A 72,089-nucleotide genomic window follows, 5' to 3' on the forward strand; every position below is an offset into this window, starting at 1 on the left:
CTTTGTGCTTGGCACACATGTTGCGCAGGTCAATGTCATGTTGTTGGCGCATCTGTTCGACTTGGTCGATCAGCCTTCTCAAGGTTGCAGCGTTGCTGTCCATGGTGACTGAGTGTTCAGCGTCCTTTGTTGCACGTCTGTTGTGGCTTTTGATGAATGCCATACGGGTGGCCGATAAGAGCTATCTCGATCGGCCCCACGGTGGGTGCCAAATGTTCTTACCGGAATTTGTCGTAAGGACGATCTTCCAAGTAAGATTGGTGAGCCTCCTTCACTGGCACGCTGATGCTCCAAGATGGGGGTGGTACCTGCAAAAGAGACTCCGATGCTAAAGTTAGGGTTTGTATGAGTAATAGTCTCCTATATGTAATGCACGTACCTTGGAGTGAATTAGGTTTGCTTTGGGCTCTGGGCCTGAGATAAGATATGATAGCGGATCTCGTATGGGGCGAGATCTTCGGTGATCAGTGATTGGATAATGGATCTCGTATGGGCGAGATCCTCGGGAATCAGTTGTGATTCACCTGGATGCCGAGCTGACGTCGTATGACGCGTGCCCGAGATCATCTTGCACTGTGATGCCAAGCTTGGAGCTTGGCTTCGCGGTATGGTCAGTACACTTTCTTTTTCTCATTCTTTTTTTCATTTTCATTTTTCATTTTATTCTCATCAACCATATCACTTCCTTCACTCCTTCTCCATACTCTTGGGCCCTCTAAGATGATCTTTTCATCAACACTAGCATCATCTTCTACCCCCATGTCATTTTTTTCTTCGCTCTCGTTCTTCTTCTCACTCTCCTTCACCACAAATTCCCGACTACTCCTTGTAGATAGTACATTCAAGTGCCCCTTCGGGTTTTGCTCGGTGTTGGCTGAGAAAGAACCTTTTTGCTTCTCTGCTAGCTGCTTTGCTATTTGCCCCACCTGTATCTCAAGATTTTTAATTGAAGCATCAGTGTTCTTTTGGTTGGACATAGACAATTGCATGAATTGTTGCAATGTGTCTTCCAACTTGGTGGTTCTCTCATATAAAGGTGGGTGTTGGTGTTGATGTGGAGGCCTGCTACTTGATGAAGCATTCATATCTGGTTCGTTTCCACCATAGTTATTTCTCCACCCCTGATTTGAATTTTGCGAATAGGGGTGTTGAGAGAAATTTTGCCGCCCTTGATTCCCCATATAATTCACTTCTTCACCTTGGGAATTAGATGATCTGGCACAATAACCATTAGGGTGGTCACCTCCACAAAAATCACATGATAACACTTGTTGCATAGGAGGAGCATTAGATTGCATAGCTTGAAGTTATTGAGGTAGCTTGGCCATTTGTTGATTCAAGGCTTCAATTTGTTGGGAGAGTATATTGTTTTGAGCTAACACTGCATCTTGAGTACTCAGCTCCAAAACTCCCCTCTTGTGTGAAGAGCTTCTACCATGCTGGCTCCTAAAATCTGTGGAAGCCATGGACTCAATGATGGTGATAGCCTCCTTGGCAGTTTTGAACATAACTGACCCTCCAAAAGAAGCATCAAGTATCATTTTGGTTTGAGGTTGTAACCCATTACAGAAAGTTTGAACTTGCAGCTCCACCTCAAAACCATGATTAGGGCACCTCCTCAATAGTGATTTGTACCTCTCCCATGCTTCACATAATGGCTCATCCGCACCTTGAGAAAAAGTAGCAATAGTAGTTCTGGCTTCAATGTTCTTGGAAGGGGGAAAGAACCTGGCTAGGAATTTAGTCTCCACATCCCTCCATGTGGTTAGGCTTTGGTTTGGCTGAGAATGAAGCCATGCCTTAGCCTTACCATTCAAAGAGAAAGGAAACAACCTCATGAACAGTGCCTCTTCATCAGCCCCTAAAACTCCAACTGAACCACACAACTCATAGAAAGTGTAAAGATGAGTATGTGGGTCTTCATGATCCAGACCAGAAAATTGATGAGAGCTGATAAGCTGTAGAAGTGCAGGCTTCATTTTTGCTAGTCTGTCATTCATTGTAGGCCTCACAATGCTAGAGAATTCCCTCGGGCTAGTGTAGGTGAAAGCATCACCTATAGTGCGCCTCCGGTTTGGATTTTCATTGTGAGCACCACCTTCACCTCCACCTTCCATAGTGAACTCAGGAATATCAGAAATAAAAACTTCCGGAATATGAGTGGTTGGTTGGCCAACTGGATTTGCTTTGTTCCTCCTTCTCCTCCTGTTGCTATTATTCTTCCTTGCCGTGCGTTCAATCTCAGGATCGTTCAGCAGTGGCTCAGAAGTAGTACCTCTGGTTCGAATAGTACCTTGCATACAAGAGAAAACAAAAGACTAGAGTGCACAAGTCAGCCCAAAGAAATCATTTGCTAAAATAGAAATTAACAATAAAAGTAAAGGAACAAGTCACAAATAGCTATAAATACTAAATTGCCTTGCTAATCCCCGGCAACAGCGCCAAAAACTTGTTGAGATTTCCGTTGAACTACTTTTGTTATCATTGTAAATCCTTTTAATTCTATCAACGGTCTCAAACACGACAAGTATATCAGCTGTTCAAGTAGTAAAATTATCGTATCCACAGGGATTAGTAGGTAAAATAAGAATTTATTGACTATTCGTGACTAAAGAATAATTCCAATTTTGTAGTTTGTCATGTAAATGTGAATTGAAGAGTATGACTACTGGAATATTAAACTATAAAAATATTTGATTGTGTGTGGAAAAGGGTAGAAATGGTATTATGATTTTTTGTAAGATTGGGGGGTCAGATTTCACCGAACGTCACACTAATGAATCCTTAATCTCTTGTTACATCCATTGCTTAGTCAACCCATAAGTTTACTCAAACCTAGTCCCTTAGAGCAAGAGCCTAGGTGCGGATAGTGAATATCAATTCCTCGAGTATCCAATATCTACACCCGCATTACGGGTTAGGGTTTAAGACTACTAATGGGCCAAGCTCCATTCCTAGATACATTTCCCACTAGGCATTTGTTTCAGAGCTAGTTTCAAAGGTTATTTTCCAATACCCAATGGAACCTATATCATGCAAGGAGAATCAATCCAAAGCAACCATTAAGAATAGAAACATACACAACAATGAATAAAACAACATGTATATATATCATTAAAACGTAAGGATTACAATAGAGTGCGTTGGTTACATCTAACCCCACAAACAATGGGTAGAACCACTCAAAACAATAAGGATAAAGCAAAAATAGAGATGGAAGAGAGAATGAAGAACCGAAGGAAAGACCCACACACGAATGGTCCCAAGCTCCGGGAATCCCTTCCTCAACTCCTAAAACGCGTCCAATGTGCGAATGAGGAGAAAACCCTTGAAAGTTTCTTCAAATACGAGCTTGGGGAGTCAGATTAGGGTTACGCGCCCAGCGCATAAGTCTTTGCGCCCGGTGCAGGGCCTTCCAGGAAGGTCAAGTACTCTCTGCCTCAAGACACGCCCGGTGCAATTCCTTTTTACGCCCAACGCAATGCCTTCCAGAGAGTTTGAGATACTCTCTGTCTCGATCACGCCCGGCAAGGGTAGTCTCGCGCTTGGCGCAGCTATGACTTGTAGAGGTGATACACTCTATTTTGCTCAAGCCCAGCACGGGTAGTCTTGTTCCCGGCACAGTCACTCTTCTCTGCTCCTTAACTCCTTAAATTTCCAATCCTATGGGTCTTCAATCCTCAATTCTCTAGCTCAATACCTGCACAAAAAATGAGGTGTATTAAGGTATTGTTAGCTAAATTCTGGGTTAGCTATATGTGCACAAAAAATGAATCAAAAAGAGAACAATTATCTTGCAATGGTGCAAAGAATGAGTGGAATTGTTCAATAAGTCTTGTCCAAAAGAAATATAATTGAGACTTAACACTTTCCTTCCCTTTGATTCTGCCTTGTTTCCCCTGTGCTTCTCCAAACTAAATCGCCTTTGTGAAATTCTCGAGGTCTCATCCCTGAGTTAAATCTTCTCATCATCCTTCTTTTGCATGCTTCAGCGTTGATGAGGGCTCTGTCCCTCCCCTCTTCTAGCAAGTCAAGTTCTATTTTTAAATCTTCTGAATAATCCTTTTCTTGAAAATACACTCGTCTGTACGAGAGTTCTCCAATTTCTACTGGAATCATCGTATCATTTTCGAAGGTGAGTCTAAAAGGTGTTTCTTTCGTTGAAGATTGAGGAGTGCATCTATATGCCCATAAAATTTCAGGTACTTGTTCAACCCATGCTCCTTTTGCCAATCCCACTCTTTTTTTCAATTCTGACAGTATGACTTTGTTAGCCGATTCTTCTTGTCCATTTGACTGGGGGTGTTCTACCGAGGAGGTTTTGTTCTTGATGTGTAAGTTCATTAGGAATTCATTAAATCTTTTGTCTGTAAACTGAAGCCCATTATCAGTTATTATAGCGTAGGGTATTCTAAATCGTGTTATGATATTTTTCCATGTGAACTTCTAGATGTTTGATGCCGATATGGTTGCTAGTGGTTCTGCTTCTATCCATTTTGTGAATAAATCGATAGCAACTATGAGGAATTTAAGTTGTCCTTTGGCCATAGGGAATGGGCCGAGGATGTCCATTCCCCATGTAGCGAATGGCCATGGGGAGCTTATACTATGTAGTTCTTCAGCAGGTTTTATAATGATGTTGCCATGTTGTTGACATGGTTTGCATTTTTTAACAAAGTCTTCACAATCCTTTTTTAATGTCGGCCAGAAATATCCTGCCCTTAAAATTTTTGCTACAGTTGTTCTCGCTCCTGAGTGAAAACCACATATGCCTTCATGTACTTCTTTCAAAACGTAACTAGACTGTTCGGTTGTCAAGCATTTGAGTAGGGGTAATGAAAATCCTCTTCATTATAATTCTCCTGCAATGAGTACGTAGCGGGCCACATTTGTTCTCAATTTCTTAGCTTGCAACGAATCTTATGGTAGTATGCCTCTGCTCATATAGTTCAAAATATCCTCCATCCATCCTTTTTCTGAGGTCTCGACTTGATAGCATTCCCTTATTTCTATACTCGGAATTTGCAATTCTTGTTGAATCAAAGTGTTCAAATGCCCGAGTTTTTGACTGTTGGCCAATCTGGCTAACCTATCTGCTTTCTCGTTGTCATTCCGAGGTATGTGCTAGATCTGTACTTCTTCAAAGTCATCTTTCATTCTCTGAAAAAGATGAAAGTAGCTCAGTAGGTGTGGTTCTTTTATTTGGAATGTTCCATTAATTTGTTCTACTACTACTTTTGAGTCAGTGTGACATTTGATCTTCTGTACATTCATCTGTTTGGCCAACCGAAGACCAGCTATCAAAGCTTCGTACTCGGCTTGATTATTAGATGTTTTGAAATTGAACCGAAGGGATTGCTCGATTGAACATTTGTTCGATCCTTCTAATATGATACCAGCCCCACTTCCTTGATTATTCGAGGATCCATCTGTATGAAGGCTCCACCACATCAATTCAACTGTCTTTTTTGGATTTAATTCATTTACAAAATCAGCTAACACCTGTGCTCTAATTGGACCTCACGGTTTGTAGTGAATAGTAAATTCTGATAGTTTTATTGCCTATGCCATCATTCTTCCTGCTAACTCGGGCTTTTTTAGGATTTTTGCAATAGGGCAATCTGTCCTGAAAACAATATTATGACTTTGAAAATATTGACGTAGCCTCCTTCCTGCATAGACCAAGCTTAACGCTGCCTTTTCAATCAATTGATAATGAGTTTCGGCATCGTGTAAGGTTCGACTTACAAAGTATATCGGTTTTTGTTTACGCTCTTCTTCTTGAACTAGAGCTGCACTTACGGCTTCGTCAGAGACCGATAAGTACACAATGAGATCTTTGCTCGTATCTAGTTTTGTTAATATTGGGGGGATGCTAAGGTTTCCTTCAGAGCTTGAAATTTTTCTTCACACTCTTCGGTCCACTAGAATTCCTTGATTTTTTTGAGCAATTTCAATATTGGTTTGGTTCTTTCTAATAACCTGGGAATAAACCAGAACAACAATGTGAGTCTCCCTATCAATTGTTGTACCTCCTTTATATTCTTTGGGTTCCTCATATCTAGTATCGTTTGGCACTTATCCAGGTTTGCTTATATACCTCTGACCAATAACATAAACCCAAGGAATTTTCCTCCTTGAACACCAAAAGCGCATTTCTCAGGGTTGAGTCTCATCTTGTATTTTCTAATTTCATTGAATACTTCTTTTAAGTCTTTGATATATTCCTCTACACTGTTTGATTTCACCACCATATCATATACATAGACCTCAACGTTTCTGCTGATCTATTTGTGAAATATTTTATCCATCATCCTCTGATAGGTTGCTCCCGCGTTCTTTAAATCGAAGGGCATTACCTTGTAACAATAGTTTGTTGATTCTGTTATAAATGATGTTTTCGATTCATCTCCTGGGTAAATTCTAATTTGGTTATATCCCGAATATGCATCTAGAAAACTGAAGATTTGATGGCCTGTCGCACCGTCGACAAGTCGGTTGATATTGGGGCGAGGGTAAGCATCCTTAGGACATGCTTTGTTCAAGTCGATGTAATCTACGCACATTCTCCATTTCCCATTAGCTTTTTTCACCATTACCACATTGGATAGCCAAGTTGTGTACTGTACCTCTCGTATGAATCGTGCATTTACTAATTTTTGTACTTTTATTTCTACTGCTCTTCTTCTTTCTTCTCCTATCTTTCTTTTGCGTTGAGCTACCGGTCTTGCTTCTTTACATATTGCTAACCGATGACAATGAAAAGTGGGATCGATGTCAGGCATATCTTTTACCGTCCATGCAAATAACTCTTTATTCTTTCTTACTTCCTCTTGTATCATTTCTTTATCCTCGTTCTCAAGTCTAGATCCGATATATGTATCCTGCCCTTCTTTATCTCCCAACCGGAAAGGTAACGTTTCTTTATTTGGTTCCACCCTGAGGTCTTCATTTCCCAACCGTGGATCCAAGTCCGTGGTGTCTAACATTTCTTCGGTTTTTGGTGATACCATATGTACGTTCTTCTCTTCTTCTTCCACTATCAGTCATATTTTCAAACTGGCCATATAACATTCTCTCGCAATTTTTTGATCGGCATGGATTGTAATTACCTTTTGTGATTCTCCGGGAAATTTCATAGCTAGGTGCGGTTTTGAGACGATAGCCCCCAATGCGTTGATCGACGATCTTCCTAGGAAAATATTATAAGAAGTATTTGCATTCACCACAATGTATCTTATCTTTATAGTTTTTTAAACATCTTGATTGTAACCGAAGCAAGTGTAAAGGTCGATACACCCTTTTGTTGTCACTCGTTCTCCAGAAAAACCTATCAGTAGTTCATCATAATGTTTCAGTTCTTCTTCTGGGATTCCCATTTGCTTGAATGTTTTCCAATATAATATGTCATTTGAGCTTCCTTGATCTACTAGGGTTTTCTTGATGATACAATTGTTGACTTCCACACTAATAACCATAGGATTGTCTTGATCAGGGTCTACTCCTTTGAAATCTTCATCTGTAAAAGTTATAGTGGGCATTTTCTTTCTCCTTTTTTCTACAAAGTTTATTGTTTTAACCATTCTCAAGTGTTTTTTTCGAGCGTGAAAATCCTCCTGAGATGGTGTTGATGACTCTCTTTTCTTGATTTCTAGATTTTTTTTCTTTTTTTCTTTCTCTTGACCAACTCCTTTCCCTTCCTCTTGTATGTTCTTCCTTTACTGTTTCTCTACCTCTTTGCGTGTAACTAATTTTCTCATTATCGTACTTTCAATTTTGATTTTCGACATATTTTTTCAGTTGTCCTTATTTTATCAACTCCTCCACTTTATCTTTTAAAGCAGCACATTCCTCTATTGAATGACCATGGTTCTGATGATACGAACATGATTTTGATAAGTCTGCCCTCGGTGTAACGAGGTCTTTTTCCTTGATAGTTTCTTCCGATATCTTCTTTTTTAATCTTTTGGTAATTTTCCTTTTCGTTCTCTCTTCTACTTGGCATAGCCTCGGCACTAGCTTGGTTTCTTGATTCAGTTAGTTCCTCCATTTGCATGTATTTTTCAGCTCTTCTCCTCAAGTCATTCATATCTAACAGAGGGTTTTTGCATAAACTATTTACAAAAGGTCCTGGTTTTAGCCTTGTGTTCAACCTATCCATTGCAACAGCTGGGTTCAGGTTTTTTATTTCCATCGCAATTTTGTTAAAACCCATAAATGACCTTAAAGATTCTTTCTTTTCCTGTCTGATGTTGGCCAACGCCAATGATGTTAGTTGGTAAGGTTTTCTTGTAGCAAATTGCACCGTAAAGAAAGATGCCAATTCTTCAAACGAATTTATGGAGCTGGGGGGAAGCTTAATGAACCAACTCAATGCTTGTCCTTTTAATGAAGTGGAGAAGAGGCGACACAAGGCAGCGTCTTCTGTTGTCAACAAGGTAACCTATGTGAGGTATGCATTCAAATGGTCATCGGGGTCCAAGGATCCATCGTACTTCTCTAGAGGAAGATTTCTCCAGCTATTAGATATGGTTGTCTCCATAATGCTTTGAGTAAAAGGGTGTTTGTATGAGCAGGGTGTTGTCACTATCCGAGGGGGAGGTTGCCCAAGAATGATTGATAACTGCATGGGAGGAACGTGTGTTTGTGGAGTTTTCGGTACATGATATGAGGAGGCCTCATTGTTGGGATGTTCAGTAGGGTTCCAAGTTCTGTTCAAGCTTCTTAAGTTGGCATTCTCTCTTCTGAGTGCTTCAAGCTCCTGAGCATCTTTTTCCCGAGCTTGCTTGACAGCTGCTATTTCTTCACGAAGCATATTCACAGCATCTGAGATATCAGTTTGATCTTCCATAGCAATTGGCCCCGAGTCCTGTTCGGGTTGAACCGAATGGTTGTTCTTCCTGGTAGTGACCATCTTCTACAAACGCTTCTTCCTGCAAAACAAATAAACAATGCGGGCCTTCAAAATCAGGCCCCATGGTGGGCGCCAAAATGTACCTGCACGAGGGTACTCCGATATTTTGCTACTCGTGCTTGGTCTTCGTCTTCCATGATGTATCCTAGGGGAAGAGAGGGGTACCTGCAAAAGGTACTCCAATGCTTAAGTCAGTGCTCGGTCTTAGAGATATAAATGCTAATCCAACTGGTAATTATGAAAACATACCTTTATAAGTCACTGATTACACTTATTTATACTAACCTTTGTCGCCACCCGCCGAAACGGACCTTGGCATTCGCGACGATGGTTGGACTCTTTTTAAGTTTTGAAAGATGATGGATTGTTAGGACGACTTATTCTCAAACTGAGACCTCATCGAACTAACAATTTTATTAAATGATTCTCACCAACCCATGTTAATCCCAAGCGGGACCCTCCATGGATTAGTGGTTTTCGCAAAAGGGGGTTTTTGGAGTCGCCACCAATGTTTTACTCAAAACATTGGAAAAAGAAATAAGGCAATTGATTTTTGCAAATCAACTTAGGCCATTACAACCAGAGTTGGGTAAGGGAGTCGATTACGTGTGGGGAAGGTGTTAGCACCCCACAACGCCCCTTTCGGGTTCCCTATGACGGATTATTTCATGAATAATAGCGTAAAGTTACTAAACTACCCCTATTTATTAGAACGATTATAAGTAAACTATCTACATGTTGAAAGCGTGCAATGCAACAATCAAAAAGCGATAAATGAAAGCGGTAAAAGAAAGGACTTGGAAAGAAACCTTTGAAGCGTGCTTTTATATATTCAAAAAGAGTTAGGAGGCTTTTTGGCGCTCCTTCCCACTACACGCTCGCTCGCTCCTTTCCCTAGAACAAATATTAACTATGGAAATCAAAGAGATTTCCCTTCGACTTGTTCGAGTCTCAAGCTTCAAGGCTCATGACTCAAGAACTTAGTCGGGTTGGCTCTCAGAGAGGTTCCTAGGGCAGAGAATAGCTCAAAAACCCAAGAATCCTCAGCAAGAGGGTCCAAACTTCTGGAAAAAGTGTGGGAGGACGTGCCAATGACGTCCTATTTATAGGATTGAGGCGCAATACGGCCTGAGAGGTCAATACGGCCCGTACTGGGTTTTTGAACTACAGTACGGCCGTATTGAATTTGGTACGGCCGTACTGAAGTTCAAAAACTTCAGTACTGCCGTATTGATTTCACTACGGCCCGTACTGAGCCATTTTGAACTACAGTACGGCCGTATTGAATTTGGTACGGCCGTACTGAAGTTCAAAAACTTCAGTACGGCCGTGTTGAGTTCACTACGGTCGTATTGCAGTTCAAATGGCTCAGTACGGCCGTACTGAACCTCTGGGAGGGTGTATTGAGCTCCAATCCTCGCACACCCTTATTCTAAGCTACTCTAAGACTTCTAGACCTACAAAGAATCATCCTAGGGTCTTCCAGGAGTCCTTCCGGCTGACTTTCCTTCGGTCTTTGAGAGTCTTTGAGCTTTATTTCCGACCCGGACAATTTTAGGGGTCTACAGCTGCCCCCCCTTTACTTAGTCGAACGGCTTTTTGGTGTACCGGTTGACAAGTAAAGGAGTTGACCCAATTGTCCGGGGAGTAAGCCATCCTTCCAACTTGTAGTGTCTTCCGGTGGGAAAATTGTTGAGTGGCCTCTCCAGGTTGAGTATTAGTCGTCGCCTCTCCAGGCTCGTGCATACCTCCGTGTTTCTGACGACGGGGTAGCTGAGTACCGCCTCTCCAGGCTCGTGCATACCTCGGTGTTTCTGACAACCTCGGTAGCTGCATACCTCCGTGTTTCTGACGACGGGGTAGCTGAGTATTAGTCGTCGCCTCTCCAGGCTCGTGCATACCTCGATGTTTCTGACAACCTCGATAGCTGCATACCTCCGTGTTTCTGACGACGGGGTAGCTGAGTACCCGCCTCTCCAGGCTTGTGCATACCTCGGTGTTTCTGACAACCTCGGTAGCTGCATACCTCCGTGTTTCTGACGACGGGGTAGCTGAGTACCGCCTCTCCAGGCTCGTGCATACCTCGGTGTTTTTGACAACCTCGGTAGCTGCATACCTCCGTGTTTCTGACGACGGGGTTGCTGAGTATTAGTCGTCGCCTCTCTAGGCTCGTGCATACCTCGGTGTTTCTGACAACCTCGGTAACGTGAGTTTGCCCTCTCCAGGGTCTGCATGCCTCCGTGTTTCTGACGACGTTGGCAGCATGAGTTTGCCCTCTCCAGGGATGCATACCTCCGTGCTTCTGGTCACTTTGGTAGCGTGAGTTTGCCCTCTCCAGGGATTTGTGATGATTTTGTCTCCACAATCCACGATGTTGCTTCAACGGTTGTTTTTGATTTTGGTGCCGCTGAGGGCTGGATAACGCAGGGATCCGTCTAGGGGATGTGCAGTTACTCATAGGTTCTTGTGTCCCAACTTTCCATTGCGTAGTTGGTGCCCACTGGGGAAATTCTGATTCCTTGGGGATGTAGACACAAAGATGCTCTTTCTGATGTGAGCGGTGCCTTATGGTTGGCTGATGTCCTTTCGACGGTGGTGGAGTATCCCGGTTATCCTTATTCGGGTGACTCTTTTGATTTTCTGGTTTTGTTGCCTCTGCGTAGGCTGTTATCCGCTAGGGGATTCTGTTGTGATGATTTTGTCTCCACAGTCCACGATGCTGCTTCGACGGTTGTTTTTGATTTTGGTGCCGCTGAGGGCTGGATAACGCAGGGATCCGTCTAGGGGATGTGCAGTTACTCATAGGTTCTTGTGTCCCAACTTTCCATTGCGTAGTTGGTGCCCACTGGGGAAATTCTAATTCCTTGGGGATGTAGACACAAAGATGCTCTTTCTGATGTGAGCGGTGCCTTATGGTTGGCTGACGTCCTTTCGACGGTGGTGGAGTATCCCGGTTATCCTTATTCGGGTGACTCTTTTGATTTTCTGATTTTGTTGCCTCTGTGTAGGCTGTTATCCGCTGGGGGATTCTGTCGTGTTGATCTTGATTGGCCTCTTCTGTTAGGCGGATTATCTTGACATTCGGTTTTTTTGGTTGAATACCGAATTCCGCTTGGGGAATGGGTATTGATCTTTTTGGATTTTCCTTTTTTTGGAGGAGTGCCTCTGAGTAGGCGAATGGGGATTGAGGATCTTATGTATCCCAGAGTATTATTTAGAAAGCCTCTTCAGGCTTAGCTTCACTCGTCGCTTGAGTTGGAAAGCTATCTTCCACTGAGGAAGTCTAAGTCCTTTGACTTGGATATTTTGTTTGGACGATCATGCTTCCATTGGGGAATCTTGTTGATCTTGCTCTGATAGCTTTCACTGGGAATTCGGCCCAAGAGTGCAAGCTGAGATGTCTCTGGGGAGTATTATTTCGGCAAGCCTCTCCAGGCTCAGTTATTCTGTATGATTGTTGGATTTTCTCTTTTTGAAGGAGTGCCTCTGAGTAGGCGAATGGGGATTGAGGATCTTATGTATCCCAGAGTATTATTTAGAAAGCCTCTTCAGGCTTAGCTTCACTCGTCGCTCGAGTTGGAAAGCTATCTTCCACTGAGGAAGTCTGAGTCCTTTGACTCGGATATTTTGTTTGGATAATCATGCTTCCATTGGGGAATCTTGCTGATCTTGCTCTGATAGCTTTCACTGGGAATTCGGCCCAAGAGTGCAAGCTGAGATGTCTCTGGGGAGTATTATTTCGGCAAGCCTCTCCAGGCTCAGTTATTCTGTCCGATTGTTGATTTTTCTGAATTTTTGCCTTTTTTGTCGATTTTTGGCTTTTTCTGTACAGAGGGATCTCAAACACACTCACAGATAAAGTATGCAGAGGAATGAAGATGTTGTGATGAATGAGAGGAGGAGGGATGTATTTATAGAAAAAAGTACGGCCCATACTGAATTCAGTACGGCCGTACTGATCTTATTGTTGATGTACAAAAGAATGGGCCAATACGAGCCGTATTGAATTCAATACGCCCGTATTGGTGTGGACGTTATGGCCAATACGGCCGTATTCATTTCAGTACGCCCGTATTGAGTTGAAAATTTGTTCATAACCCTAATTTTAGTACGGGCGTACTGAACATGGTACGGGCGCATTGTTTTTTCTGAAGTTTATTTGTTTTTTTTTTTTTGTTTTTTTTTGTTTTTGTTTTTTTTGTTTTTGTTGTTTTTTGTTTGTTTTTTCAATAAATAAGTGATCTTCCAGTACACCTATCATCTGTATGCATGTATGCGGTATGATGCACCTAATTCTATTTGATTTATTTTTCAAAAGAATTAACCGATGCGTTTCTTTGCTTGGATTTTGCCATTCCTCTTAGACGGGTTGTGCGCTGCCGATTTCTGTAACCGAGGAACGATGCGTGTTATGTCGAGATTGGTGTCATCAACCCAGTGATCCTTCCCTTCCTTTAGAAGATGTATTAACCTTCCTATTGACCACTATATCTCCATGTTTCCACTAGATTATTCTAAAATCGTTTGGGACAAGAGAAAAGAAGGGAAAGGTATTTTTGTTCAAAAGTTTGTGTTTTAGAGGGGATTATTATTGTTTTGAAAGCGGTTTTTGTAAGAATGGCTGGCCAAGGTAGGCTCGTGTGTTTAGGCTTGTTTGATTAAACACTTATGAAGTTAAGAAAGTCCTGTTATTGACGTTGTGATTTGACAACTTAGATAGTTTCCCTTGAACCTTTCTTTTTGAATTCAGCTCATGGTACCATCATGGATTTCTTTTGCTTTTTGATAGTCCTTATTTTTTGCCTAAAACACCCTTTTGTGGTGTCTCAGCGGACCTTTGATTTTGTTCATTTTTGCAACCCTAACTTTTGCCTAGGTCACCCTTTCGTGGGATTCCTAGCGGGTTCTTTGCTCTTATTTTTGCGCAGCCCCCTTTTTGGGTTTCCTGCCGAGCTTTTTTTGTTTTTATGATTTTTATTTTTAAAGGATTTCTTTTTTATCCATGATGGCACTTGTCGAGGCCAAGGAATGGTGCTCCAAGTTGTCACACACATTTCCACATAAAAATGATGCGGGTTTATTGTTATTAAGACAATTTTAACCTCATTCATGCTTATTCAAACAGGGTTAAAATAATGTGGTCTAGAAATTTATTGCAAGCAAGAAAAGAAGCAATAAGAAATAATAAAGAACGATTTTATTATAATTCTAGCGGAAACATGTGCCCTATCGAGGCTCGGGGGTCGGGCTGTCCCCGAGGAGTAATCTCTAACAGTCATCAGGTCTATACATCCCTATCGGAAGGAGAAGAGCACTTGATGACGACGACCGGCCTTGACGCTTGTGAACCGGCCTTCCTAAAGATCTGGCTTAAAGAACGTCGAGAAGGATCTTGGTTCCTCTTCGTCCTTTGATCTTTATCCTCGGATTCTTTATTTTCCTCGGTTTTTTTCTTTTTCTTTTTCTTTTCCTTTATTCTTGGGAGCTTTATCATGAAGATCTTCGGGAGTGTAGATCCTGCCACTCCTAGTCATGCCCCCAAGTCCAGCGATGTTAGAGATATCGCTGTCGGCAGAAGAATGGATGTCGTATATCCATGGCACAGCCTTATTAGATTCGTAGGGAAAAGGTCTTGGAGCAGTGATCCTTAACGGTGTCGGACCTTCCCCTTTATTCGTCTTGATTACCAACAACGGAGTTGATGTGCGTTCGCTTGGCGCGGTTGTTGGTTTACACTTAATAACAAACGGCGTGCGATCCATTCCGAACATACGCATCAATTAATTCTTTCTTTTTATTAATGTTTATTAATGAATTACTGGGAGAGATATATGCAAATGAATGACTATGAAATGCAAAGGCAATTGAAAGATTTCATAGATCTCAAAAATTCGATTTATTAATCAAAGAAAGTGTACAACTTATTATACAATGCTTTGAAGCAATTTTTTACAAAATGAGAAAAGCCGATAGAAACCCACGGGTGGGTTCATGTTTCTTCTCCATTCATCTTCGGCTTCCTCTACATGGCGCGCCATTGCTTCGACTTGCGTATGGACTGCTTGGCTCATATCATCGCTAGTCTTTTGAGCGTCCTTCGCCTTTTGAATGTGGTAGTTGATCATGGCTTGCATCTCATTAAGCTCGTCTTCGGCTCGATCCTTCTCCTCTCGGAGTTTAGCCATGTGTGCTAGTCCTTCCCTTTCCTTCTTGCGGAAATCGGAAAGGCTTGCGGTTTGTTGTTGGGCAACTTCCCGCCATTGCTGCGCATCGGATCGAGTCAAAAGCAGATCATCCTGCATGTCCTTGATCAACTGTGCCTGCCTTGCGTACTCGGCTTCAAGGTGTGCTATCTTTGCGTCGACATCTCAGAGTTGACTATTCGGTTCAACCTTTGGCATTTTGGATGCCCGAATAGCCTTCTCATTAAGGTTAGCACACTCATCTTTGAGCCGCTCTATCTCATGATCTTTTTTCTTGCACTGCCTTTGTAGACCATCAATGGCAAAACTGGATTCTTCGTTTTTCTCCTCAAGAACTCTCATCTGAGCTCCCATGATTTCCAGCTTCTTGGTCAAGGCGTCGACTTGTTCTTGCAACACCCTCCTTGTGACTGTGGTCGCGCAAGAGGTGGATGGTTGGGGTACCCCCCTCTCGCTCCTCCAAATCTCGTAGTCGGTGGAGACGGGTACCCGAGGCTTTCCAAGCTCTCGATCTCCCTCATAGATTGGTATCTCCCACGCTCTAATGACAGCGTGCATGTCCCTCTGATGCTCGGAATCAAAGGAGAAACACAATCCTCCAAGCTCCTCTTTAGTAGGAACAATCTGAGTCCTCATAAGTTGCCTCATAGCCACTCTAGGTGAGTAGGCTATGCAACCTCTGAGGCCCATCAAAGGTATGCTTGGGTAACTGCTGCATCTCATCAATATATTGCTCGGACGGAACCAAGGACAAACCCATGTGAAGTGCTCAATACTCCACTGTTCCATCTCTTCCTTCCATTCGGAAGCATAGCGGCGGCATACGGGGATCTTCGAAAAGCTCCTCAACGGATCGGGCAAAGTCCCCATGTGACTAGAGGCGTAGAAGTGTGTGATGCTCCACACATATAACAAGGAGGTGCAGCATCGGATAATCTTCCCTTGCTTCTGCTAAGATAGGTGGACAGAAAGCAAGGTGTCGGCAAGAATGGCAGGCACGGGACTCTTCATGTGCACGTCCCATGCGAAGAAAGCGTCCATAGCAGCATGGTCCACTGTGTTAGCGTGAAAGGGGAATAAGACGGTCCCAAACACTGCTAACGCTAGAGTCTTGTTGAAAGCTAACCAATCTCCCTCACCAGCTAAGGAAGAAAGGTGGTCCTCAATCATAGCGAGCTTCCAACCTTTGATACTGCCGTTCCCCACTAAGGCAGATGATCGTGATGGTAGTTTGACTTGAGTAGCGACCCTCTCCATGGCCACATAATTACCATGAAAGACATAGACCCCTGCTGATTTGGGTCATCGCAACATGAGCTCGTACTCCTCGAGAGTAGGAACTAAGTCAAACTGGGGGAACTCGAAGCAATGTAGATCGAGACTCCAGAAGTGAACCAATGCTCTCAGAAAGGCCGGATCCACACATATCTTCATCAAATCGAGAACTCGTCCATATGATTTCTCAAACTCAACACGAGCATCACGTGGCATCAAAGAACAGAGGTGGTCCAACCTCTCGGCACGGTACAATAAGAAGTCCACTTTCTTCAACTGCCCTTGCATTCCACTAGATCCCTCCATGATCTACGATAAGAATGCATGATATGAGATGATGGCGTTGAATATGCATGCATTGTGTTTATTCAACTAAGCATTATCATGTTTTCGGGATATTCCTAAGATGATGCATGATATTGCTTGGTTTGGATAAATAACCTTTTTTATTTTTTTATTTTGGGTATTTTGTTTTTTTTTGTATTTTTCGGGTGAAAAGGGAAACTACCTATATGAATGTGATGAAGGTAGATGTTAACACCATGTAATGGAAGATTCTTATTCCTATTTATTCTTATTTTAAAAGGGGAATGTTGTATGTTTAAATAATGCAATGTATGCTCAAACAATGTCACATAAACAATGCACAAACAATTCACTCATCCACGAACAGTCACGAGCGAATCACGAGGTAGGGGTATCCTGCAGAAAAGTGCATATTCAAGGAGGTTCTAACTGTTCTCACCGGTCCAAGGCCCCCAAGGTGCCCCCATTATAGGGACCCAATTCCTCTCGTCGTAAGTCGATGGAAAGCTCCAACGCACTGTCGGACTCGAGTTCATGGTTATCACCTTGAGTGATGTTTTCCGACAACGGTCTACGGGCACCTATAGACCCATTCGACAACCGGCCGTACTAACATCCACTCCCTATGGCTTTCCACTCATGCCCCCTGGTATAGAGGGAACTGTTGTGTGCAAAGGTTTGTGTGCAGTTTATATTTCAAACGATTGCGGAAATTTAAACATCCAACAGTTATTAAAGCCAACTAGGTAAAACATGTTATCATACAAGTGAGGGGTAACGAAGTAATTTTAAACTATTATTTTAGAAATAATCCATCACTAAATGGGACTGACTCTCGAGGCTTCCCCAGTGGAGTCGCCATCTGTCGCCACCCGCCGAAACGGACCTTGGCATTCGCGACGATGGTCGGACTCTTTTTAAGTTTTGAAAGATGATGGATTGTTAGGACGACTTATTCTCAAACTGAGACCTCATCGAACTAACAATTTTATTAAATGATTCTCACCAACCCATGTTAATCCCAAGCGGGACCCTCCATGGATTAGTGGTTTTCGCAAAAGGGGGTTCTTGGAGTCGCCACCAATGTTTTACTCAAAACATTGGAAAAAGAAATAAGGCAATTGATTTCCGCAAATCAACTTAGGCCATTACAACCAGAGTTGGGTAAGGGAGTCGATTACGTGTGGGGAAGGTGTTAGCACCCCACAACGCCCCTTTCGGGTTCCCTATGACGGATTATTTCATGAATAATAGCGTAAAGTTACTAAACTACCCCTATTTATTAGAACGATTATAAGTAAACTATCTACATGTTGAAAGCGTGCAATGCAACAATCAAAAAGCGATAAATGAAAGCGGTAAAAGAAAGGACTTGGAAAGAAACCTTTGAAGCGTGCTTTTATATATTCAAAAAGAGTTAGGAGGCTTTTTGGCGCTCCTTCCCACTACACGCTCGCTCGCTCCTTTCCCTAGAACAAATATTAACTATGGAAATCAAAGAGATTTCCCTTTGACTTGTTCGAGTCTCAAGCTTCAAGGCTCATGACTCAAGAACTTAGTCGGGTTGGCTCTCAGAGAGGTTCCTAAGGCAGAGAATAGCTCAAAAACCCAAGAATCCTCAGCAAGAGGGTCCAAACTTCTGGAAAAAGTGTGGGAGGACGTGCCAATGACGTCCTATTTATAGGATTGAGGCGCAATACGGCCTGGGAGGTCAATACGGCCCGTACTGGGTTTTTGAACTACAGTACGGCCGTATTGAATTTGGTACGGCCGTACTGAAGTTCAAAAACTTCAGTACTGCCGTATTGATTTCACTACGGCCCGTACTGAGCCATTTTGAACTACAGTACGGCCGTATTGAATTTGGTACGGCCGTACTGAAGTTCAAAAACTTCAGTACGGCCGTGTTGAGTTCACTACGGCCGTATTGCAGTTCAAATGGCTCAGTACGGCCGTACTGAACCTCTGGGAGGGTGTATTGAGCTCCAATCCTCGCACACCCTTATTCTAAGCTACTCTAAGACTTCTAGACCTACAAAGAATCATCCTAGGGTCTTCCAGGAGTCCTTCCGACTGACTTTCCTTCGGTCTTTGAGAGTCTTTGAGCTTTATTTCCGACCCGGACAATTTTAGGGGTCTACAACCTTAATGGATTTAGGCCCACAACCAAGCCCATTAGGGTCCAATAATCTTGGTATATGTGGAGTGATTTAGGGTCTTGTAAACTGGCTAAGCACTGCTTAAAATATCTATGTTGAGGATTCTCCGGTTTTCTCTTATGGTACTTTGGTCTTATCTATATCCGGTATACATTGCATTAAGAAGGTCTATAAGGCAGAAAAGACCTGCTATTTTGAATGACTATGTGGTTTACTCTATTGAACATGAATGTGATTTAAGCATTGATGAGGATCCAGTATCATTCAGACAAGCCATGGAAAGTAACAATTCTAAAAAGTGGTTCAATGCTATGAAAGAAGAGTTGAAATCAATGGATGACAACAAAGTTTGGGATCTAGTCGAGTTGCTTGAAGGTTCTAAACGAGTCGGTTGTAAATGGGTTTTTAAGACCAAATGAGACTCAAAAGGCAATATCAAAAGATATAAGGTCATACTTGTCACCAAAGGTTACACTCAAAAAGATGGTATTGACTATAAAGAGACCTTCTCACCGATTTCAAGGAAGGACTCTTTAAGAATTGTTTTGGCTTTGGTAGTTCATTATTATCTAGAGCTTCACCAAATGGATGTAAAGACTGCCTTTTTGAATGGTGACTTATTAGAAAAAGAAGTTTTTATGGATCAATCTGAAGGTTTTTCAACCATTGGAAAAGAAAGCTTAGTGTGTAAATTAAAGAAGTCAATATATGGACTAAATCAAGCCTCTCGATAGTGGTATCTAAAGTTTAATGATACCATTACATCATATGGTTTTGTGGAGAACACTATTGATCGGTGTATCTACATGAAGATCAATGGGAGCAAGTTCATTATTTTGGTTCTATATGTTGACGATATTCTTCTTGCTACTAATGATATTGGTTTGTTACATGATGTAAAGAAGTTTCTCTCTAACAACTTCGAAATGAAAGATATGGGTGAGGCATCCTATGCGATAGGAATAGAAATATTCTATGATAATTCACAAGGACTTTTAGGTTTGTCTCAAAAAGGCTATATTAATGAGATGTTAGAGAGATTGAGATTGGAAAAATGCTCTGCCAGAGTAGTTCCAATTCAGAAAAGGGATAAGTTTAGTCAAATGCAATGTCTCAAGAATGATTTGGAACGAAAGGCCATGGAGTCTATTCCTTATGCATTAGTGGTTGGGAGTTTGATGTATGCTTAAACGAGGGCTTAGTCGAATATTAGTTTTGTCATTTGAATGTTAGGCCGATATCAAAGTAATTCCGGAATGTACCACTAGAAAGCTGCAAAGAAAGTTCTTAGGTACTTACAAGGCACCAAGGACTACATTTGGTTATGTTTATCTATTGGCTAGAGGAGCAATTTCATGGAAAAGTTTAAAACAGTCAGTCATTGCTACTTCTACCATGGAGGCAAAATTTTTGGCATGCTTTGAGGCTATTGTTCATGCATTGTGCTTGCAAAACTTTATTTTAGGGCTTGGTATTATAGATAGTATAGTTAGGCCATTGAGGATTTATTGTGATAATTCGGTAGCTATTTTCTTCTCTAAGAATGATAAGTATTCAAAAGGAGCAAAATATATGGATTTAAAGTACTTGTCAATCAAGGAAGAAGTGCAAAAATAGAGAGTTTCAATTGAACATATTGGTACTAGTTTAATGATAGCAGATCCGTTAACTAAGGGACTACCACCTAAAACTTATATTGGCCATGTTGAAAGTATGGGTGTTAAGGATAAGTCAATGTTAACATGATGATGTTATCTATGTGTATGCATGTATATGTATAGTTATCTTGCTTGTATGGTTATGACACTTACGAATTCAATCAAAGTTATGTTCCTGTTTATTTTATTGTTATCCACATTATATTATATACATGTATTATTGAGTGTGATGACAGGTTATGTCTTTTAAAGACATAAAAGTTAAAAGTTGATTAAAGTTATGTTAAGTTATTTTGATTATGTGATACGAATTTGGATCCTCTCCTGCAATATTCTTTCTCCAGTCTCTCTCCTACAACATTAATAATCATTGGATATATTTAATGGTTCAAATTTAATCTTATAATTAATGTAACTTCTTAAATGATTTTTATAAGATTAAATTTGAATCATTAGATATATTCAATGGTTATTAATGTTGCAGGAGAAAGGCTGGAGAGAGAATATTGCAGGAGAGGATCCAAATTGATGTGATACATGGAAGGAATCTTGTTATTAATGACTTGTGCCCGCCATGATCTGATCATTTTAATTCATTTAAGAATGATGACTTGATTGCTCATTAAATATTGCACACTTATATTTTATTATGGAATCTTCAAGTCGTCACATGGGCCAAGTGGGAGATTGTTAAATTAATTTTATATTAATTTAATAATGTGACCCATGTAATTTAATAGTCTGACTTTAATTAAAATGGGCTCAATATGATGGTTATTAGCCCAATAGAGAAAATAAAGTCAGAAGGGGTTAATTGAGTAATCCCTCTCCTCTTCCTTTTAAATTTTAAAATAGAGGAGTTATAACAAAATAGTTTTTATAAAAAGTACAATCTCTTAACCATCAAGGGGACGGAACAAAGAAAGGAAAAGGGGAGAAAAGAATCAAAAGAAACATCTTGAAGGAACATACAAGACAAAGAAAAACAATTATGGATCCAGGTAAGTATCTTTGTTATTTCTATTATTATATGAAAAAGTGAGAACCATAAAATTTAAGATCTTATGTAGTTCCCATAAAATGTAATTTTAGAAACTATCATAAAAGATTTTTCATGTAAAATATTTTTGATCCTAGTAAAATGAGTAAATTTTAATTCTGATTCTAGTAATACATGATTTTAAGATATAAATTTTAATTCTGATTCTAGTAAATTTTAATTCTAAACCCTCTAAAATCTAAAATTACCATTTTTTGTCTCTAACAATGATTTTAAGATATAAATAACACTTATTTTAGACCTAAATATGTTTTTATTCTGCGTAAAATAAGTCACTTTTGATATTGGTTCCTATAAAATTTTTCATTGTTATCTTTTCTCTAAAATTGAAATTGTTGATTTTAATCTCTATTATTATGTGATCAATTTTAACTATTTTTATCTTTATCATTTGGTAAAGTGATCATTCCTAGTGACACACCCCACAACTGTATTCGATATCATGTTAGTAGGTGACAATTCTAAAAAAAATTATATCCTTAAAGTAAATGTTATTTATCCACCTTAAAATGAACATTAGGAACCAAAAATAGTGACCTTAGGTTTGAGAGGGATGAAAATCAAAGAAACATATTTTACAGAGAATAAAATCAAAATTTGCTCATTTTTTATGGACTAAAAGCAGTAATCCAAACTTTAGAGAGATGAAAACAAAAATATTTTTTTAAGAACTAAATAAAAATAATAATCATTTTATAGTGACCAAAAACATAATTAAACCTTTATTTTAAGGAATTAAAAAAATTAGAGATGGCACACACTAACATTGTGTAGCAACCAAGTTCGTCACAGGACGCACAAAAATAAATTAAAAACATGAAATCGCCAACAATGTTTATTTTAGAAAAAAAAATATTGGAAAAATCATATAATAAAAAGTGGTCTACGGAAACAATTTTTTGAGTTTAAAAGTTGGTTACGTGTAGAAAAGATATTAACACCTATAATGTAGGTCATAAAGACAATTACCTCTAATTAATTAAATAAATTATTTATAACTTTTAAAATATTTTTCTCGACCAAATTGATAAAGTTAATGATGGCAGTATATTTTATTTAACAAGTGCGTTATTTTAATGAGTATTAAAATCATTATTACTATGGTTATGAGAAAAAGAAAGTTAATAGTATAGTTTTTTTTTTCTCAACAAGAATGATATTATGCTCCTACGTATCTCCATGTGTAGGAAGAATCAAAGTGTAGTTCTTTTGAAAATATTTGTATGTTGAAATTCTTGATCAAATGTTTAGTTTTTATTAAATTTAGAATTTTTGAACCGTTACAACTTATACGTCCTAAAAGCCAACTTATTATAATATTTAATTTTTAGTTATCACAATCTCTATAACTATCACTATCACTATCACTATTATTATTATTATTATTATTATTATTATTATTATTATTATTATTATTATTATATTTATTTTTGACTTCATATTTGTGTTGAAGAGAAATGTTTAAAGATATCAAACTGTCACAACTTGTACTTATAAAACTCAAAGATTAAAAATGTTACATCCAATTAATTATTTCTCCAATAAAATTTGCTATAATAATTTTTAATATTTCTATTAAACATTATAGTAATATTTTTAATATTTAATTATGTATTTTTGAATTTAGATAAAAAAAAAATTTAAGATAACAAGTTATTATAACTTGTATCCTTAAGTTCTATGATTAAGAAAATGCCACATTCAAATAATCCTTTTATATAATATATTACTTAATTTTGAATAATCCTTTCCTTGATAGATTTTAAAATTTGATTTGAACTAGAGATCATAATTTATAAAATAATGTATTCTTAAATATCTTAAGATTGTGAACTGAAATGAAGAGGAAAGGGGATGTGTGAAAAAAAATGAGGAATGGATGTGTAAAATTTAAAATTTTAAAAATTTAAAAAAAAATTAAGGATATTTTAAGAGTTTAATTTAAAAAAAAAATGAAGTGTATATATTATGAGTTTTTTTTTTCATTTATATTGTATTTTCCTGTATACTCTCGATGTTATTCATCCAAGTACAATACCACGAATATTTCATCTTTTATCTTTTCCACATTTTTTATTGGTTTTTTTTAACCAATAAAATGATATAAAGGAGATGACAGTTCCATGACTATTGACCGAACAAGGAGCTAATAATATGTCGGGATCGTCATACCAAACACTTTTATCCACTTTTTCATAGGTATCTAAAGTCATAATAAGTTTTCAATTTGATGTAGGACTTTACTTATCAAACTATGGACTAATAGAGACCACTAAAGGACTTAATTTTTGCCTCTAGTGTGAAGGGATTTTCTTGAAGTATATTCATTGAGTAAGATTTTAATGGTCTTAGATGTCAAACCCATGTCATTGGTATTTTGTTCTTATATATTATTCACCAAATTTTTAACAATTAAAAAATTGATGAAAAAATATGAAAGAAATGAATAATTAAATAATTGTTACTAAAATTTTCTTGTTTTCTCTCTCACAATTTTATTATTCATATATATATATATATATATATATATATATATATATATATATATAATTTATACATATAAAAAAAAGCATGTATCTAGCTTATAAAAGAAATATTAATGAAAAAATATATATAAAAAAATAAACATTTAAATAATATTACTAACACAAATGAAACTTAAATATGTTTTTAATCTTTGTAAAATGTGTTACTTTTGATTTTTGATCTCTATAAAAAAAAATTGTTTTCCATTCCTCTAAAATTGAATTTGTTGTTTTTAGTCTATATTATTATATGATTATTTTTAACTACTTTTGTATTTATCATATGGTGAAATGATCATCTCTAGTGACATCCACAACTATATTTGACACTATGTTAGTATAATAGTACGTGGCACCTCTAAACAAATTATAAATCTTTTTAAAACAATTTTTATTTATCCACCTTAATTGAATATTAGAGACAAAAATAGTGACTCTAGGTTTGAGAGAGGTGAAAATCAAAGAATTTTATAGGAAAAAAATCAAAATTTGCTTGTTTTTTAAGGACTAAAAATAATAATTTTAAATTTTAAAAAGATAAAAAATAAAGAAATTTTTTTATAGAAACTAAAATCAAAACACGCTCAATTTATAAAGATTAAAAACATTTTTAAGTTCGTAAAAAAAATGATATTCTCTTTTGTAATTTACTATATAAGAGCTGATTTTTTTATCAAAACAAAATTAATTATCTTTAAAGCATTTTTTAGCAACTCAAACAAATATTTTTTTTATTATAATTAATTATAGCAATAATTAATCATATATATAATTCATCGTTGAAATAATTAATTTTTACAACTAAGATACACAATGGCAAACTTATAAAACATGAAATATTTTAAATAAATAAATAAAAAAAACAAATAGTTTAACAAAAGTATTTGATATATTGAAATAATTCATAAATAACTCAACCTCTTGTAAATCCGTAATTGTAAACTACTTGAAAATGTCCTGAATAATAAGTTGCTAATGAATCCCAATATGTCAATAGTCAAGAATCCAAAGTTACCGAAGCAAAAGTACCTTTCAATAGTCTCTTCACATCTCATGCACAAGTTGTTTAAAGTATGTTTTTGTTTCAAGTAAAATGAAAGAAGGATGACATATCTCTGTCTATATAGGCCAAAAGTATGTTTCAGACTTAAAGGAATATGAGTAAGAGTTAAGAATGTTATAGATTCATTAAACCTTGCACTGAGACAAACTCCACAACTACTGTGAGTGGTCTTTCTTTTGATTAGGAGTGCCATTACCTTTTCAACTAGCTCACCTCTCCCCGGTAACATTTACAGTAAATAAAGAAAACCCTTTTAAAATAATTAATTTTTTGATAAATGAAGTTCTTCTATGAAATATATTGTATAATTGTGATGATTTCGATGTAAACTGAGCCAATTTTTCTAATGCCATCATGTCCCATTATATTCTAATTAATAATGTTTCTTTGTGATACCAGTTCAGCTCTAAACAAAACAATTCTTTTATTACCAGTTTTTTTATTAGTCCCTTCTTCAAAAGGAAAAAAATTCTTTGGAACATCAATTTCACAACTAGAAATATGTGTGATATTATTTATGACGCTTGGCAATAAACTAATCACATACATGTATAATGATTTGTCACATGAGAAGTTTTGCTAAATGGATTGTTGACTATACAACCTTGGTAACTTTAACCTGTCTTAATCTGCTAATAATTAAAAGTAATACCGATAGTGTTCAGCAATTAGGACAATTCAAAATATTTGGTAAGTGGGTTTTTCTCTGTAATTTAGTTTTATTTTGCATTAGAAAAAAATGTATGATGTTAATAGATTGATTATAGATGTTGCCAAACATAGAAGTATCTTCAAATTTTATGAAAATAGGCTCCCCTTAGGCTTAAATATTTCTTAAATTCTAAGAAGCCAGAATACTTAATAAACTTGAAACTCACATTTCACCAACCAGCATAAGAATTGTTTCTACTTGTCATACATCTGTTTTTGAATCTCCCACTGTTATGAATACCAACCCATTTAACATCATTCCCATTTATAACAATAGACTTTTCCTCATCTTCCTCAGCATGCCTATGTAAGAAGGGCATGCCATGGAGAAGAAAACAAGTGCCCAAGAGTCACGCATATTGAACCAAATATTTTTCCCTAAGCAACTCAACAAAGTATACCCAATTAGGCTTCAAAGAAGCTCTTCAACTTCATCCTTATCGTCCTTATCATCATCATTGTCACAAAATTCAGATGACTCTTCCATAACAGATTCTTTGAATCTAGTGGATGACAATTTTCAATTTGCACTGAATTTGATTTCACCGCACCGAAAAAGAAGAGAACCAGGTGTTACTAATACTTCGCACCAACAACATAGTCCATATACTACTGAACTTGGTGAATTGAAAAGGTGTAACTGGATTACAAAGAACTGTGGTATGATCAATTTCTTTACTAGTATCATCATTTTCTTTTCTTTTCCATTGAAATAATGAATATTGCTAAGTCAAATTTTTTTAGGATACTGCTTAAAGACATTCAATAGGAAACCCAAGAAAAGTTTTATTAGACGAGAGTCTGTTAATAGTCAAGTATCACTTCAAACTTCATATCATGTTAGCCCTCAAACAAACAAATGGTATATTTTAGAGGATGGTGCTATATTGCTGACACGCAAAGTGTTCAGCATTGTCGATATATTTGAGGATACAATTACATATCTATATGTTTATGAAATTAATTTTGATATACTGTCATTGTAAAGATTTTTACATCTTTTTTAAAGTAACTATTACAGAAGTCAATGGTTTACAGTTATATGGCAATCCATGATTGGCTTACAATGTAAAAAACCTTTACATTGTTGGTGTATTCTAATCAAATTCTATGTTTATTTAAGGAAAAGTGAAAAATAGAAAGCAACAAACTACTTCACTGAAAGTAAGTCTTTCCATCTATAACTTCCAATTGTGTAACAAAGACTTGAATAGAGCAGGTTGCTTTCACATCGGTATCAATACTAGTGTATACCTTGAACACAAAATCAAGTGGCATACTCTGGTTGTTGTGTGTTGCTTGACTATATTGCTATTATAATTTATAACAACAGTAGTATTGTGCCATAACAGGCAATAAGATATTATTTTAGATGGGTGATAGAGTTACTAATGACAAACTTAGCCCATGTGATGAAATTTTGACTATTATGAATGTTATATGTTAGTGACAACAAAAATAAGCACAACACTTTACCAATTTTTATTGCGATATTCATATCAAAATTCAAATTTCCCACTTTACATAGGAGAAATTTTTACGTAAATAATATTTTTTAAAAGAAAAATTACAAAAATGACACCTGTGCAAGTTCATTTACAGGGGAAACCGAATTCTGAGCTTCAAAATTTTTTTTCTTTTTTTTTTTCTCAAAATTCGGTTCTCGGGGAACCGAATTCTGAGTTAGTTTAAATTTTTTTTTTTCGTGTTTGTGGCCCATTTTGGGAAAATGTTGGAAGTGGAACAACCCGTTCTGCTTCCGGAACGGGCCGTTCTGCTTAAAGACACAGAGTCTTTTTTTTTAAATTAAAACGGGCTAAGAACGGCCCGTTCCGAAAGCAGAACGGGTCGTTCTTAGCCCGTTTTAATTTTAAAAAAAAGACTATGTTTCTTTAAGCAGAACGGGTCGTTCCACTTCCAACATTTGCCCAAAATGGGCCACAAGCACAAAAAAAAAAGTTTAAAACTAACTCAGAATTTGGTTCCCCAGGAACCGAATTCTGAGAAGAAAAAAAAATTGAAGCTCAGAATTCGGTTCCCGGAGAACCGAATTCTGAGTATGAACAGTAAACCGTTCTATTCTTGTAAATAAACTTGCACAGGTGTCATTTTTGTAATTTTTCTTTTAAAAAATATTATTTCCGTAAAAATTTCTACATAGGACTTATGCTCATAAAGCCAATATTTCTAAGCTGTACCTACTCCTAGTTATCTATCATTTGACTTTTAATAATATTTTCTCCAAGAGAAATTAGAATAAGAATTGATATAGAAGATTTGTGCAGATAAAACATACATTGAATTTCACGATGAGTGTTGGGGAGTCCCGGCTTACGATGACAAGTAAGTAATGAATGTTTCTGAATGTTACAACTCTTTCTTTATCTTGAAAAAGAAAGACTGGTATTTATTTAGATACACATCCTCATAAGCATGATCCAATTCTCTTGCTTCATTCATGAAACAGAAAGTTGTTCGAGCTGCTTACATTGTCAGGATTGCTGATAGATTACAACTGGACAGAAATTCTAAAAAGAAGGGGAATTCTTAGGTAAGGAAAAATTTGAATTGTACATTATTTTTTTATGATTGCGACCACAGTGATAAAGATCGAACCTAATTCTAATTGTGCATGTTTCTTGGTTTGTAATTACCTCAACATATCTTATAATGTTATGCATGACACAGACACGTTTTTGCCGGATTTGATCCAAATACTGTGGCCAAAATGGATGAGAAAGAAATCATGGAAATAGCATCAAACAAGGATGTTTTATTAGCCGATTGCAGAGTTAGGTGCATAATAGACAACGCCAAATGCATAATGAAGGCAAGTACAGAATCAATAATGTGATGTGTATCCAAATTTTAGCAATTGGACATTCCATGACTTGACCAACATAATTGATCATTTTTTTCACAGATTGTGAGGGAATGTGGATCATTCAGCAGCTATATATGGGGTTATGTGAATCACAAACCAGTGATTAACAGATATAGATACGCAAGAGATGTCCCTCTAAGGACTCCAAAAGCAGATACCATCAGCAAGGACTTGATAAAGCGTGGCTTTCAATTTTTGGGTCCAGTGATAGTTTATTCTTTTATGCAAGCTGCAGGATTGACAATTGATCATCTTGTGGATTGTTATAGGCACAATGAATGTGTAAGCCTAGCAGAAAGACCTTGGAGGCATTTGTAACACTATGAGTGCTAACAGTTCACTTTCTAATACACTCTTTTGAGAAACTTTTTATTATTGGTTGAAATTTATTAAAAATTATAAAATGACAAGCAAGACTTACAAAGGTTATAATTTCCAAAAAAAATGCAGCCAATAATCGAGAGGGTACTGAAAAGAATGTATTAGATAGTGTATCGTTAACATCTCTCTATGTAACATTATCAATTTACTTTCATAATTTTCTTTTTGTTTTTGTATGAACAGCTTTTCAGTTTAACATACATGCCTACTCTAGCAAGAGGCAAAGGAAAAGAAAAAAAAAATGCATGCTTTGCAGTCCCTTTATTTTATTTTATTTTTTGGGTTTTTGGGGTCATTTTTTTCTTCTCTTCTTTCCATCTCATGTATTATTAAGTCATGCTTAGCCATTGTCAATAATTTGAAAAGGGTTGCTTGCTTGCTTTGAATTTGAGTGATGATCAGAGTCAGCCTTGAGGCCTTGTTTGTACACTACATGTTTGGTATGGTGAATACATCAGACCAATTATAGTGAATAAAAATGTTTTTTTTAGTAATTTTTTTAGTCTTCTTTTTATTATCTCTGAATCTTTTTTGCACTGTTCTAATATTATTATAAAAAAAAATAATAAAAAAAAAAACTAGTTTCATAGTCATCCTCAAACTGGTAGAAAAATGGTTGGTTTTTACTGTACTTTTTATATTTGTTAATTGAAACGTTGGACATTCTTAGAAAGGAGTTTGTACAAAATGGGGACAAATTGATATAATTATAGAAAATCTTATACCCATAATACAAATTATTAATCACAAATATTTCTCTGAACAACATATTCATACTTTATGTAACTAAACTATACCCAAGTTCCCACTTCCTCAATTTTTAATAATGAATCAACATCAAGATCCCTTGCCTTGCCCAACCTTGTATTGTTCCTTATCTCGATTGACATAGACAATCTTGTCTGTCTAATTCGTTAGACCCTGCCCCACCATTTTAAGACTTCTGCTTCTTAAGTACACCGCCAAATCTCCAAGCTGGGCAGTGAATACTGAATGGTGATCCAAATTGAGATCATACTTGCTAATGCTAGAAAACAGTGTCAAACAGTTGTGTTTTGTTTGTGTATGATGAGTTAAAATCAGGGCCAGGTTGTTCAGAAGTGCAACCGCCCAGGCCCATGTATAATAGGGGCTCAATTTTAAATAAAAAATATATATAGTAGTGTTTAATTTTATATTACGTTAAAATAAATTAAAATAATTATTTTTATATTTAAATATAAGATATAATATGATTATAAATTTTTTTCATTTTCATTGTTAGTGTTTTTTTCTTCTATGTATTACATTTATTAAAAGGGTAAAATATATTTTTCATCCTTATAAAATTTTTCAAAGTTTGATTTTAATCTTTAAAAAATATTATCTTATTTTAATCCTTTTAATTTGAAAATGCACAATTTTTAATCTTTAAAATTATTTATATAATATTTTATAATAAACAATAGTATTAAAGTGAATTGAATGAAAAATATAGTATCTTTTTTAAGATTTGTTAATATTATTAATTTATATAATAAAATATGTTATTTTTATTAAAGTTTTAATACATCATTTGAACTCTAAACTTTTTAGGATTCTTTAATTAGACCCTAAACTAAAAAAAACAAAATTGTAATTGAGTCTTTCAACTTCTTATATTTTTGTAATTTAGTTCGTAGGATTAGAATTTTGTTTACAAATATAACAATATTTTTAAGGTTAAAATTCTAATTTGATCCCTTATAATATTTTTTTGTTTCAATTTAGTTCCACTTTAATTTTTTGTTTTAATTTGGTTCCTAATAATTTAAATTATTGCAATGTCGGACTTCTATCCAAATTATTTAAACGAAGTTAACTGTTGGTTACGTGGATTCCAGGTGGATGCCACATAGATACATAGGTGAATGCCAAATTTCTTGAATGCACCTAGAACCAGAACGGCCCGTTCTGAAACCAGAACGGCCCGTTCTGAAACCAGAACGGCTCGTTCTTGTTGCACATGTTGTGTGTTAATTTTGCATCTGGAACGAGCCGTTCCAGATGCAAAATTAACACACCACAAGTGCATCAGAATGGGTTGTTCTGACACCAGAACGGGCCGTTCTGGTTTTAGAACAGGCCGTTCTAGATTCAGAACGGGTTGTTCCAGAACGCCAATCACATACGTACATTCAATAGAATGTCGCAATGTGATTCAAAAATTGAAAATAAAAATTCATAACATATCATAAATTCAAAGACTGAAATATGGTTCAGAGACTAAAAGCAAAAATTCATAACATAACATATACTAAAAAAAGTTCAAAGAAATTACTGAGAAGAGAAATCATCTAGATAACGCTAAAGGTGTCAATAATACATCTTATCCACCATATAACACTGAATGGCTGATAGGATATCAGCATTATCTACTTGTACATGTGGTTGTGTGGTGAAATGTTGGTCTTGTGTATCCTCTTCCTTTACTTCAAGTTGTACCTCCTCAAGAACAGGTTGATGTTGTTGGGATACATTGGTCAATGACTTCAAGGGAAAACACCATGTCGTTTCATCCTTGACTGTATAGTGTCAATTTGGTAGTAAGTGGTTCACTCCAGTTTGACTAACAATGAAATAAAACCTGCTACCATTGTCCTTAGTGATACATTGCATTGTCCTTAATGATAAACTGTATAGCCCAAATATTTAGCAATTGAAGTTATCAATCCCTATTGACAATATTACCAAATTCAATGTTTGAAATGTTTTGTACCTTGAGTCTTTTTTCTTGCACGATTCACAACGTAAACTATAATCATCGACCATTTGTGTTTGGCATTCTGGAACCAAAACGACCCATTCTGAAACCAAAACGGCTCATTCTGGTTGCACTATTGTTGTGTTAATTTTGCATCTGGAACGGCCCGTTCCAGGTGCAAAATTAATACACCAAGAATGCAACCAGAACGGACCGTTCTGGTTTCAGAAGGGGCGTTCTGGTTCCAGATGGATTAAGGAAATTTGGCATCCACCTATGCATCTATGTGGCATCCACGTAACCAACAGTTAACGCCGTTTAAATAATTTGGACAGAAGTCCGACATTGCACTAATTTAAATTATTAGGGACCAAATTGAAACCAAAAATTAAAGTGAGACTAAATTGAAACAAATAAATATTATAAGGGACCAAATTAAGATTTTAGCCTATTTTTTATATCATACATACACAACCATATTACATTATTATTCTATCTATCATCATCTATACATATCATATTAGATAACTATTCTATATATCATTATTCACATGTAACATTTTTTAATATGTCTATAAAAATTATTGTAATCCCCTTATTCATAAAAATTTTGAAATAGTAAACAAATTGAACAGGTAAAGATTAGGATTTAATATACATGAATGATGATAAGAAATAGTAATATAATATGATCTTTGTACGATGATATAAACAATATTCTATCAAATTTCACCGATAATAAACAAATATATGATCTTGGGGACTAAATTATAAGAATATAAAAAGATGAAAGACGCGATTACAACTTTTTTAGTTTAGGGACCTAATAAATTTTTTTGAAAAATTTCAAGGACCAAATTATATATTAAAATTTAATTAAATTGTTTTATATATATATATATATATATATATATATATATATATATATATAATATTATAAATATTTATATGTAGAGGCTCATATTTACCATTTTGCCTATGAAATGTTAGGATCAACGTGGTTAAGATACAACAATATACAACGAAACATTATAAAGTTGTAATATTAAAGTAAACACTCACTATAATTCCTAAATTTGGAAGGCATTTTCATATTAGAAAAGTTGAAATTAAGAAATTATTAAATAATCCCTAAATATCAAATAAATTTTTAAATTTAACTACTTGCTGTTATTTTAATTCATGAATATATATATATATATATATATATATATATATATATTATCATTTTATTCACACTTTTTTATTATATTTGAATTAATTATGATTTCAATTTATATTTTCAAGAACTAATTTGATAATTTCTTAGTTTCAACCTTTTAGGAACTAATGTGATAGCGCTTTCCAACTTTAGGGAATAAAATGAGTATTTATTTCTTATATTTTTATTTTCATATTTTACCATGAAACAAAATAAAGTTTTATTTCATTAAACTAAAGTATTGAATCGGATGAAATCAAATATATTTCATAATTGCATAACGTGACTTCTAAACATGTTAATTACTTAGGTGTTTTGATGAATACATAGTGTGTGTTTAGAATCTTTAAATACTAGTTTGAAATCTCGTTAAATAGAAAAATACACATTCCAATATAAAAAAAAGTTTAGGGTTATGAATGTAACCTTTTTTTTTTCAACCCCAATTAAATTAAACTCAACTATTCCCAAATGCACCCTCAGAATTTAGAGTCTTCCTAAAGACCAAACCAAAGTCATGAAGACAAAAACAGAAATATTAAAGACTGAATGAAAGCAAAGTCAAGAAAACATACGAGAAGACAGAGTCAAAGTTTTAAGCAATGTGTAAGGCTTTTCAATTTTAGCTATCAATGTGGGGTCTTCTTAGAAACATATTATCACTTTAGTGTTGTTTTAGAACAATTTTATTAAAGTCGTGTAGTCATTGCTGGAAAATACAGGTCAAACATGTGTTTTCCATGCCACGTTATCTTCTTTTTTCTTTAGTTAAATTTCCCTACATGGATGGCCCGTAGGTACACTTGTGCAAAATATATGCAGGTGGCATTTGTGTTTTATTTTTAAAATAAAAAAAACAACATAAATGTTTTCGTCACTTGTGAGGAAAACACTATTCAGAGTTCAAACTGCAGTTTTCAGATAATAATCACTAAGCAATAAACAAGGAGAAAAATTGGGTTAATGAAATAGAGAAAAGAAAATATTGGTGATTCTTGATTTTTCTATATTATAGACGGATCACACCTTAGGTTCACTAGCCACTATGTATTGACATTGAAGACCTTTATCTCTGACATTGTATCACCAAGATGTTTAGCAGTGATAAGAGCTAAGTTTGTCAGACTTTTTTTCTGAATAAATTCCAGAAAGTTTGTTAAACCCTCATAAAATCTCGAGTGAAATCAAATGTAATTGCTGCCTCCCATTGACCCCACAGTGACAGTGTTTTATGCTGCTCATTTTTTTTAAGCCAGTGTAGATGTAACGCTTTACTATAGCTCAAATGATTCGAAGAAATTAGCTCTTTTTTAATGTTTTCAATTTAAGGATTTGTTTATTTATAAATTTAGGTATGATTTGATCATCTATGTAGGTTGATCGTATCTAAGTGTACTATGCTACTTTGTTTTCTGATGGAATTGGATTCGAGTTGTTATTGTGTTACGAGTATTAAGTTATGCATATTAATAGATTTAATAATATTATTTTTATATTAGGTATACAAATTCTTATGAGTTTACGAATCAGATCTATGGAAACTGCATGATATTACGTAGTTTTGGGTTTAACAACCTTGGTAACAGGACAAAACTTCTGCTCACTATAATCAGCTAAAGACTTGCTCATGATACTTGATTCATATATACAATCAAGCAACTCACTGTGTCTATCGGCAACAAACGTTGTAAGCACAAATTTTTAGATTCGAACTTTGTTGTTATTGTAATTGCTTTTAATAATATAAAACATTTCCTAGGTTGTCACATAGTTGGAAAAGGAATAAAAAGGTGTATCTGGTCATGACCATCAATATTTTCAACAAACTAATTTGAGAAAACTTATCACAAATGTGAATGACAGAAATGTGATTTTGCACTGAGAATAGAATAACCATTAAAGAGACTCTGAACATTGAACAAGAAGTTTAAGTCTGTCAGATTTTTCTTTTCATTTTTATAACAACATATAAATAAATAAATAAATCCATAAAGAGCATTTTGTCAAAGCTATCACATGAGCCAATCCTTTGAAACAGTTATTTCTACTAATTAAAATCAGTGTAACTTTTAAACGACTGATCTTTATAAAAAAAATGATAGTAGTTAATAAATGTCACTTCCATTTTAACTACTAATATCCACCAGAAAGTTCAACAAAAATATTATGCCATGAAGATAAACATAGGGTAATATGATGGTGGGGCTCCCCTGTCATGCCAATAAGAGTACCTTTTGGAACAAATTAAAAGAAAGGCCTCAGAAATCATGTGGTCTAGGACAATAATCACTTAGGGCACTTTATGTAGTCTATAATTTAATAAGACTTTATTTAGTTGTATTTTTGGTTCAAGGAAGAATTAGGAAAAGATCAAACATATAGCAAATATTTGAGTTGAAATTATTATTTATCATAATCCCATATTACGGGCTAAAAGCCTGTATAATGTTGAAATTAAATATTTATGTCCTAAAAATATTTTAGGGACAACTTCAGTAAATTAGGAAAATAAATATTGAGCCATATTCAGTCGTGAAACAGAGATACAAAAGTTATTATAATCTGAAAGAAATTGTTTTCCCCGATTGGAAAGAAAAGCATATATAGGAAGTGTGCTAGTACACCAACTGTTGATATCCCCTAATGATAAGAAATAATGTTTTATAAGTTTTATTGCAGTGCATCATGAAGAGATATTCGTTGTGTGATAATGTTTATATAAGTCAGGAATAAAGAAGAATTCTCATTCCTGAAATTTTCAATTAAATTTGCAGTGAAACTTGATCCTCAAGTGTTCATGTCAAAGATTAGTCAAACACAAGCATTTGATTCAGCTTGACCCACCTGTTCCTAGTTCCTACACCTATGTCATTATTCTTTTCTGTGATTCACATCAAAAAGTGCTTCTTAACTTACTCCCTTACTCTAACTCACATGTGCATCAACACCTGTGCACTTCTAGCTTTCCCCTTATTCACAAATCACTCTTTGTTACAAGTGTGGATAGATGCCTTGCTTTAATTGATGAATTTTAAATGTAAAGTCTAGGCCCTTAAGTCACCAAGTGGTGTAACAGTTAAAATGGTTTTTCAGATAAACATTTTGAAATCTTTTCACTTATAAAAGCTCATAAATGTAAAGTGTTACATATCACCTAATTTTTTTCCTCCTATTACAGATCTTTCCCTATATATTCTGTCAAAAAGATTGAAACTAATCTTGTTTATAGTATTGTGATGGTTATTAGATGAAAATGTTTTTGAACACACAACAAAAATCGAATTCAAGATTTTTCACAAATAGATTGTTCTCACAACATATAAATATAGAATGTCTAACTATTACATCCACTTATCGCATTACATCATATCACCTAACGATTAACTACCAAGTTATAGAATTTGTCATAACAATTGTAATAATAATTTTGAATCTGGGCTTGTATCTCGATTACCAGTTTCGTGAAATTGAAAAAAGCTATAACTATAGCCAGACCTTTAGCATCACGTTGCTTTAAGATGCTAATTAAGGGGACAATCAGACATGTCCCAGTTGCACTCTTCCTCTTGTCTTCTACCCCTCTCAGGTGTATCATTCTAACTTGCAATGCAAACCATTAAATGCTTCGCATTGGGAAACCCTCACTGGTCAAGCCTCAAGACAAGTGGCAATAAAAAGACTAAAAAAAATAATAGCTACGGATTAGGATGCCACTTCATCAAAGTCACTTTCCACTTTGGAAATTCAGAACAATCACTTGCCACTAGCTTAACTAATATTTCCTGCAGAAATTCAAGACTAAGTTATGTCTCTTAATGGCAACTATTATTAATCTAGGAAGATTGTGTAAGATGCAAAATCCTATCAGACCCACAGGAAAAGTTGTTGGAACTTAGATTATCACTGATCAAGACTTTCACCAAATCGATCTCTATGTTCATCTAGCAGACTTTATGACAAATTGTTGACAATGACATGCTAAGTTACCCCAGCAGATTGTACAGTATAGCACATCGTTTTAAGTAGCTTCTTTAAACACCAATTTTATGAACCTAGTCTAAATCGATATAATTGTTAGTAGAATCATCTGTCCCTTCATGCTGTATACTGTATATTCTATTAACCTCCAATAATTGTTATAATATTTATAGGATATGCAATACAAATTTTGTTTATTTTCATTATAATTTTTCTTCTAGATTAAAAAATAACAAGTATAATTATAATATAACAAAAAAGTTCGATTATTTTTTCGCTCTCGTTTCATGAAAAATTTCATTATAGTATAATGATGTTAAATAGAATGATCGGTCAATCTATAGATTTTTTTCACTATCATTTATTAATATGTATAATAACTAATGTCTAGCTCAATTAGTTAGTTGGATAGTGTTAGTTATTATAAATCTTTTGGTAATAAATTTAATTTTGATGGTCAAAAGAAATTAATATGTATAATGAAATTTTTAGACGAATTTTTAAAAGTTTTCCTTCAAGATTATGATGATCTTTGGAAATATTTTTAACTTATTGAATTTAATTTTATTCATCATAATCATTTATGAATTAAATTTTAATATTTTAAAATAAATTATTAATATTTAAAAATAATTTTATTTTGTAATATAAATTATTTATCATAAATTTAAAAATAAAATTTGTATGTTTAAAATATTTATTTATACAAAATTTAAATATAATTTATATTTTTTAAAATATATATATATATAAATTATATATTCAATTATAATAATTATTCGTATATATAATTTATTATAAATTTTAGTTATATATAATAAATATTTAATATGTGTATTTCACATGTTAAAATATTAATTATTTTAATAATTATAAATAGAACAGTTGTAAAGTTATTAACCATGTAAAAATCTTTAAACAAACAGTATGAAAATTATATAATTGTAATGAAAAGAGAGAGGAAAACAAAAAACAATAGAACTCCTCCTTTTCTTGTAGACAGGATAATTGAAGAGATAATAAGTTGCAGTAAAAACTAATTGAAACCGATTAGGAGCATTGAGCCTCTGGACATAATGAAGGGGCAAACATTCTGGTCCAATGGTTAGTGCATTGGTGGGACCATTTCATGCGATGTTCCTTCGCTGGTTTGGTTGCTAACATTTGTGTAGTTTCTGTTTCATCATCGGCAACCTTTGTTTTCTAGCACTTCAGCTTTGCTGGGCAGTTAAATGATCTTAGCAACTGAGACATAAAATAATACTCGTGTCCATTTCAAACCACGCCATAATAAGTCACATATCTAGAAATTATCGAAAGGGAAATTTCCTTCTTTTTTTTTGTTGTCTTCTTAGCACACCATATTTAAAGAAATAAGACGTTCAAATCGTTGCGACGGCAAAAATAATAATTATAATAATAATAATAATAATAATAATAATAATAATAATAATAATAATTTAGAAGATTGATGACAGCCATTTCTGAAAAGAAAAAAAAGAAGCCGACTTGAACAGTGTGACGACTCTTTGTTAATTAAGATCTCCCATCCATGCGTAGATAAGGAAAACATTAATTACCAAAAAAAACATGCTTTAATTCTCTCAATTTTTTTATCAAAGTTATATTAATTTTTTATAATTTAAGAATCCAATATATTTTATAATTAATGAATTTTGTCAGTTTTTTTCATAAAGCTTAAATACTAAGTAAAGGACAATTTCTAATTATAAAGATATAAAAATTAAAATTGTTGTTTTAAGACTAATTTTAATCTTAAAATAATTGAGAAACTTGCAACACATTTTAACTTGCAAACAGTCGTTCAGTGTACGTTTGTATCGAGTCTTGACGTGAATTTTCACGTTTAACTTGAAGTGATAAATATTTTTTAGAGAGAAGAAAAAGTTGCATTAGAAAATAAATATCAAACACACGCTTAAACTAATTATCATAATTGTGTTAGGCTAGTCCGTTTTATCATTTTTATATGATACCAGAATTTACTTTAATTTTAATTTTATGAAATACTCTCTCCAATTCTAAATATAAGCATAAAAATTCATATTATTAGTCTTACAATATAAATAAATTTTAATTAAATTTATTCTATTTAATACTAACATCTTCTAAATACTCTATTTAATTAAGAAACATGCTCCTGAGGAGGAAGAACAAATGACCTAGAGAGGACGGAAGTTCCAAGCGGATCCATGTCCAAGTAAAAACATTATGCCAGACATTTCTGGAAAAATCACATTCCAAAAATAAGTGTTGTGATGATTCCAGAGTAGTAGAACAAAAAGGACAAGATAGGTGTGGGTCAGAAAAAACCATTCCTCGAACAATCAATTGATCTATCGTGGGGATTCTGTTTTGAAGCATGCGCCATGAAAGGAAAATAATCCTAGGTGGAACAAAGGAAGAACAAAGCTTGCTCAAAAGATCTGCCACCTCATCCAGAATGGGTTGATCCGTAGAAATAAGCCATGGAGGGATATTTTTTGGCATGCAACAATTTGGGTTCTTTGGACCAACAGGAATGAAATTGTTTTTAGAATCAAAACAGTGTCGCACTTTGATTTTCCTTATCAAATTAAAATTATCTCATGGCATTGGTGGATGTATAGGAATGGTTGTAGACCAGGTTTTACTTTTGCAGCCTGGTGTATTGACCCATGGCTTTGTATTTTGAGGGGTTAGTTAGTGGGTCGCTTTTGTATATCTTTTTGGGTCTAGGCTATTTTTCTTTTGAGAGATCTCTGTTCTACTTTGTGTAGAACTTTTGTATAACCTATTCCTTTACTTATATTAATATATGACATGTGCTTTTCAAAAAAAAAAAAAACTCTATTTAATTAAGATTATATATTTAATAATTACTTTTATTATTAATATCAGCTTTTAAAGAAAGACAATTTTTTTATAAAAAAATACTTTTTTAAATAATATTAATTAATATTTTTAGTTAACATAATTATTATTCATTTATTACTTATATTTGCATGGAAAGAAAAGTTGTAATAAATAAACTTACCACAGGTGAATAACGAGTGTGGGCGGTTTAGCAGGACTTGGAAGCAGCATGGTGCATGGCACAAGGCAACAAAAAGATCCACGGTTTTGATTAATTTGATTCCTCTACGCCCACCACCCAAGATGTCTTTATCAAAGAAAACAAGTGTCATCAACATGCTCAAAGATAAGGAAGTGACTAAATGCATCTAACTTTTTGAATTTTTAGACACAAGTTATCTAGATATCATGATTTCTTAACCTCTATCATCAAATAGTTAATCATAAAGATAAAACATGCTATTTTTGAATCAATTATTGGGTATTGAACCAGAGTACAGTACATGTAGAATAGGCAAATAAAATTATTCCATACAAGATTTTTGCAAACTTGTCCAAAAGCACATTAATATTACAAGAGAAATCTAATTTATAGAAAACGGATAACTGAATAACTTTTTACACAAACTTTGCTTCAAATAAAACTAGTGTTTCCACAGTAAATTAACTTTTTTAGTTAATTTTAGAGTGAAGAAAAATATCTTATAGCGACTTAAATTAATTAGAAAATTAAAAATTGGCTTTCGAAATAAATAAAACTAATTGTAAATGAGCTTTACTAAATACTTCACTTTACCAAAAGAAACTAATTCTTCTAAACTCATTTTGTAAGGTCAGTCCTTGTCAAATTATTCTTTCAGCGTCCATACTTCTAAATTTAATTTTATCAAAATCAAAAACAATTGGACCAAACAATCTTGCAAGAACACTACCAAAAAAAATTCTTGCAAGAAGCTAGCTTGATTTTGGGAAACTCAACCATGTAGATGCCTTTCTCACCTCACACCATGAGTCATATTATACAATCTTTCAAAGTAACTCAGTGCAGATAGTAATGCAATAACTTGAACTGCCATTGCAGCCAGAGACCCTTGGGGTTTCCAGAAAAACAAGCATATATGTAGGACTGAAAAGGTTTTAAAAAACAGTCCACTACTGCGATTTCAGCAGCATCATCAAGGTTTTAAAAACATTCGTTACCAAAATGCAACCACAATTGTGATCACATCATACACACCTATTCTCAATTTTCCATAGTATCAAAGAACATTAAGAAATCGCGATTGCAATTCAAACATTGGCATTAATCAAATTATCGGGGGGAAAAGAAAAGGGCACATGCCATTTCATTATATACACAAATTTCATTTCACATTTTTATCCTACAAGGAGAAGAAGGGGGAAAGAAGCAATGAAATCATAAAATCAAAATACAAACAACTAATCGGCTCACCACTTAGCTGATGCCAAGCATATTTACAGCAGGTTTTCCTACGCTCTCTCCCAACCAAAGCACTCATCCAAATCTCATAAACCAGGACTATCTTAAAAACCCTTCATTCATTCCCTGAAACCTACAAAGCCTTATTCTTCTTCATTCTATAGTCCTCTATCATACCAAAGTATTGCTCAACTTCAAAACTGGCACGAAGTACCAAGTCTCTGTCTCTGCCTCTGACCTAAGGTTACAGATTTCCTCTTGGCAAATGCCGGATGCAGCAGCTCTTGAAACTTCTCCAGAAACAATGTCCATTCATCCTCAGTCATATCTGCCACATGCACAAAGCTTATGCTAGCAGGAAGCTGCTCATTGGCACTCTTATGACCAGATGATGAATTTGCAAAATGGCCACCATCCACCTTCCCTCCAGAATATTTCTGGTGATTCTGGTTTTTCCCTTCCAACATGGTATTTCTCAGTGACACTGAAAGTTCTGGAACAGTTGGGATTTTTTCTTCAGCAGAAGTAACAAATCCCTGAGGAGATTCTCCCTCACTTTCCTCCTCTCCCTCCTCAATGCATTCATCCAACTTGGAAAGCGGGCTGCGAGCATGCCCGTTCCCAAACACAGGCTGGAAAGATGTTCTGATTAGAGGGTCATCTATTGCCACCTTTGGTGAAAAATCTGATCCAATATCATCATAATCAATATCAAACTGAAACTCATCATCTCTCATCTCAAACCTAGGCGACGGTTCCTCCCTCTCCGCCACCATCTTCCTCGCCTCCAAACAAACAACCTCAAGCTCACTTGGCTCCTCCTCACAGCTGCGAAACTCCCTAGTCATCATCTCACCAATTTCAGCAAGACAAAGGCCGAAAGCCGCAGCCTCCTTGAGGAAAATGGTGCACAACACCAAGACTCTGAGACAAGCCTCTCGGATCATTGGCAGCTCCATTCTCAGCATCTCGCAATCGCGATAGGGGTCGAGACCTTCAATGTAGGCAAGCTCATCCTCCGAAAACGGAATTGAAGCCTGTGGCCAATGAATCCACTCAAAATAAGGATCCTCCAAAGTCTCAGGCAGGCAGAGCCCATGATCAATGGGAATCAACTCCACCTGACCAAAACCCCCAATGCCATCAAATTTTCTAACCAACAAGTTCCCAGCATGCCTATCTGTGTTAAGAATCCTAATGTCTAGAATCCCAATTCGATGCACAGAAGCAACCGGGAAGCTCGATGTCCCATGATCACTGGCATCAAAATCATGAGGAATAAACTGCTGGAAAGATGCAATCTTGCTAACCAGCCTCTTCCTCCACAGATTGTTCCCATTGACATCATCATTCACATTGAACACAGAGTGTGTAATCTTCACCAACGCCGTCGGGGGCACGTTGGCAAAATGATCATAGTCAAGAAGATACGCCGCAACCTCCCTAAACCCGGTCTCGCCGACCCGAACCGATCGCTTAAGCCCAGGTTGCCCAAGGGCCTTGCCAACAAAGCCTTTTGGGTTATTCGGAGCAAAAGGCTCCTCATCAGTTGGCTTCACAATCGCAACACTATCCCCCTTACTGTTCCTGAAATAGTAAGCACCTCCAAGCCCACTATGCACCGTAATTGGATCAATCCCCATCTTAATCGCCTTGACAATGTCCTTGATCATGTGCTTTATCCTATCAAGGCGATTCGACTGCCCCAAAATCTCAATAGGGCCACTCTTATCCCTCTGCTGAAAGTCCCTCCCCGTGGGCGAAAGACACGGCGTGGAGGAGCTTCTATGCATGAGATTCCTAGTGAGCAAAAGTGGGGAATCGTTCCTAACAGCACTGAGGTCATTCTTCAAAACTATGTCCCCAAAAGTGAGTGAACTCTCTTCAATAGGGACATTGAGCGCTATCTGCAACCTCCTCTTAACAGTGTGAGCATTGTCACCACGATCCAATTCCATACCCAACACACACCCTTTCTCCGTTTGCACAAACACACGCCTCCTCCCCGCAGGTTGTCTCCCATGATACTCTCTCCCGAGGGGACTGCTCCTTATCACCGCCACAGCCATCTGAGTCTGCACAGGGCTGTCGAGCTTCCGAGACATCAACAGAACAACCACAGCACAAGACAACAACAGCGGAAGAAAGATTGTTCCTCTTCCCTCCCAAGTAGTTGCCAACTACACTGAAAGCCTTGCACCAATGTCTCGCACCACAAACAATCATTAATTCATTACAACCGCCAAACCATAACTTCACTACCTCCGAACCAAAACCTGCATATCAATTCAAAGGCTCAATCAAATCATACCTAGAACCCCGTGCGCATGAGAAAAATTCCCAGATTCAAATTTAATAATAAACAAACCCGAATGAAGAATTTGAAGGGAACAAATGGAAATACCCCTAAGCAAGGGAGTGAAATTGGAAGCGACGATTCAGCTCAAATCAATGCGAGATCTGAACACGAATCGAAAGGAAAGAGAATAAAACCCTGCGAACGGTGATTCGGTTGAAGAGAATGAGGGTTAACGAAGACGACCAGAACCGAGTCCAAGGAGTGAAGCGTGTGATGAGGCAACTCGTCCGAGTTGACTCAGAGGTTTTTTCTTCGCTCGTCCAAGCAACAACGCGCAAAGGCTTGAACTTGAACCTGAAACTGAACCCTCTCTCTTTCTTTTTAATGTTTTTTTTTTTTTTTGTGGCTTTGTATTTCTCGCTCTCGCTCACTCACGCTTCGAGGCGTTCTTGCTTTAACCCGATGCGGAGAGGCCGGTTAAGAAACTAACCCTGGTTAGAACTTGACCACTTGGTCTGTGCATGGAGGGTGGAAGGGTCTAGAACCGGGAATGGGAGCCGTTGGATGGTGCCACGCGATTAATGACACGTGTGAGGGGGAATGACGTGGAGATAAGGGACTGGAGGATGACGTGGCACTGAGGAGTCACCCTCAAGGAAGTAGAGTTAGCGAATGGGGGGAGGGGTTTCAGCAATGCTGCCTGTGCGGTGATTTTGCATCGTCCATTCTGCATGCGCGCACGCGTTTATCGCACGTGTGATTCTACAATGACCAAACTAACCTTCCTTGAGATTATGAATTAATCATATTTGGATAAGTACATATTTAAGGTGATTGACTCATTGCTAATCCCTTAAATGTTAAAAGATCATGATACCTTTTTTTTTTCCCTAAATTAATAAAAATATATATATTAATTCATTAAAATCATATTATATTATAAGTGTCGAAATTTTTAAAAAAAATTGATTATAAAATTTTTAATATTTTAAGATTTGACCCTTCTAAAAAACTAGAGTGTATTTTGTAAGATAAAATAAACATAATTACTAATTAGAAAATCAAGAGTGATAACATTAATTTTTTTGTAAAATAAAATTTTAAATTAATTATAATAGCAACAGTTGATTATTAATTATTAATTATTATTATTATTAATTTCATTAAAAAATATTTTATTTTTCAATTCAATATTTTACATGAAAAAAGATTGAGAGTAAATAGAATGAACACAAAAAGTAATCCAACAAATCATTCAACAATTAAAAAAATAAAAAGATTTTAAACAGTGAGACATGATGTCGATTTCATGTTACCCATAAATAAAGTAAATAGTAAAAGTGCATGTGTTTATAATTTATTATTTATTATGAAATACTAAAAGAATGTACCTGTAGGCTGTACCATTTGAAATATATATAGGTACTGTAGAATTTGCATATATTTAATTGGAACTCTTTTTGCAATGTTTAGTTTAAGAAAAAAAATAAATGAAAAGTGATTAAGTTTATAGGTTGTTTAATAGGAAAGTAAAAATAAGAAGAAGAAGAAATACTTTAGGAAGTGTAACACTTATACTTTTAAAATTTTAATAATGAAAGAAATAGAGAAAAAAGAAAATGAAGAGAATTTTTACCGGTCTATCCTTTCACTTTTTAATCATTCCAAATTGAGTCTCTGATTTTTTCTTTTCTTTTCTTTTTTCTTTAATTTTTATACCATATCACATATTATTTTCTTTATTATTTTATCTCATTCTCTCTATTACAAGGTGCATATATATCATTTTTAAAACTAAATAATATGAATAATAATTTCAGTAAAATCAAAAGGAATATGGACAAACAAATGATTAATTCTTTGTATTCATTTTTTAAGTAATTTTGTTCTTATAGTTTAAAATTTATTCTTATATTTTTCTTTGGCACCCAAAACTTATTCTTATATTAAAAATCATTATATAGATATAAATGAGAGTATTTATATTATGTAAAAGTATTTTTTAGAAACTTCTCTTTCTAATAGATTATAGGGTTGAGATTGAAGCAAAGAATTTTGGTATAGAATATAGATCCTGTATTGTAGTGATTATTGATCCCTATTTGGTGACAAAATGAGAGGGTATTTGGTGATAGCATTAATTTGGGTAAAGAAAAATAGAAAATTGATAGGAGGGATCAGAGGGCAGAGGAACGAGGATCACACGGTTCACTTAGACGACGTCGTTATCAGACTAACTGTTATTGCAAATTTGCAAATGGGAATTGGTTCTCAGCATTGACTCACTCCTGAATTGGCATGCACAGCACAGCACAAACTTTGTCTTCAATGGAAAGACATGATGTGGTGATAACATCAAACCCAAAAATCTCTCATTAATTAATCATTTAATGATGTCCGCCAGACAATAAATACCTGCATAAATTAATAAATTTAAATCTTGGTTGCATTTCGGTTTCGTTATTTAATTAATATTTTTTAATCAACCATATGTATTAATTAAATACAAATCACAACCTAGCGAGAAAGTATTTTTCTTAAATGAAGAGGTTTTAGATAATTTTTGTTTCATTTTATTTTATTTATTATAAAATTATATTTTAATATTTAAAAATAAGTGAATTTATATATATAATTATCTTATATGAGAATAATTTTAAGAATTATTTTTTGACTGAGCTTTTTGTGAGATTTTTTTATTTTTCTATCGAATTCATTTTTTTTATTCATCATATTTTTTTATGAATTAAATTTTAATATTTTAAAATAAATTATTAATAATTAAAATAACATTTTTTTTTGACAAATATAGAAAAAAAAATTATTAAAAATAATATATGTATTTATCATAAATTTAAAATACAAATTTATATTTAAAAGATTTATTTATACTAATTTTAAATATAATTTATATTAAAATATAATATTTATTTATTATAAATGTTAGTGATATATAATAAGTATACAACTTATGATATGTTCTTTCTAAAATACTAGTAGGTGAGAATTTTCCTTCTTTTTTTAATATATTCATTTTAATAATTAAAAATATTAAAAAATATGTAATCATGAGTAAAATTTATTAAATTAAAAATTAAATTATACTTTAAATCCTTCTATTTTTATTTATATGTAATTTTAATTTTTTTTATTTTAAAATAAAGATATTTAGTCTATTTAATTTTAAAAATATAAAATTTTAATTTTTTCATTAAATTAACATTTATTAATTATTAAATTTTAACATTTATTCATATTTAAATGAAGTAATATTTAGTGACAACATTTAAAGATAAAAAATTTAATATATATATATATATATGTTCTCATTTATTTTTATATTTCACCTCATTAAATATTACGTCACTAAAATTATCACATAAAAACATTAAAATTTAACAATCAATGAACATAAAATTGACATTTCATATTTTTAAAACTAAAGGACTAAATGTCTCTATTTCAAAATATGAGAACCAAAATTACATATTGATAAAAATAGAAGAACCAAAAGTGCAATTTGTAACAATCGAGCATGTCATTACACTTAGTGTAGTTCAATCACTACTCAATGAAAAGGTTAGATAATAATCTACTAATCTAGGATTATCATACAATAATTGCCTCGTCATCCATGCATGAGAGGTATATATAATTTAAACATTTCTTAGGCATCGACCGAAAAACATAAATCTCCTTATGGAATTACATATATACCCTATACATATATACAAATATATCAATTACATCATTGTGTGCAAAATAAACCTACTCCGCAGTCAAACATCTATAAAAATATAAAATAAAATAAAAAAGGTACATAGGAGTAGCATCTCCAAAATTAAGCCATCATCAGCATAATCCTCCATCAGAATACACAAGAACACTTACTAATCCTGTTTTACTCTTATATCAAATATGATTATTGCAGTTCCAACTATAAGGAAAGGAAAGAGTAATCTTGTGAAAATAATCAACATAAAAAAAACAACATTAAATAATAACTTAAATAACAACATTCATCCACCACGTAACTTCAACTTATCATCAAGTATCTCATACTACTTGTTACACAATGTAACTTATTAACTTCAGCCCAATCAACATGTTTAACATAAATAACCATAAACAACTAATGTATTGTCACGCATATCAACTAAGGAGATCTCCTACGATAGGGGTGAGTAATTTAAGTGCTTGGATCCTACCAAACCACATTGTCTGACATATTGTAACTAGTTCAAGTATAAACAACCTTAGGTCTCAATGAATGCCAGTTTTACAACTTAAATTTGATTTTTCAGGTTTCGTCACTTAAACTAGAAAGTCTAGTACTATTATCATGATAGAACAGTTTGGATATGAGTTTACCATCACATTAACTTACAACATTAAGTCTTCTATGAGATTTGTCTATCGACTACCTTTCAAATACTACATCCTTCTAATACTGAGTTAGGGACTAAGTCCTTAACCTTGTATTTTACTGGGTTGGTCAACTTATACACCTTAATCTTTTCCACATACAGATTTCACATAAAAACCTAGAGGAAACAACTTAAAACAATGATCCATTCAGAAAACAACTTACTTACTAAAGGATTCTTAATTAGGCTCTCAGAGCACCACAACTTATATCCATACAATGAGATATTTTAATTCCTAAAACATCTTCTTACTCTCTTCTAGTTTTTATGTATCATAACGAAGATGTGTGTCTATAACACATGCCTAACAGCTTGGCAATTTAATTAACTATAGCATCATACAACTTCGTAACTTAATTATATATCAGCTCACAACTTACCTACATAAACATCATTATACAGTCTATCAACTTGAAACACAATGAGTTATCATCATAATATCTTCATTATACTACTTAATCTCATCTTTCAATCATAAACAACTTAAGACATCACTTAAAATTTTGCAACCCAAATCAGGTGGAGGGTTTCTACTTGATTCACGTCCAATGCTACTCCATTGGCGCCCAACGTCAAGATAGAGACAATTCTCTCTCCTCGCATTCAATATCATTTAATTTGACACCCAATATGACCAAGTCAGAGATGATTCTTTCTCCTTACACCTAGCACCACCAACCTACATCCAAAGTGATGAGGCTAAGAATCCCTAACTTCAAGTTATGCTCAATGTCATGAAGGTGCACCTGATGTGATATCATTTTTTGCACTTATGCAAAAACTAGATTGCCTAATCTATCTGAAACTCAACAAAAATTCAACATGTATTGTAATATACAACATATAAACACCATGAAAAACTCATTTCTATCAACAGAAACAACATGCATTCATCACATGTCAAGAATCAACATATTCAACTCATAACAGCTTTAAGAGAAACCCCAACTTCATAAACCATCATCTAATGGATTTCAATCAACAACAACTACAAATCAATGATTTTAGGTAACAACCAATCATCATACATCAATAATGATTCAAAAATAAGCTTTTTCTTATCTCTAGTCAATCCAAACTGAAGAAAAGAAAAGAAAAGGAAGAAATTGTACAACCTCCAACTTGGCATTCTTGGCTCTACAAGTTTTGAATCACCAACAATCCTCCTCAATCAGTTGTGAGAAGAGTAGCAAATGAATCAGGGGATGAGGAAATTGAAAAGTGTTTTCTCGAGTTCTAGAGTCATTTTCTCTAGTTTTTCTTAAGACATAAACTTATAAAATTCACGTCTTAAGAAAAATCTTATATACTCTCATTTTAGCTAACTCAATTAACTCTAACTCAAGTTGACTTAGGAACAACTTAAGTCTTAAGGACTCATTGACCCTCAAAGTTCTTAACCAATAACATTAACAACAACTTACAACTAATCATACAATTTAATCATATAATTAAATTAAAACACCAAAAATATACGGTATTACACAATTTAACCTAAATAAAAAAAATATATTTATAAAATTTTATAATTTTTAATAAATTTCAACAAATAATGATAAAATAATGCTAAATATAAAAATTTATTATTTACAATCTATTATATTATTTTTAAATAAAATTTTATCACAAAATCAAATGTCTTGTGATATACAACAATCATTATTTTTCGACTAAATGTCAAAAAAAAAATTATTTTTAATTTATAAAAAATAATATTATAATAATTAAGAGGTTTACAACAAATATATATTCTAATCAAATCAACCAGTCGATTATGATATAAATTTTATTTTTATTTTTATAAAAAAAATTTATAATTACGATAATCAATAATTACAGAGCGATCAAAATAATGCTTAAAATAAAGTCAAGCAATTAAAATATTTAATATTATATAGATTGTTGTTCCTTTTTAATAGGAAAATATAGTTTAAAAATGTATTTAATTAGAATATATTGTAAGATCAATATTTTTATGTTATTATTTTATTATAAATTAATATTTTAACATATACAATAACAATACACATGTTTAATGTTTATTATATAGCTAAAATTAGCAATAAATTAATAAATTATATATATAAATACTATGTTTTAATATATAGAATATTTAAATTTTGTATAAATAGATATTTTTAAAATATAAATTATATTTTAAATTTAAACTTTTATTGTAACACAGGATCTTATATTTATCAATAAATTTTTTTAAAATATTAAGTTTAATTTATAAATAATTATAATAAATAAAAATAAAAAAAGATAAATTTTTTTAAATAATTACTAAAAGCTCTCTTACAAAAAAAAAAAAACATTTAAAAACCCTCTCACACACAAAAAGAAAAAAAAAACATTTGTATTTAATATATTGATGTCGATTATCATATATACTAAGTTTATTAATTTTTATAATAAATTATTTAAAAATAAAACTGAAATTAATTAATGATTAGTTGACAATATATTACATTACATGAAAATAATTAAATTCATGAAAATATAAATTACAGCAATTAATTGAAAGGTTAGGCGACCTTTTGTGACCTTGGATGCACCCTATGTTTATGGTGTTACAATAACTGCAAGTCTCAGGGATAGAAAAGTTGGTGGTAGCAATAACCACTTTTTTTTTTTGGAAATAAAAATAAAAATCTGGCCTTTAATTTATTAATTTTACTCATAAATTGGAAGGTAAAGGGAGGGGAAAAGGGAAAAACATAAAAATCAGTTCAAACAAATTTTACTTTGCCCTTTTGCGAGTGTCTTTATCCTTTTTTAACTCATGCAAGTTGTCATGAAGGGCCCCATAAGCTATACTTGTTTAAGTTATAAAAAAAATTCGCATATCACACCCAACCCAAATTGTTAGAGTGTGTTTGAAAATTTGTAAAAAATAAGTTCATGTTAATAATAAATTATATGTACAATTAATTATGATTGAAATGAAACTTTGCTTGAGTAAGTTTGTTGAAAAATAATTTTAATTTTTAATCATGTTTTGGATAAAAAAATTATATAGTAAACTAGTTTAAAAGAAAAAATATTGAAAAATAATCATAAGGTTTTTTTAATTTTTAGCTTATAAAAAATAGCTTAATTTTAAAAAAAAATCATAAATTTAAGTTGATGTTCTAAACATATATCTTGCAAATAACTCTTTTTCTTGAAAAGACAATCGAATGTAAACTTGTTTAGAAATAGAGATAGGTGATGGATCGAGCTCCTTAGGCCGACTTATTAAGCCCACAAATCTCGCAAATAACATTTTCTTTTAACAAAATATTGAATAATATTTAATTTTCACAAATTTATCCTTACTTTCTCATGTTGTTGGGTTGCAATAATCATATTTAGTGTAAGAATAGATAGAATTAGGTTGGAAGGCTTTGATTGGTCAATGATTGAAGATGGCCTAATTTTGATTTATTGATCTGATTGAATATTATGTATAGAGACGCTTGACCGACAATAGAATCATTTTGTATATAATAATGTATATGATGTATATTATATATATGTACAAAAAATTATATATAATTCCATAAGAGACTTTATATTTTTTTTAGTTATATTAATAGGAATTGTTTTATATTTTTTTTTATTTTTTATTTTATACATATATCTGTTAGATAAATATCTAAATGTTGTTACTTGAGAAATCTAATATAATTGAATACTTTATATTTTTCACTATGTAGTGATGTCCTATATGAGGGATCAATATTCTTATTTTCTTATGTTTTGTCTCTAATTTTTCTATTTGACACATAACAATAGAAAGAGAATTTATTTGGGACATAATAATAGTCAATTATATTACAATTGTGAAATTTAATAAATTTATCAAATATAATAATCTATGATTGAATGGGAGTGTAAAAGAAATTAAATTACATTATTTGAACATTCTAATTAACACATTCGTTAGCAAATTTAATTTGAATTTTAATTAAAAATAAAAGAGTAATGATCTATAAATGAAAGCTATTAAAATTAAAAGTGTTTGACAAAGTTAATTATTCAAATTCCATGTGTTTCACATTACTTGTATACTTCAGATTTATTGAATGGAAACATGATAAGAAACATGGACCAAAACAATTTTATGAAAATCACATCTTAGCTGGATGAGGTAATCTATATCTAAACTATGAATAATAACATTTTTTAACACTATTTTGTTCGACGCTAATTATGAACGAAAGTGTAGCTAGGAACACCTATTTGAGGATTCAAGGATTGCATCACCAGCAAGTATGATTGCACATGAAAAAGCATATAACACATGGAGGGACCAAAATGTTATTAAATAATAATCAAACTGGGCAAGACCATGATTTTTTTGTTGATAACTCTGTTAGGTACGCGCATTTGTCAGTACTTTTGATACAACAAAAGAAGTGAATGTATATCCACTGCCACATATTTGGCCATGCCGATTAGGCTTAGTTAGTGCCATATCACTGTCTATGAATAATTCTCATCTTTTCAAATATTTAAAGTGTTTCATAATTATTAGTTTCATAGGTATTAGGTTTCTTCATCTTAGATGCACACAGAAAGTGTTGTGGTTCAAGTAGCATACCAGTGTGTTATTTAGGTAAAAAGTTTCTGTTATATTAAAGGTTTAAATTGATGAGCACACATATTAATTAATAGAGATTTACACACATCATTTAACATAAATGTAATTAATCTCACCCAATAAATAAATAGATAAATTAGAACACCTAGACGAGTTTCAAAACCATGCCATCATTCTAAAGACATTGTTCTTGATTATTCTATATATCTAGCTATTTTTTTTATTATAATTTCGTTTCTATGTTTCTAAAAATAAGACAACTTTAATTTATGCATTTTTTCTGATGTAATTACGCGTCTTTATCTATGACATGTAACTTTTATATCAAATTAAGTGAATATTTTTAATTATTTATTAAAATAAAATTTATATTTAATCATTTTAATTATTATTATTTAATTTTCAGTTAACTTTAATTATAATGAAATATATGTTAATCACTACTATATAATAATATTTTATCAATTAAATTTTAGTTTTGACATCTTTTCATTTATATTTTTATTGTCAGTAAAATAGTGTTTTTAAAATATTATTTAAATTTACTTTTTCACATTTCATATTTTATTTATATATTTCCGTTATTGATACTTTGATAGTGACATATATCTAGCTTGCTAGTATTTAGGTACGAGGATGGATCGGTTTTGGACCAAAATATTTGAAATTGTTCGAAATTGATTAAGAAAAATTAAGAGTCATATTGACCAATGAAGATTTGGATTTTTGGCGGGTTCAATCCGTGTAGGTTATAGGTTTATTAGTTAGATTCATCTGTTTGAGAAGCTTCCTCTCATATTTCGTGCCATCCTCCTTTATCGCCCTTCACTAGTCTCCATCACTATTTCGTTGGAAAAATTGTTGAGTTTTAGATCTTCGCATCACCACCCTCGTCAACCAGAGCAAGGAACAGGGAACAGGGAACTTCTCCGCAATGGTGTCCATGGTAGGGAGAGGTTGAAGAGAAGAGGATGTTTGCATAGTAAAATAAAAGAAAATAGAAGAAAATGAATACAATAAAGAAGATGAAGACGATGAACAATGAAGAATATAAAGATGAAGACGAAGAAAATGAGTGGTTGGGTTCAGATATATCATGAAAAAATTTCAACATCACCGAAATCATTGAGAAATCACGCGCTTCATCAAATCTGAGTGTCGGAATGATGGTTTTTGAAATGACAAAAAAATTTGTTCAAACCTACTAGTATTGTTTCTAGCATGATTCAATCACTGTGATAAGAATTTAGTGAAATACTAAGAGTTCTCATTTGAGTAAATTTTTATATTCAAATAAATTTAAAGAACATACAAATTAAAAATAATATGCAAGATATATTTATAAACAGATATATGCTTTTTTTTTTATCAATTAAGGTAGAACATAGAAAATGTAAAGTAAAAACAGTATAAATAAAGATTAGAAATAAATAGATTTAACCATTTAATTGAAATAAAAGTAAGCTAAAATTAAATTACTTTCAAGATTACATGCTTTAATTTATCTATTTATAAAGTTATATAAATACATTGTAGCTTATGTCACCTCTCACCTCTCAAGTACACTAGCTTATAAAGTTATGTCATTTTTAGGCAAATATATGTTTTTTAAGTTATTGATATGAGTTCTGAATCTGAGGTATGTTGAATAATTTATTTTCACAGAAATGATAATTTTTAAAATATATTTATTTTTAATTTAAAAAAAAATTTCATCTACTTCTTAAAAAAATTAAAAATATTTTTAAAAATTTAAACAAACTAACCGTAAAATCCTACACATGATTAGGGATGACAAAAATACCCACACTCGCGGGTATTTGCGAGTAAAATTCGCTATAGATAATAAATGGATAGGTTAATTGGGTACCTGCGGATAATGGGGACAGATAATGTTTTACCCGTTTATAAACGAGGCGAGGGCGGGTATGATGATATCCATACTCTCAAGTACTCGTTTAATAATATTTCTTAAATATCCGAATTATCCTTGTACCACATAACCTAAAACTACTCTCTCTCATCTTATTTTCTTACAAAAGTATGGTTGATGAAGTTACCAACATGTGTTAAACATGTTATAGAATTATGTTGGATGTAATTTGATTAATTTTATAGCTTTGATTGGACCAATAAGATTTATGTATGTTAAGTTGTTTACTTTCGTTTGGAATTAAATTATTGTAGCTTTGTGATAAGACTTTAACTTATTTGTGAGATCGATGTATTTTAAGTTATTGATTATCTTGTATTTTTATTATTATTTCAACAAAATTAACGTTAAATACAATCAATAACATTAAATATAAACTTAAAATTATTTATAATATAATTTTTAATTTTTTAAAAAATTTATAAATATTCATGAATATCTATGAATATCCGTGAGTATTTAAAAAATTCATAAATATCCGCTTAATAAATACTCGCACGAATATAAAATGAATATAGAACCAATTTTCATTCCATAAAGTGGAGCAAGTTTATTACTGCCCGCTCTCATCGGCCCATTACCATCCCTCCACATGATAAAAGAACAAAAACAATTAGAAAAGTCACATCATCAGTCCAAAAAACAATGCCACCCTTTGATTAAGTTCCGATTAGAATCAACGGTTAATATGAGATGGAGGATCAATCCTCTAGCGTTCATATTTCACTTTCAAAATGCAGGGTCAAAAATCAAAAGGAAAAAGAGCAAAGACGAGCCCACGTGATTTGACACGTGGAACCTTTATCCTCTTTGTTTTTCCTTTTCAGTTTTTAATTCTAATTTGTCGGCAATTATTAATTTGCAGTACTAAGTTTGACAGAAAAACTATATATTAAAATCACATCGTATCAAACATATAGTTAAGAGCGAAATTTTCAACCAGCGGCGCTATTAGTGCGTTAAATTTTTTTATACACCTGGGGATACGATATAGAATACTCAAACTACGAATAATTTATGCAATAAACGTACAAATAAAAAATGTCTTTTTTCTTTCCTGAAATTGTCATTTTTAATAAATATTTTTTATATATATCAATTTAAATTGATGGATTATTTTATGATATTTATCTTAAGAGATATTTTATAAGAGTTATTTGTATAAAATTATTTAATATACAATTCCACAATGATAAAATATTGTCTGCCTCACGATTTCAGTTTTGTTTATCACTTAAAAGACTTCCCTATTAAGTTGTTATTTTTTTTATTTTATCGATATAAAACTTGTTTGTATTTTAAAAAAATTATATTCCCTATTTTTTTTATTATACGATTCATATACACGTCAAATATTTTTATGTAAAATTTGATTAAGATTAAAATTTGCAGAAGAAAACAAAAAGATTGGAATTTGGATACGAAGGGGATGGGTGGATAAAGATATAGATGATACAGTGTATCTGCGAGAATGGCGAACCAAGGAACCGGAATCTACTCCAATCACATTCTGTATTGTTCGTGCGCAGCACTGTGCTAACCAAACTCTTTTCTCATTATTTAATGCCCCATTCTTTATTTTCCTCACCTACTTTCTCTGCTCAAATCACTGAATACCACTAACCAAATACCATAAAATAATGTGCCTTGATAGTTGATACTACAATATTACTACTGCTAGTATTTTCTCAACGGTACAAGATCTTATTTTTAATTTCTAAACCTTTTTTTTAATACTAGAACAATGATTCATTTTTGAGGAAGAAAATATAGATTTAAATTTTTGCTTATTAGTTAAAATGACTGCAATAATGCACTCATTCTGTTTACTAATTAAAATTATTAAATTGTACAAAGATATTCACCATCTAAGATATACGATTTTTAAAATTTTTTAAAAAATTTATCAAGATTTGTCGGTTTATCACACAATATAATATAATTATTTGCAATGAAAAAACATAAAATTAATATCTAAAGTTAACATACAAATAGTTCCTAAAAAATACATGTAATAATTTAGATACATGTAAGGATAAAAGCCAACAAAATAGTAATTGTTTCTCAATGAAACTACAATCTAGTATATATATACACATATATATATAAGGGAATGTTAATATATTCCTACCTATTCTTTAGTGGGAGTATGTTAGTAACCTATACCAAAATTTTAGAATAAAAAAACCACGCATTTCTTTTAATTTGTTAATTCGTACAAAGAATATTATAGTAATTTAATTTAATTTTAAAAGAAAATAAAATATTTTCTCTCTCTTATTAACGTCATTCACTAAGTCATTTTTTTTATTAATTAATTTTTATTTGTTCAGAGAGAGAGAAAGGAGACATCATGAGAGATGAGAGAGAAATGAGTTAAAGAAAGAATTTAATAGGAGAGAGATAAATAAGTTAGAGAAAGAATTTAATAGGAAAGAGAAATGGGTTGGAGAAGAAATTTAATAGGAGAGAGAAATGACTTAGTGAAAGAAATTAATAAAAGAGAGAAAATATTTAATTTTTATTTAAAATTAAATTAAATTGCTATAATATCTTTTATACAAATTAACCAAATGAAAAGATGAGTGGTTTTTTTGTCCTAAAATTTTGGTGTAGGTTGCTAACATACTCTCACTAAATAATAGGTAGGAGTATATTAGCATTCTCCATATATATATATATATCCAAAATTGAAAATGTAATATAGGTTGTTGATCAAACAACTCTATAAAATATCTACGACAAAAGCACCAAGTTATACATCTATTCAGCATGACTATCAACTAGACATCTGCCTCTAGCTTATCCCTAACTTACTCCAATATAAATATGATCATTATAGTCAAACTAGAAGGAAAACATGCAAGGGTAAAGTAGTATTCAAAAGAATAAACAAATAACAAGTATATAAGTAAATGCATCTATACTATCAACATCATGTAAATCATACAACACAACATTGAATAACTTACAACTTTAAAAACATAGCAACACACCTCAACATGGTATTCAACAACATTAAAAGATACACAACTTAATCATTTCAACTTACACCACAATTATGTCATTCAACATACAAATCCACATAGCATATGAACCAAACCACAATCAACACGTCATATGCATAATACCTCAACTACATATGTCATCACACATTCATCTACGAAGATCTCCTACAACAAAGGTGAACAATTTAAATAGTTTAATCCTATTGAACCAACACAATCTTTTTACACTTACTAAATCAACAACCAATTTGGATACCGATGCATAATAGCATGGTTTCTCATATTTCACCACTTAAACTAGGAAGTCTAGTATTCTTGTCAGGGTATAATATCTTGGATGTGAGCTTACCAAGACATTTGCTTTCATAAATAAGTCACATATGATATTTGCCCACCGACTACCTTCTAAATACTATGTCCTTCCAATACTTAGTGATTTTAGCCCCTAACCTTATATCTTAGTGGATTTGGTCACTTTATACATGTATGCATCAACCTTGTTCACATACAGATCAATATTGGTCACTTGTAATCAATATAGCTCAACTTGACCCTTATATTTTGGTCACTTATAATCAATATACCTCAACCCTATCTATATACTGCATCAACTAAGGTCATAGAGGAAACTAAATTATCCAATCCAAGAGTAGCTACTAAAAGAGGTTTTCGACAATTGGACTCATAAAACACCACAACAATATTCTCACAATGGGATATCCAACTTTTAAAAAATACAATCTTCTCTAATTCTTAGTCAATCAACACAACATGCCTTAATGCCTTAATCATTCTCAGCATCAATGCCTCAACAATTCAACAATTAATCATCTATAAATAGTATCCCAAATCATTGTATATAGAACCAACACCATTCAACAAAATTTGACTATCAATGATTTAATCATCAATATACATTAGCCCAGATCAATGTATAAAAAATTAACCACATATATCAACATATAACATGTAATAGATTCAACTAACCTTTTCACATTAACCATTTTCTCAATCAAACAACAAGTTTTCATAAAGCAACCCACACCTACACCATTCTCCTCAAGCCCAACCATCATCGAGGCAAAGAGTTCTCGACCTTGGTCGTGCTCGGCACTACTTAACTTGTGCCTAACATGAATGAGACAAAGAACCTTTGTTGTAATCACGCCTGACATGGCTAAATCCACATTCGATCCCATTTCAGGCAAAAAGTATATGCTTGACTCACATTTGACGTCACTCTATAAACATTTGGACTCATTCAAGTAAAAAGCTTTTGTCTTGATCATGTTAGGCACCATTTAACTTGGGTTTGACATCACCAAATCAGAGACATTTGACTCTCATCACGCCTGATGTCATTCAACTCACGTCCAACGTGGCTAAGTTAAAGACTTTTCTCTCTCCTTCATGTCTGGTGTCACCAATCTTGTGCCCAACATAATTAGAGTAGAAAGCCCTTCATTTGAGTCATGCCGACACTATCAAGGTATGCCTGAGGCGACGGTGATTTTTGCACATAGTAGAATCAAGAAATTGGCTCTATTCGCTTGAAAATATAGAAATTCAAGCATGCAACACCATAATACATATATATTCATCATCATCAACTCATTCCACACTAAAAGTACGACACGCAACAATGAATTGATCATCAATCACTCGAATCTCCCCCAACACGTTCAAAAAGACTCAAATATCTCTCTAAGTTTTTTTAGAATCTTTGAGCTCCCTTCACTACTATCTCTCTAAGATTTTTAAAAAAATGAACTTATGAAACTCAAGTCTTAAAAAAAATCTTATATACCTTCCTCTCCAAGTCTAATTAGACCTCTACTTAGAGAAACTCTTAAATGTCTAAAACTCACAAGAATTCCTAAATTCTCAAAGTTTCTCAACAATAAATCTATAATATATAATTTAACAATAATTAATAATAATGTATAGTAATATATTTAATGCATTAAAAAAATGTATAAAAAATATATTCTTAATGTTTCTCATTTTAAAAATATATTAGAGATATTGTTAATTTTCTTTCTAATTCAGAGTATCTCGATGAAAAGTTAACCATTGATCTTTAAGATATTAGAATTTATTTTTAAAATGTATTTCTCCAAATTATTGTTGATTATTGTAATGACCCACCTTGGTCACTCCATTTAGTGGAATTCTTAGCTAGCGGCAAAAACTACTACTTCTACTCATAGGCATACATTCACAATTACTTGGGTATGTACTATATAATATGCATATAAGTGTGAGAGTGACTATAAAAATATAAGCAAGATATATATATATATATATATATATATATATAGAGAGAGAGAGAGAGAGAGAAAGAGAGAGAGAGAGGATGGTTATAATAACACCGGTGTAACTTTTACTAAGTATTACACCGCTTAATAACTTTATATTAATTGTGAATTTTGTAAATTCAACCGTTAGATTGAAAGTTCATGTCATTTTATACGTGTATATCAAATTTTGTTAAAATTAAACAACAAATTGAAGGTAATCAAAGTGTTCATATTTTAGTGTATTTTGAAATGAATATATTACGTCAATTTTATTTTATAAAAATGAAGTATCAAATCATCTTGGATTAATATAAAATTTTGTATATATGATCTAAAAGATGTGAACTTTCAATTTAACGGTTGAATTTACAAAATTCGCATTTAATATAAAGTTATTGAGCGGTGTAACACTTAGTAAAAGTTACATCGGTGTTATTATAACCCCCCTTATATATATATATATATATATATATATATATATATATATATATATATATATAGTAAATGTTGAATGTACAACCTAAATGTCCATCAAGCGAATCTATACAAAACTACTCAAAAGTAGCACCAAAACACAACAAAAGACATCATCTGCTTAATGGTCTCCGCTTCACACCACAACAATACCTATCTCTACTTTGGTCCCATAAAAAGTATGATCACCATAGTTCTAAACCACATGAAAAATACGTAAAGGTAAGCTAGTGAAATAAAAATAACATACAATTACACATCAAGATTAACTTAAGCAACATGAACAAGAACATCAAATATAACTTGTCACCGATACTACTCATATAACTTACAACATAAAACAACTTAAAAACCTCATATCAACAACATAATCATCATACAATAATATACAACTAATGCGTCGTCATGTATATCAACTATAGAGATCTACCATAACAGGATGGGTAGTTTAAGTGACTAGTCCTACCGAACCATAACGTTTGACCTATCTCAACCAAGTCAGGTATAAACAACATTAGGCCTCATAGAGTGCTATGTATATACAACTTAAATTGATTTCTTAGGTTTTGTCACTTAAACTAAGAAGTCTAGTACTACTATCAAGGTAGAACAATTTAGGTATGAGTATATCACGATATTAGTCTGCAACCCTAAGTCATCTATGGGATTATTCCATTGACTACCCTTAAAGTACTACATCTCTCTGATATTAGGTTAGGAACTAAGACCCTAACCCGATATTTTACTCAATCAATCATTTTATACACGTATATCTCGACCTTACTCACATACGGATACCACATAAATCCTAGAGGGTACAATTGAAAAACAATTTACCTATTCAAAGGTCAACCTACTTATTGAAGGGTTTCAGCCCAGGCTCTCAAAACATCTCAATGTATATCCACACAAAAGGATATTCTAATTTCAAAAGCAACTTTACTCCCTCTAGTTTTTATGTATCATAGCTAAGACATGTATCTAACTCACATGCCTATAGCTTAACAACTTAACAACTTTAACATCATGCAACTTATACAACTTCATCAACTTTCAACTTACAACTTATCAGCTTAAACTATTTAAACATCATACATCTTTAAAACATGAGAAACTTTCATCAATCAACAACAACATATATCTTAAGGAACTTAAAACAAGACATAACTTTGCAATACGTTCAACTTACAACGTATCAATATGTGTGTGTGTGTGTATATATCATCATCATCAACAACAACAACAACATGTTATATTTATATAATTATTCTCTATTTTTTTATTATTATTATTATCAATTAAAATTAATTAATAAATTATATTTATATGTTAATATCAATTATATTGCATATTGTTATTAATTTATGTATATTGGGCTTATGATGAATGGTTCGTGATGGATTGGACTATTCAGTAGTCTGTTGAGAGATTCCTGATCTCTACTGGTAAGGATATAGAAGTGATACCCCATTAATCAGTTAGTATGATGAAATACATTTAATCTTCTACCTTTTCACCTCTTACTAGGAAGAGAGCAGTCTTCTCTCACGTTGTTCAAAACTGACAAGAATAGATCCTTCATTGATTTTGGGTACACAATTCTTTCTAAACCTTACTCAAACATACTATAATATTGTGTCTTATATTGTTCATTATTTGTGTTATCACTATGAATTTCTAACACAACATTCAATATATATCATCTTACAACATATAGGTTCATCATCACACATCATTTATCATACAACTCAATCATCATTGTTCAACTATAAAAACAACTTAAAAGCAACACATTCCTATCATACAACTCATGCCTAATGCCACTCAAGGGTTGTCTAACATCATTGAGGAATAGGACTCCTTATCTCATTCATGTGTGATGTCATTCAACCTACACCCAACATGGGTTAGGCAAGAACCCCTAGGACCTTGTGCCCAACGTGGCAATAGCCTATGTTAGCCTCAGGCCAACTAAAGATGATTCTCTCTTCTCACGTTTAATGCTATTCAAACCACGCTTGGGGCCAATTGAATATGAGGCAATTCTCTCTTCTCACACTCGATCCCACCAATCTCAAGCTCAACATGGCAAAGAGAGAACCCCCTAATTAAAGCTATGCTTGACACCATGAAGACACGCCTGACACAACATCAATGCACTTATGCAAAACCTAATTTCAGGCCAATCTACTTAAAAATCAACAAATTCCAACATGAAATCCAGGATTCAACATACACATACAATAAGCAACTCAAAACCATCGTCAAAAACCATATGCATTCACTAATGTTCAAGAATCACCACATTTTTTTGTAACCCATCTTTCAAGAAAACTACATACAACAACTTCAACAATTCACCTTTACCCATCCAGGGATTAACAATTCACATGAATTTATTAGCCACACTAACAATGTAACCTAATAAGACACACGTAAGTTTCCCTTACCTCTTGGAGCACCAAATCAAGAAGAGGAAGAAGGGAAGAATGAAATCGTACAACTTTGCCTCGAGAACTTCAACTTTACAAATTCTGAATCCACAACCTAGTAGCTTGAATCACAAGAAGTATAAAAAGAGGATTTTTAGAAGAATAAGAGAATGAGGAGATTTTGGGTTCTTAAAGAACTTCTCACTAACTTTTCTATAAATTTTTTAAAAATATTAGTTATGAGGTTCAAACTTCATAGTACCTTTTTATACATTTGTAAACTAACTTCACTTATCTTTAGTTCAATTGTCTAGAGACTGAGACCAACTTACTTTCAAGGTCCTTTAATATAAAATTCTCAGCAACAACTGATATTTAAACAACAAAAATTCATATAATTAATAAAATAATATAAAATCAATTTACAATTATCATAAAAACAATATTATCATATTTTACTTAAAAATCTATTTATGATGAGCGGTATATATAGCGCATTGTTGTAAAATTAGGAAAAGCTAATTAAATTAACTTTTAACCAACTTATGCTAGTGTTTTATAGTTAATTCATTTTTTTTTGTTTTTTCTTTTCTTGTTCTTAAAAGGATAATTGAAAGAAATGCTAGCAAGAGAAAATTTTATTAATATTTTAGCCTTAAACATATTTTTTACTTTGTTTTTTCTCCCACACATTATTGTTTCTATCTTTGCACTTTGTGCACTCTCTCTTGCCTCCCTTATTTTGCACTTAACCATTTCTTTTAAATTAAAAAAATGATGAAAACTAGTAAAGATTTTTATTTTATTTTTACAATTCTTTTTTAAATATTAATTTTAAAGTGGCTTTAATTAAAAAAATAGTCAAATATAATCTGCACCCACTTAGTCAAATACACAAAGAGTATATGCATAAGGTTGATTGAATTAAACCAAAGAACATCCTATTTAATTGACTACAACATTTTTTAAAAGTTTACTTGAGAATTTTAATTAACTCATTCTTTTTTCCTTGAGTTAGTTGGTTTGATACATTTACGTAACCTATCAATACCTGTAACGTTATTTCATAAAAAAGCTTTTATACAATTAGTATCTTGAGTATAATTTTTGTTTAATTAAAATAAACAAATTAAATTTCTATAGTTACATTAATTCTATAATATAATTTTAAGCGTGTAGTTCAGGAGTAAGACCGGAGTTGATCTACGCCTAAACAAAGTCAAGGTTCGAATCTTGCTTTATGTATATAGCTGTGTTAAATCTTGGGACCAACTATCTCACCCTTTGAAGTGTCTTTAACGTAACGAGAAAATTAATCACTACTATTAAGTAGATATTCCAAGAATGAAAAAAAAAATAATATAGTACTTACATCAAAGTACATATTATAATGAGTCTATATGGCGTCACATACCAAAAATAATACATATAAAGTATGATTTAGCCAAATTTTACATTAAATAATTATATAATACTTAACCTTTTAATAAAAGATATCCAACAAAAGTCTAACTCAAAACCCTAGACTGACGTAGTTCAGTGAATGGGTGGTGTGACAACTAGTTAGAAAAATGTCTAAAGTTTTGCTTCATGTACTTGATTTCTATTTTATTTATTTATTTATTTATTTGGGATTTTTTTGGTTATTTAAGAATGCATTTTAATGATTCCATTTCAGTGGGCGGGGATTGCGGTATTTTATGATGCTTGCAGTGAGTGGCACATAGAATAGAACTAGCACCTTGTATCTTACCGTAGGGTCCACTCTGAGTCTCTCATCGATTATAATTATTAATTAATTAATTAATGTTCTGTCATGCGCCTCACCTTCATGAAGTTTGTTGCATTTGAATCACAAATTATGTTTAGAAGAAAAAAAAAATTGAATCACAAAATTTTGAAACGTCATTCTCCTCTTTCCCATAAAAAGAAAAAGGGGTCCTATTGTAATTTAATTATTGTATTTTCAAAGTGTAGAAGTATTTTTTAATTCGATCATCAAATTTTAATATTTTCCTCGACAACCAGCGAGGCTAAGGGAGACTACTCATTTTCTTAAATAAGGTGTCATATTCAAGTTCTGTAAATTAAAAAAAAAAAATTCACAAAAAAATTTTAATAAAAAAATTTAATTATTTTTTAATAAATATTAATTATTAATAAAGTTAATAAATATTTTATATTAATGATGTAATAATAAAAAAATATTAATTTCTCTCCCAACATTAAAATTATTGAATTTTATCTCTTCTTAAATAAACTTGTTAAGTGTTATTGTTAATCATTAAGAATGAGAATAGATCACACTTTAAATAAGAGTTCATGATATGATTTTTTTAAAATCTGATATAACTTGACCTGTTTAATAAAAAAGTCAAATTTAGATTTTCAAAAAAAGTCTATTTATTTAAAAAGATTGAACTTAAATTTATAAAAAAAATTATTAGTGTACATATATTATTTTAATAAGATTATCCTCTTTCATTATGTGTGACTATGCAATAGTGTACATAGACGTACATGTATTATCCCTTTAACATAAAATAATTTTATCTATTTCCCCTTTTGACATCGTATATATATTTGATACTCTTGAAATCACCTCATTTACGATGATTTTTTTTTTTAATTTGTAAATTATTATCATAACTATTTTAGTTTGTTAAAATATGTGTTGGTTATTTTGAATATACCAAATTAGATAGAAAATATTTAAAATATTTTTTTATACGATTTATAAGTTTACGACCTATTATGCCGAAATACAAAACTATACATGAGTTGTCTCTCTAACATAAAATAATTCATTTTTTTTTTCTCTTTATGACATTACATATATTTCAAAATTTAAATTTTAATAATATTAAATAAACTATATTTTATCATAAAAATTAAAAAATAATTCTTAGTGATGTATTTAAAAATAAATTTGTTGATTTTTTTAGAAATTAAGTTTATTAACCTAATTAATATTTGTTCCGGCCAAGGGATGGACTAGGGTTTCTGCCTAGGTCAAGCCTCAAAGCTAGAACATTCAAAAGTGTAATCTGCCTCCTTAGCTCTAGGGTTTTGGGTTTTATAGTACGTTGTTCATGGACCTCTTGGGCCCCGAGGATCGAGGGATTTCCTTAACCGTTCTTGCCATGCGTCCACTCGGTGATTGGGAGTTAGTCTAGTCGGGTTATGGCCGACTAGCCCTGCTCCTAGGGTCCTCTCGGGCAAGCCCCGAGTACCCCCTTGGGGGCGAGTAGGCCTGTGTTAGGACCGAGTCGACTTGTTTCCCAAGATCCAATCGGGCCATAACCGATTGGCCCCTTTGCAGGCGAGTAGAGTCGGGGTAGGAGTGAGTTGGCTCGCATAGAGAGGCCAGCTCGGTCGTGGGCCGAGAGGCTTCCAATCCAAAAGAGATCACGTCTCGGCGGTTAGCCGGGACGGTACACTGATCACGTCTCGACGGTTAGCCGGGACGGTACACTTGCCTTCCAGCCTTGAGCCCATTAGGCGGAAAGGCTAAAAGCAATCGTTCCCGGGTGTTTCAAAATTAGACCGAGAGAATGTCTCGGCGCTCACATAAAGAGGCCAGCTCGGTTGTGGGCCGAGAGGCTTCCAGTCCAGAAGAGATCACGTCGGGCCTTTTCCTGGACGGCGCGCTTGGGTTGTTCCGGAACTAGATCGAGAGAACGTCTCGGCGGTTAGCCGGGACGGTACACTTGCCTTCCAGCCTTGAGCCTAATAGGCGGAAAGGCTAAAGCAAATGTTCGTGGGTAATTTCGAAAATGGACCGAGAGTACGAGTCGGGAACTATGCGAGAAGGTACCTCGGGACCAAACCGAGATTATCGTCGGCGAACAACCGAGACGGTGCACATTCTGACAAGTTGTGTCTCTTCACCTTACTCGAGATGGGACATGCTTTTATTGCGAAGCCGGCGTTGCAGAGGCGTGAATAAAGGTGGTGCCACGTGGCGGCTCTTGTTACGGGGTATTAAATGTTTTAGTATCCCACGCGCGTCGTGGCTTTTGGGCACACCCCCTCACGCTCGTCGTGACCCTTGGGTGTATCCTCTCACGCGCGGCTCTTGGCCTCTATAAATAGGAATGACCCCTTATTTTTTTGAACCTTTTGCTTCCCTCTTCACGCTCTTTTCTTCTCCGGCGGTGGTTTGCTGCTCCTCTTTAATTTACGGCGGCTCGCGGTGGTTTTGGGCTTGTTCTTAGTGGGTGAAGTTGTGAGAGAAATCTTTAGGTACGCATATATTTATTCCACCTTTCTAGTGGTTTTTCTTGCAAGCCTTTAAGTTATAGGTTAAACAAAGATTACATTTGCAATGGCTATTGTGGGTTATGGGGAGATGTATAAATGGGTTAAAGATGATGCATTAAAGTGTGAGTCTCTGATTAATTCTTGGGAAGCCATGGATAACTTTTGCAGAGACCATGTAGTCTGTCGTGGCGGGGATGAGGTAGTCGTGTGTGAACCTTGTGTCGATAAGGAACCAGTATGTATTAGTTCGCTCTCAACCGAAAAATTTACATTCTGCTATACCACTCTTATTTCCAAAATTAGGGTGAGATGGCCCTTAACCGACTGTGAAAAGGGGGGTACTTCGAGTTTTGGGTGTCGCCCCGACCTAACTACATCCCAATAGTTGGGCCTTTGTGCGAGGGTTTGAGATATTGTGTGAGGGACTCGGAATAACGCCAACTACAGATAAATTTTTTTATTTTTTTGAGAGCAGGGTTAGTAAACGCACTAGTTGGGTATCCGTTAGTGGGGTTTCGGGTCGGGGCTTGTTGTCCTTATTTCAATCGTCCTACAAAGATTTCAAAAAATCCTTTTTCCGAGTGCGTAGTGTACCCGGTCACGAAGATGTGTTAGAAGGGTTCCCTTTGTACTGGAACCAGAAAACGATAGCATTCGGAGGGCTAAGTCCTGAGAAGCTTTCCGAGAACGACCTGGTCGACGTTAAGAAAATTGAAGATTTGAAAACCTTTTTCAATACGGGGAAACTCCTAGATCTAGAGAGTAGACCTCAGGAATTGAAAATTCATATAGGTATATTTTTGTTTTAGATTTAATAATTTCCTTCTTTTACTTGAAGTCTTTTTCTCATTTGACTTGTTCGTTGATTTCCTTTTGCAGCAAGAATGGCTAGCATGAGCAACCGGGAAATGATGAAACTCTGGAAACAGCAAAGGGTTTCCCAAGCTGTTGCAGTCGGCGAGTCGGCTTCCGAGAAGGTCGTGGAGGCCAGCAATCCGGTGGTCAAGTCGAGGACTATTGGTGAGACTCCTCAAAAGCGCCGTCGCGAGGCTGACAGGCCCATATCGGTGGTTAACCTGGAGACGATCGTGGCTGCTGAGGCGGGCAAGGGTGATGCCGAGGTTCAATCTGCCGAGAGGACCCTGAGCGATTGTCTCGGCGAGAATTGGGAACCGGTGAATTATGAAGACAACCGTGGTGTGGCTTCTTTCTGGGATGAAAAGTTCAACGACAGTGCTCACATTCGCGGGACCGACTTGCTTGAAGGTGACCGAGACGATATGGAGAAAATGAGTGCTTTCACTATCGCCAAAGGCGTCGAGTCCCTCACCAATCGTCTTTCGGCTCTCTCATTGGTGAATGAAGATAAAATTCGCGGCTTGGTGAAGGAGACTAAGTTGCAAGGAAAGAAAATCGCTTCTTTGGAGGATGGTCTGACTAAGAGTCGAGCTGACTTCCAGTGGGTGGCCAACGAGCGGGACAAATTATTGGAGGGCCGTCGCGCCTTCGAAGAAGAGAAACAAGCTTGGGCTGCCGAGAAGGTTGCGATGGAGGGCGAGTTGGCCGAGATGCGGATGGCTCGGGACAAGTCAACTGACGCTGCTAGTGTTTTTGAGAACGACTTGTCCCTGATGAAGCTTGAGGTGGAAAAACTTCATCATGACCTGCAGGCCGCGAAGGTGGACTCCTTGACAAAATTTGTTCAAGGCTTTGACGCAGCTACTTCCCAGATAAGATTCCTGTATGCCGATCTCGATATTGGTGGAATGGGTTACTTTAAGGAGATTGTGAATGGTGAGCTGGTTGATCCCCCCGAGGATGACTGAGTGTTGCCTTATAATGTTGCTTTTTCCTTTATACTTCTATGTATTTTGTTGATCGTTTGTATGGACTACTGTGGTATGTGTTGTCTTTGATATCAATTGAGTGACTTGCTGAGTAATGATGAAATTCTGTTAAGTCTCAAATTTACCTCCTTTTTGATGAGACTTATTGAACAAATTCCACGCAACCTTTGAACTATTGTAATATAATTGTTCTCATTTTGGTTTCTTTTGTATATGCAGGTATTCAAGTAGAGAATTGAGGATAACAAGGCTAAAGGAGTGGAAATCAAAAGAATTAAGGAGCAGAGCAGGCAACCGCGCCAGGCGCCGTATTAATCTCGCCGGGCGGGCATAAAATAAAGTACTCTCAGTCTTTGGGAACCTCGCGCCGGGCGCAATTTATAATTGCGCCGGGCGCAATTCAAGGCCGAGAGCACATTGAGCATCAGGGGAAGCCCGCGCCGGGCGCGAAGTGTAACGCGCCGGGCGCAATAACCCTAATTTGTTTCCTCAGGCTGCATAAAAGGAAAATTTCGAGGGTTTTCTCCCTCATTCGCCGAGGGGCGCCTCCAGGAGCTCTGCAGGAGGGATTCTCAGGCTTCGGAAGCCTCCCATGGTGGATCATTCCTTCGGTTCTTCCTTTCCTCTTCCATCTCTATTTTAGTTTTCCCCTCTTTGTTTTGAGAGGTTCTATCCATTGTATTGGGGTTTTGATGTAACCAACAAACTGTATTGTAATCCTTTTGTGTTTAATGTTATATATGTTTTGTTTCATTCCTTGTTGTGTATGATTCTATGCTTAATGCTTGCTTTGGCTTGATCACCCTTTGCATGATTTAAGGTTTCATTGAGTATTGGGAAATATCCTTGAAACTAGTTATGAACATATGCCTAGTGGGAATTGTACCTAGGGATAGGGCTTGACCCATTAGTAGTCTTAAAACCCTAACCGGTAATGCAGGTGGAGGTATTGAGTACTCAAGGGATTGATATTCAATATTTTGCACCTAGGCTCTTTCTCTAAGGAATTAGGTCTGAGTAAATTTATGGTTGACTGAACAATGAATGTAACAAGAGACATAGGATTCACTAGTGTTTCTTTGGTGAAATCAAACCCCCACAACTTCAAGTGTCCATTTTGCCATTTCTCACCCCATTTCATTTCTAATCCATTTATTTGTGTTTTAACAATTCCAGTAGTTTTGTTCTTAAATTCACATTCATATTTATTGGGATTGTTCTCAAGTCACAAGTAGCCAATGAATGCTTAGTTTACCTTCTAATCCCTGTGGATACGATATTTTTACTACTTGTACGGCCGGTACACTTGCCGTGTTTGAGTCCGCTGAGGGAAGTAACCTAATCTATAATTATAAATAAAAGTACTTCAACGGAAATCTCAACAAGTTTTTGGCGCCGTTGCCGGGGATTAGAATGGCAAATTGAGTATTTATAGCTATTTGTGACTTGTTTGTTTATATGTAAATATGTTTTGTGTTATATGTTGTTTGTGTTATGTATTGTTTGTGTTATTTGTTAAGTGTGTGAATCATGTTTGAAATGAGTAAATATAGGCTATACTTTGTTTGGAGTGTGAGATATGAGGTAATTCTGGTTCTGGTTGGTTACAAGGCTCCCTTCAAAGCAAATTTAGGCAAAATGTAACCATTTCAGAGTACCACGCCCGGCGCGAGTTTGTGCTGCGCCCGGCTCGGTATCAGAATTTGAACCTCGTTGGCCTTTTACTGATATGGCGCCCGGCGCGAGTTTGTGCTGCGCCCGGCGCGAGCACTCTCCTGAACCTATATTTCTCTGTTTTCAAGCATGTTTCTTTGTGGTTAATTTTGGTCTAAGGTTGTTCTTCATTTTTGATATAATTGTATGGTCATCATTGTATACTATGCTCACCATGTTCTTCATGATTATACTCTTTCACAACTTCTGGTTACTAGGACTTGCAGGCATATACTGGTTGGCCTGGGGACCAGGCTTCTAAATGTGGGGGAGTGGAGCTGCTGATGCAGATGCGGTTGAGCACTTACTGAGGAAGATGACCAAATTTGATGGAAATAGATGAAGCTCACCTTAGTTCACCTCTGTTTGCAATTTATTTTTCTGTTGTTATTTTCAGTATTTTAATTGTTTTTGGATTACTCTGGTTGGTACATCTTTTTGAATATCCTGCTAGAGCATGGTTTTTAATCTTGTTGAATACTTGTTTTGTATGTGATCAATTTTGGATTGAGGTTTGCTTGATGTTTATGGTGTGTGTACTTTAGACATTTTCAAGTCATATTAGAGCTTTAGTTCATGATTAGTTGCATACGGGTTTCAATGTTGATCATAGACTGAGCTGAGTGTGATAATCTGTGGATGCCAACCGAGTGAGGTCTGAGCCTAAATACTGATGAGAGAAACTACACTTATGTTGCATGATAGACTTTGCTTGAGTTTCCCGGGTGGTTTGCTAGTGTAGTGTATTTACATGATCAAGGCATTTCTATATTTTGATAACCATCTAAGCCAAAAAGCCATATTTATTTTTCTTTTGACCCATATCTTCCTAAGCTTAAACACTCAACCTTCCACTTATCCCAACTTTGAAAAATTAACCTTAAATCCTTGTTTTGGTTAAGAGAGTATATTGATGACATCAAATAAGTTTGGGGGAGTTGAAGAATGAAGAAATTTGAGAAAGAAGAAGTATGTGGTCAGTAAAAAAAAAAAAAAAAAAAAAAAAAAAAATATTTGAAATAAGATGCAAAAGTGTACAGATGCATCATATAAAGGCTAATGGCTGGAATTGGTTGAGGGCATGTGCTAAAATGATACATTGGGGTATGGAGAAAGAAATTATTGAAGAAATTTCAAGTACTCTCTTAAGCTATAGCACCCTTATTCCTTGAAAAACCATGAAACCGCTATGCTTGACCCTAATTACCTTAAATTGCCCTAATAAAGCCCTTGTGATAAGTGCCTGCATGTGTATTACCATTGGTTTCATTTGGAAACGAAGAGCAAAGTTGAATCCTGTGGCGTGAGTAGTAGATATGAGAGAAACACTCACCCCTATACACTAGTGTGCATATGAGAGAAACACTTTCCTAGTGAGGATGCATTCATAGATAGTCATTAGCTTTTCTCAGTTCTTTGATCTCTTTTGAAACTTTTGTTTGCACCTTGTCATGTTCTATTGCAATAA

At 33.9% G+C, this 72,089-nt stretch overlaps 2 protein-coding genes and 1 non-coding gene across 8 annotated transcripts; 2 read left to right on the forward strand and 1 right to left on the reverse strand.

The window, feature by feature from the left end:
• The first annotated feature begins 1,596 nt into the window (after window positions 1–1,596).
• On the forward strand, window positions 1,597–1,702 carry LOC114916833 (small nucleolar RNA R71). Its single transcript, XR_003805441.2, has one exon. It is a non-coding gene; the product is annotated as a small nucleolar RNA R71 (small nucleolar RNA).
• Window positions 1,703–26,101: 24,399 nt separating this feature from the next.
• Window positions 26,102–29,633, forward strand: LOC109813039 (uncharacterized). Its single transcript, XM_020377148.3, has 5 exons — window positions 26,102–26,534; window positions 28,160–28,217; window positions 28,342–28,425; window positions 28,563–28,704; window positions 28,798–29,633. The coding sequence occupies exons 1-5, from the start codon at window positions 26,198–26,200 to the stop codon at window positions 29,074–29,076; spliced, it is 900 nt and encodes a 299-aa protein (XP_020232737.1). The 5' UTR covers window positions 26,102–26,197; the 3' UTR covers window positions 29,077–29,633.
• Window positions 29,634–31,372: 1,739 nt separating this feature from the next.
• LOC109813019 (phosphatidylinositol 4-kinase gamma 5) lies at window positions 31,373–44,072 on the reverse strand. Of its 6 annotated transcripts, none has more exons than XR_014430719.1 (5): window positions 43,742–44,072; window positions 41,350–43,613; window positions 40,078–40,203; window positions 36,558–36,844; window positions 31,373–31,682 (listed from the first exon to the last, which is right to left on the reverse strand). XR_014430719.1 is itself a non-coding variant. In XM_029274314.2 (2 exons), the coding sequence occupies exon 2, from the start codon at window positions 43,440–43,442 to the stop codon at window positions 41,532–41,534; it is 1,911 nt and encodes a 636-aa protein (XP_029130147.1). In that variant the 5' UTR covers window positions 43,443–43,613; window positions 43,706–44,072; the 3' UTR covers window positions 41,209–41,531. The 6 variants fall into 6 exon arrangements, 1 of the variants encoding a protein (XP_029130147.1); XR_014430717.1 differs by having other exon boundaries at window positions 31,373–31,792; window positions 31,877–36,844; XR_014430718.1 differs by lacking the exon at window positions 36,558–36,844.
• Window positions 44,073–72,089: the final 28,017 nt, after the last annotated feature.

The sequence above is a fragment of the Cajanus cajan genome, chromosome 11 (assembly GCF_000230855.2).
Source record: "Cajanus cajan strain Asha chromosome 11, NIPB_CcT2T_4, whole genome shotgun sequence".
Lineage (NCBI taxonomy): Eukaryota > Viridiplantae > Streptophyta > Magnoliopsida > Fabales > Fabaceae > Cajanus > Cajanus cajan.

Bases quoted from the DNA above. Each gene is read 5' to 3' on its own strand.
- LOC109813039 (XM_020377148.3), top strand. From the start codon at position 26,198: ATGGAGAAGAAAACAAGTGCCCAAGAGTCACGCATATTGAACCAAATA. The intron at 28,426-28,562 runs GTAAGGAAAAAT...TGCATGACACAG, and splicing joins AAAAGAAGGGGAATTCTTAG to ACACGTTTTTGCCGGATTTG. The intron at 28,705-28,797 runs GCAAGTACAGAA...TTTTTTTCACAG, and splicing joins ACGCCAAATGCATAATGAAG to ATTGTGAGGGAATGTGGATC.
- LOC109813019 (XM_029274314.2), bottom strand. From the start codon at position 43,442: ATGTCTCGGAAGCTCGACAGCCCTGTGCAGACTCAGATGGCTGTGGCG.